This window comes from Uloborus diversus, chromosome 4, assembly GCF_026930045.1.
Source record: "Uloborus diversus isolate 005 chromosome 4, Udiv.v.3.1, whole genome shotgun sequence".
Taxonomy (NCBI): Eukaryota; Metazoa; Arthropoda; class Arachnida; order Araneae; family Uloboridae; genus Uloborus; species Uloborus diversus.
In genome coordinates, this window is record NC_072734.1 from 75,020,694 (window position 1) to 75,092,782 (window position 72,089).

Consider the following 72,089-nt stretch of genomic DNA (forward strand, 5'->3'; position numbering starts at 1 on the left):
TGCGTAATTTCTGAGTAAGTGTTCAACCTCACTTCGAGTCTTACTGTTTCCAGCTCTATTTTCGTTTTAAAGCCCTATTTTCGTAATCTAGCCTCCAGATATTTCTAAATACGTTACAATAAGTTAAATCTGGAGATTGAGGGGGTATTTTTTAAACTTTAGGACAATTTTCGAGGCACTAGACGCAAACTTTGAAAACCCTGTGCTTCTTATCGTTATCTTGATAAAAAACAAAGTTTTTTTCCGATAACCAAATTTTTGGCTAAGAGTTTAAAATTGGTTTTTGAAACATTTAAATTAACAGCATGATTCATTATTTCATCAAAAAATTTCTAACTACCAAGTCCTGATGCTGATATGCACCCTCACACTAGAACACCTCCGCCGTCCTGATTATCTGATCCAAATAAGTTCTTAAGATTGAGTTCCTAATTTTTTCTTCTACTTACAGTTATACAACAATTTAACCAAAAATGTTGAATTAATTTTTATCTGTAAGTAAGACATGATTCTAAAACGTTTTTAGCTTATTTATCATTGATTTTGCGACGAAAAGGGTAAGCTTTCTGTTTTTCGTACGACCGAGAAAATTTCTGCGGAGAGAGGTCCCATTTAATCCAGCTAATCAGAGAACTTGGCGAACAATTTTAGGTGAAAATTAAATGTGAAATGTTTCATTCAACTCTGTAGAAACTTTTACAGCACTCTAATGTGTATTTTTCATAAAAATTTTTAGCTTTAAATCTCCGATCACGTTTTGTCAACTTTGCAGGTTGCCCTTTTTGTACCTTGTTTTCGGTCCGATTCCTTTCTTTAAAGCATTTTATCAAGCAATTTACAATACAAACAAATAAATTAATTTAGAGACATTTCAAACCAATTTACCACTACTGTGGGTAAAAAATTCAAATTTTGAATGGTGTTTGCGATTTTTAACGAATACCAGCCATTTTACAGTAATAAGCACAGTATTAAGGAATAAATAAACAAAAAATTAAAGCCAAATGACTTATAAGGGTCAACACAATGCAAAAATATAAATAAAATGGCATATGATAATTTTAATCATGAATTTATTCGAAAATATTTGAGAGTACGATGACTTTTGTGGAGTGTTATTTCTCTGTCTCTTCGTTTTCTGACCCATTTCAAAAAGAAGATCCGTCAATATTTTGAAAAAACCAATGGGTTGTATTTAGAATGACATAGGAATGATGTGAAAAAATATTGGACTTCATATTCGAATTCAGTTTCGAGTTATTTTGATTTTACTAAAAAATTTCAAAGTGTACGAACACTTTTGGGAGCCACTGTATTTAATTTTTTTTTTTTTTTTTTTTGCACTATTGTTATTTCTGTTTTGAAATTCTTATTTTGAACCCATTGGAACTGAAAATGGTAAGCGTATTCTTTCGATTGCCTCCAGTTTTTCATTTCATTCAGTCTACATCTTGAATGAGCCTTTTATGCATTTATCCGATTGATACATTTTCCATTTTGAAGTTTTTATTAACTATATTTTTGCGTAAAAAAGTTAAGAAGAAATTTTTTACACATAGACAGAGAATACTTACGTTATTATTTTCCAAATTATTCTTCTTTCAAGTTCAAGTGAAACTAAGTGGGGCTGAAAAGCAATAATAGAAGTGGAATATATTTTCGATCTGAAAATCGAAGGCAAAAAACGAACTCGATTTTCTATTATATTGAGGAGTAGAGAAGTAAAATGCATCATGCTATAAAGAAGTACGGACTATGGAGCTCATAGAAGTAGAATCCTGAGCAAATAGCAACATGAGTTTGAAGCGAAAAAGTAATTTATGCAGTTTTAGTATTCAAAAATATTTCTTGACAAGAAAGAGTGTTCTAAGAGGTCGTTCACACAAATGATCAGGAGCGCTCCAAACTTAAATTTTTGGGAGGGGCCAGCCCATAGAGCCAAGTCTTAATTTGCCGAATGGAACTCCAAAACTCGCCAATTGATGATTATTTTGCCGAATCATTAGACAAAAATTGTCGAGTAAGGAAATTTTTCACCTCGCGTGACTTCTCATTGGGCAAAACTTAAGTTGTTCTCTCCTCTGCAAATGTCACGCTTTGAGGGAGGGGGTGAATAAGTGCGGATACAAGGCATGGTCATGGGGGCAGGGCCGACGAGAGGCTATGTTAGCCTAGTCGGAAACTAGGGGCCTGTCCCTGGGGATTGGGCGTCGCTCGGAATCGGAATAGCGTAAATTTGACAAGTTTTAGGGGTAGAGGGGGCCCGGTGACCAAACTGACAAGAGACCCACCGTGGCTCTCGGCGGCCCTGCATGGGGCTCCTAACTTCACCTAAATCGTCGACAATATCATTCATTCACACTGTGTTTAAATACTTTATAAATAAAATGTGAACGATTGCAGGAATATTTTCAATTCTTTAAGTACATTTGAAAGTAAACATTTGAAATACTACTTCCTTTCATTGCTTATGAAATTAATTAATATCGTTTATTTAATACTAGGCGCCTTATTCCAGGCCGAGTTGGAGCTATCTATTGACACTCAAGGCCGCGTTCATAACGCACTTTCCGACCCGGTAAATCCTCGCTCTGGCTCCACAAAAAACCGATTGAAAAATTCCCCGTTTCCATGTAAAAAGAGATTCTCCCATTATACCAGAGAAAGCGGTTTTTACCCAGCATCCTTAGCGGCTAGTAGACGAACTTGTTTCGCGTAATGCATTCCGGGTAAAAACACCGCTTTCACTCCAGAAGCTAGCAGGTGTAGAAAGATTCCACATAAAAACTGTTAATAACCGGAATGCGGTGAAAAGCAGGTTTTTTCCGGGGTGCCAAAGCAGGGTTTTCCATGGACACTTTCGACCCCAGAAAAAACCTGCTTTTCACCGCCTTCCGGTTATTAGGTTATAGGTCACAAATCCTTCAATGTGATTACTTTTTACGTACATATGTTTTATATTAAGGAGTTTTTCATTGAAATATGATGCTTGTCCTGAATTAAAAAAAAAAAAAATTCTTCAATGGGGTGGTTTCCTTCAATCAAAAGTACTACTTTTAGTCATTGAAATGTTGAAATAGATAGAATGAGCAAAAAAAAAAAAAAAAAAAAAAACAAAAATAACATGGACCGAGAAAATACTTTCATTTTCCAAACAGTTATTTCGTAATTAATTTTTTTAAATATCCGAATTTTTAAACAAGGCGTGGTCTTGATGACGTCACAAATGATGCACTTTGCCGCATCTTTCTACTACGTTTCCAAGTTATGATAATCAAGCAGCGAATTAAAATTGCGCTCTACTGTTGCTATCAACCATATTGTTGCCAATACACGTGAGTAAAGATGCGAATTAAATATTTTGCTCTGTGAATGGCAACACAGAACGGCATTTCATCATTTGTGATGTCATCAGCAGAAGCCGTAAACAATGAAAGCACTCCGATTTAAGTAAGTTTTTAAAAATATTAAACGTAAACAAATTTATCAAAAAATGGTCAGAACCTATGTTTAGCATGCTCTTTCAGAAAAAAAGACTCTTAAAATTTCGGAAACGACTCCATTGTAGGGACACTTTTGCTCTGAGAAATTGATAATATTTTTTGAGAAATTAAGAAAGGAAAAAAATTATTCACACGTGCCCCTTTTCACTTGTACATCGTAGGCGTTTAGGTAAAAGTCCAAAATTCCAGTTTTGACACATTGTCAGTTTAAAATTTCAAATCGTCATGAGAAGCACCAAAAATCGTTTCATAAACGTCTAACTCTAACAGCAACGTCTTTCGAAACTGCAACATATCTATACTAATATTATAAAGAGAGAGGGAGGATTTTTGTGCGTTTATACGTTCGAGGTAATCTCCGGAACCACTGCACCTATTTTAAGAATTCCTTCACTGTATGAAAGGTGCTTTCTTACTGAGTGACATAAGCTATAATTCGAAAAAATCCGATAAATACATTGTTCTTTTTTTATTCCAATTAAGGCCCAAATTTCACATAAATTCCCGACTATGGGAGTGAAAAATTACTTGCACATATTAATATTATATATCGTTGAAAAACGGTAGAATTTTCCGCGTTCTAAACAATTTGTTTCAATGCTCTAAATTACGGCGGGAGTAGAGTTGCGGAACTATTTTTACATTTGAAAGATATTATTTGATCTGTTTTTGTTTATTTGGCGAAATATTTTAAATTGCAGTAAAAACAGCTTCATTCGCTAAATAAAGTTTTAAAGCAACCGTAAATATAATTTAATAATTTGACGAAAAGTTTTAAATTCCAAAGAAACTTTAATAGTTTTTTTAAAGGTGTGTACGCATTTTATGCAAAGAAAAATGTTTATTACATATCAGAGGGGGAGGGGGCGTCAATTTTTTTTATTCAACGGACTTCCATTAAATTTTAAGCACGGGCATCGCTGTGCGGGTAATGCTAGTCTAAAATATAGCAAGGTTTTTAATTTAAAGACCAGCAAGGTCTCCGTGAAACGAAATCCTGTTAATAGTTTAAAAGTCAAAGCCTTCGTAAAAATTTCAAAAATTTAAATGTCACCACGCGGTGTTATTTTTCTGTTTCCAACATTCATTGCAGCAGATGCTATTTCGTAAACAAAAGCGTTGGTTTTCCCTACGTTGGGAAAAGAATCTTATCTTCATATAATTGGCAAGCCGTTTTCTTTCGGTACCGATTTCTCCTCTGTTTGTGAACCAATTTCCTTCATTCTTTTTTTGTTGGGTAGCTATTGCCGAGTTTTAGTGTCATCAATTTCATTTTTTGAAATCGAACGGTAATTAACGGAGATATTAATTTAAAACGCATTTTCGTCCTAAATGGCTCTTTCTACGCGAACGGACGGTCCAATTTTTTCGAATTTAATATGGTTAAAAAGATCTTTAAAGATACTCCTAACGAAGAAATTGTCAAAGCGCCCAAAGTCTAATAACCTAAATCCACTAGAAAAAAAAGTTATAAACATTTTTTAGTTAGCGAAACTCAAAAATTTTAATTTTATCTCTTTTTTATTGGTGAAATTCATTGTTGAAACATTAAGTTATAATTCATTTTTTAAACCGCATTTTCTAAACGAAAAATGTATTTTAGTGCTTCACGTTTGGTATGGTTGGAAACATCGTGAAAAATACTTCTAAATTCCCTCCTCCCCGTTTTACAGCTCAAAAACGGAAATTTGCTAAGATGACTAGAAAAGGAGTTAGAAGCAATGGGGTCGTTTCCAAAATTTTAAAAGTATTTTTTTCTGAAAGAGCATGCTTAAAAACATAGGATATGACTATTTTTTAAATAATTTATTTAAGTTGAATAAGTTAAAAAAATTACTGAAATCGGTGCGCTTTTATTGTTTACACTTCTGAGTCATTCCATTTCAAATCAGGCAGGCAGGTATGAAAAGTGTCATATGACCATCACCGATTTTTTTGAAAAAAAATACAGTAGTTACAACTAAGGTACATATGAACTATCTCAAAAGGATTTTGCAAGAAAATTTTTTTTTCTTCAGTTACAGCCTATTAAAATTCTGCACAAAATCCGCCATTTTGGAAAAAACCGGCAAAACACTCCATTTGAAATGGACACTATTTCAAAAGTATTTAACCTATTCGAATAATTCTTTTTTCTAAAAATAAATAAGGACCCATATGTCTTCTAGACATCGTTTTTGAAAGTTTAGTTAGGTTTTTTGATAAAGAAAAAAATTCATTTTTGTCGCCAAAAAACTGCATTTTTACCAATTTTATGATTTTTTTTCTCCATGAAAAAAAAGTTTTTTTACTAAACAGAGAGGGCAGTCTAAAGCCCTTATATGATAGTTTCATAACGTATTTTATTAGAATCCTTGAGTGCATACAGCCTCGTAAATAAAATTTGAAATTTTGAAAATTTTCAAAAATTAGCGATTTTTGAAGTGATTTTACTCAAAAACCCCCTTTTTTTAAAAATCTAAAAATTGGCTCATTTGAACCCCATATAATGCTTAACTAGTGGATAGACACCGCATCCGGTATTTTTTCCCATAAAATGTTTTATGATTTTTTGAAAGTGACCTTATCGCCCATGGCATGCATGTAAAATAAAAATGTCTAATAATTTCAGTCACTGAAAATCTGATTATATTAATGCCTAATAGCTACAAAAACGGTGCACTTTATCAGGAACAACTAAAATCTTACTGACTTTTAATAATATATCAGTAACAAACTGCTTTTGATGATCCAGTCAATTCGTCTTTTTGTAAGACTCTGTGTGTAGTTTATAGATAGAACAGAAGAGCCTTTGGTGATTATATTAATGACTAGCTATGATAATGATGTACTTTATCAGTAACAGTTAAAATCTTTCCTTTTTTTAAATAAATATTAGTTTATTTCGTCTCCAAAGCTATGCATTCACCGTTACTTTCATATGCAGCAACAAATCATATTTTTTAACCGACTTCAAAAAGGAGGCGGTTATCAATTCATACCGTATGTATGTTTTTTTTTTTTTTGTTTGTCCACTCATAGCGTCTCACCTAGTGAACCGATTTTGATGATTCTTTTTTTAATGGATAGGGGATGGCTCAACTTAGGTCCCATTACTTTGTTTGACCATATTTGTTCTTTAGAAAAAAAGTTATGGGCAAAAAACAGTAAATTTTATGCAATTTCCCCATTAAATGATTAAAATGATATTGTAGCGAAGTTCGCACTTTTCATCCGTGGATAACCGTGGCTCAGTGGTAGAATTCTCGCCTCCCGCACGAGCGACCCGGGTTCAAATCCCGACTAGGGCAATGTGAATTTTACTAAAATTTCGTTTCTACTGTTTCCCGTATTTTTAACCGACTTCAAAAAGGAGGCGGTTATCAGTTCATACCGTATGTATGTTTTTTTTTTTTTGTTTGTCCACTCATAGCGTCCCACCTAGTGAACCGATTTTGATGATTCTTTTTTTAATGAATAGAGGATGGCTCAACTTAGGTCCCATTACTTTGTTTGACCATATTTGTTCTTTAGAAAAAAAGTTATGGGCAAAAAACAGTAAATTTCTCTATTAAATGATTAAAATGATATTGTAGCGAATTTCGCACTTTTCATCCGTGGATAACGGTGTCTCCGTGGTAGAATTCTCGTCTCCCACACGAGCGACCCGGGTTCAAATCCTGACTAGGACAAAGTGAATTTTACTAAAATTTCGTTTCTACTGTTTCCCGTATTTTCTCGAATGTTCTATTAATTTCTGTATCTTTTCAGGTCTGGAAAGTTCCAGAACTTTTTCAAGTTGTATATAAGGAGATGTAACGTTCATTCGTGGTTCTGAATAAAGATCTCGAGTTGAGACTAACGAGTATTCGCTTCATTTGGCTTTCACATTGTCTTCGCTATCTTCATCTACGCGACAATATGAAACTCATTGTTATATAAGTTTGGTGCCATATAACTGTAACATTAATAGTAATTGTAATGATAATTTTGAATAAAGGCTTTTCTAAAGCAATACAGTGATATAGAGCCGCACTTCTTACTAGGTAACTTCTTACTTTTACTTAAATATCTACATTTACACTAAAAAGAATGAAATATAAAAAATTTTGAAAAAAAAAAAAATAGAACCGACTTCAAAATTGTTCTAAAAAGTGAAAAATAATTTTATTCTTTAAACACCATCGATAATACTTTTAAACATAATTTTTGAAGTTGGCGCAAAAACAAAAAGTAAAATCCATTGTAACCATGCTTCGTTCATATTTTTATCAAAAAATCATCCAAACTTAGGAACGGAACATTTATATCGTTACTCAAATATGCTGTCATCAATGCGTAATGCATGTGGTAGTGAAGAAACTGGAAGTGGTTAAATTTATACTTGTAGTTGAGTTATGGCTGTGAATGATTTTATCGATCGTTTTTGCGCCAACTTCAAAAATTATGTTTAAAAGTATTATCGATGGTGTTTAAAGAATAAAATTATTTTTCACTTTTTAAAGCAATTTTGAAGTCGGTTCAATTTTTTTTTCAAAATTTTTTTTTATATGTTGAAGCAATAAAATATTTCGATAGTTGCGTTTTCACACAACCATACTAAATTTGGTGGTACCTCATATCACAATGTAATATCTACATTTAAAATGTAGAAGAGATATAATAGTCTTTACTAATAATAAAGCAGAAAGTCTCTCTGTCTGGAGGATGTCTGGATGTCTGTAGGATGTCTGTGACGCGTATAGCGCCTAAACCGTTCGGCCGATTTTCATGAAATTTGGCACAAAGTTAGTATGTAGCATGGGGGTGTGCACCTCGAAGCGATTTTTCGAAAATTCGATGTGGTTCTTTTTTTATTCCAATTTTAAGAAAAAAAACTATCATAAATTACGAAATTATCATAACGTGGAACTGTAACGTCGGTACAAGCCAATTGGCGAGAAAATTCACCATACATAATTTGTAAATATACAAGCGAACCAAAAGACCTTTAATTTTTCTATTACGGGCGAAGCCGTGCGGGTGCCACTAGTATGCAATAAATAAATAAAATGTGGTTAAACTTTTCCCGTGGCAGTAAACCGTAAATACCAAAACTATCAATGATATAACTTTTAATAGTAAATACAGACTAAATTTGGAGTGGTTTTCTGATCTGAAAAGAGATCACATTTTTAAGGGGAATTTTTTCATCAACAAATAGATTTTTTTCCTTGTTTTGGCATTCGCAAAACTATCAATGATATCATTGTACTCTAGATTCTGAGTGAAATCATTATTTTATTTCAATTAGCATGATAAATTAAGGGGATTTTGGGCCCCCCTGAAATCTAAGAGGAGGGGCCTGTGCCCCACATGCCCCTGCGGTAATCAGGCTCTGTTGTTAATTTTCCACTGATGAAACAATCTATTATTTCGGACAAATATTCTCGTCTGTTCACGCTCAGTCTTATAAAAGTAGACAATACTTCAGTTTTCGGATTTATTTTCAAATTAAACTACCCTGTTAGCTATTATTATTATTATTTCTATTATTATTATTTTTAATAGTTCAGTATTCCATGCCAGACTATTAAAATCTAATCTTGGTACACATTTTTTAAAAAACTGTTTAATACAAAAGGTATACCTTTCGAAAAATCGTTAATCGAACAAAATAATCAAACGCTATTTTCCTAAAACGTTATCGCTAAACATTTACTAAGAAGATAAAATTATTTTAAAGTTTGAGAATTGATTAAAATGAAAACAATAAGTTTGTTATCAGGTTCGAAATGGACAATCATGTTGTTAAAGATATGTTATTTACTGCGATAAATACATTCTTTTTTAATCATGCTAAATAACTCTAAATAGTAAACCTTGTTCTAAAAAAACAATAGTTAATTCTGTATGCAAGCTTTATAATTAATGAATTGCATTTATTTTTCTCAATATCTATGGTATTAAAATCTGTGTGCGTCTGTAAGTCCATGCATATCTCCTGAAATGTCTGTCGGTTCGGAAGATCGTGAAAGATAATATCGGATTCGGAATACTTTCACTCGGACTTCTCGAGGACTTCAAATATCGGAGATATTAAATAAATAATATAGAAGACTGTTACAATAAAATCTGCACCAGCCTATGATCCGGGACTTTTAAGAGCTGACATCCGAGTTAGCATCAAATTGTCGCTGTCAAAATTAGTAGTAAAGGTATCAAAGTCTACTGAATGCCAAGCAAACGCCGAAGTTGACTGCCTTTGCGGGAATTTCGTTTGACAAACTCAACTAGCACGGGCAGGAGCATGATTTGTGGGAGGAGTGAAGTATTGTCCGTTTTCCACGAGAAGGCACTTGACTCCGCCTTTGTCACGTGGTATTCGATGATTCTATTTCGCTGTTTTCCGCAGATGGTATATTCAGATCATAGCATTTTGTTGTAAAAGCAGCAGTTTTTTTAAAATGTAAGAATGACGAAAGTAGCAGCTGACAAGTGAAGCAAGTGCACATTTTTTAGAACATTAAAATACACGCAAAAGTTAAGGTTGTCTGATTGTCTCATTTACAATCACGGGGATATGTTTACCGATCACCCCCGCGTAAAATTGAACTCTGCGTTCGAGAAGGCGGGGCGAAGTGCCTTCTCGAGGAAAACGGACAATACCTCTGGATTGAAATTTTACCGAACGTATCAAAGAGTTTTGTAGATACTGTCGACAGAAGTTTTGACAAAACATATTTCTTAGTGGAATTTATTTTTTAAAAGGTTACTTTTAACAAGCAATTCTCAAACAGTTGGTTTTGGCTGCGCTTTTACTCTTGATAAGGATCATCACTTTTTGGGGGCCTCCGTAGCTCTGAAGTAGAAGCTGCGTCTTGTAAGCCGAAGGCAGTGGCATGGGCGGATTTATGGGAAGGGGGGCTAGGGGGGTAAATACCCCCCCCCCGTCTTGGGAGGATTTTATACATAGTAAAAACACACCTTCCAAAATCTCAAAAGAAAAATCATGATTTTTTTTTTTTTGAATAGTTCGGAAGTGAAAATGAAGAGACTAGCGACTGTCCTTTTCTGATTGTAAGGGGGGGGGGAAGAAACACCGTACACCGTATTACAAGTAATCAAGTTGTCACTGGGTTGCTGAAAATGCATTGAAAATTTTGAACTGAAAACTATTAGAGAAAGTATAAGTGAAAATAACGAGCTAATTCAGCTGCAATACTTAAAATTATCAACGACTATTTCAACACATTAGAAACAAAAACAAAAAGTTAAAAAGAAACGGATTTAAATACAAACTAAACAATCTATAGCTTAGGGCTCCCGCTTCGTTATAGGCCCCCAACTCCCGAAAAATTCATGATTTGTTCCTTTAAAAAAAAAAGTATCTGAAAAATAAATTTCATTTTGAAGTGCTTATGAAAACCTTGAAAATTTAGAAAAGTGAGGATACAAACCATAAATTTTTAAATTTATAAAAAATGCGAGGGAGTAGGGGGAGAAATGCCGAAATATGTCAAATTCAGCTCCTTGCCCCATCCTGTATCAAAAATGTAAAAATCATGGTTATCACGTTTTTGCAACAAATTACTTGAGATAACTTTTTGGGACTTATATGCTTCATATCTTGCAGTTTATTTAATTCTGAATGCAGTATTTAAATAAATAAATAAATAAACACTACCATTTGCTTGAAGAAATTCAAAATCGGTTTTTGATTTCCCAACTTAAAATAAAATTCAGAACAACAGCATTTTCTTTGCGTTTTATGTGACATATCACTTTGACGTGATTAAAAATCGAGCTTCTTCCTTACCCATTAAAGTAAAATAGCAATAAGTATAAAGAACGAACGAATATTCATTTAGAAACGAAAGCACGAATTTAAGCATATAAAAATTTGAAGAATTTCCAAAATATGAACTAACAAAAACAAAGATCACTGAAAAAACCGTGCGCTTTATTTAATTAAATAGTACACACTCAAAAGAAAAAAAAAAGCTCTCTACTATGTTTCTATAAGGATGCAAAAAGTAGAGTTTTCAAACGTTTAAACGACTTTAAACTCATGTCTGCTCCGGAGAAGCCTTGATTCAAAAATTTCATTATGATTACTTTTATTATTGCTGTTGTTAGGCAACGAATTTTTCTAACAATGGATTTTATATTCGCAACTTCAAAGCTCGAATACGCCACCTTGCGGTGATTACCAAATACTAAAGAAGAAGGTAAAACATTCCATTCCACGAGTTTTCTTTGATGTAAATTTCCTGCTTCTAGCAGTTTGTGGTGTAATGTAATTTCAGAAGAATAAAACAGAAAGCTTCGCACAAATACGATGAAAAAGTACTGTCATTCACTAAACGTCAAAGCAAGTTATAAGTTATGGCATTTGTTTGTTTCATCTTTTTTCATCCGCCATTAGACAGTGTCTGCTGCGCCCCCTATAATTTATTGGAGTTGCGAATTTAATTATTTAATGGGGAAATAATATGAAATTTATTGTTTTCCAACATAACTTTTTACAACTAAGTTTTAAAGGAATAAATTACAGCCTAAGTTGATCCCTCATAATGTATCTATCTGTGGTGAAAAAAGGGTTAAAATCCGTCCAGTAGTTTTGAAGTTTACCCCGGACATCCGGACAGAGATTAGCTCTTTATGTATAAAGATGAAGATGCAATTCCTAAGAAAGCAATGTCATGCTTGCTCTAGAGAGGCCTTGATTCAAAATTTACATTATGATTACTTTTAATATTGCTGTTGTTAGGCAACGAATTTTCGAAACAATGGGTTTCATCTTTAAACATTTGATGTGGAAATTACATGACATTTACTGTTTTTTTTTTGATCACGACCTTCTTAAATTAAATTTTTTAGTGATAAATTATAGCCTAAGTTGTTCCCCGATTATGTAGCTATCTATGGTGAAAAAATGGTTAAAACCCCTCCAGTAGTTTTGAAGTTTACCCCGGACATCCGGACAGAGATTAGCCCTTTATGTATAAAGATTACAAGAATTCAAAGTGCTGCTAGATAAATGACTAAATCAGGGGCGCCGACTTGGAAAAATTATTGGGGGGGCCGGATGTCACCGAGGTCTAGGGAGTATGTTAAAGCTCGGACCCCCCCCCCTCGAAAAAAAATTCTGATTTTTGTGCTTTGAAAATACCAACTTACATATTTTCTGGTGTGTATAATTTATACAAACAATGTGTGACATGGCGTTTTCAAAGTAAAACAATCTAAAAATTGGTACACAAATCTTCTGCTTCAATTAGATCATGTCTCTTGCTTAAGTGAGGGATAATTTTACAGTTCCATTTTGCAGGGAGCCGTGCAGTGCCATAGCTAGGCTACGTCACTATACAATGTAGTGTACTTGAGTTGCATGGAAAGGCACTCCCAGTGACACCGATTTATAACAACTATTGGGGGGGGAGGGTGCCATAAGGGGGGCCTTGCCAGGGGAAATTTTCTAAATTTGAAATAAAAAATAGTGAGTTTTAAAGTTTTTTTAAGCATTTTAGAATCATATGATTAACATTAGAACCCCAAAATCTCGACTCTCAGTAAATCAACACTCTGAGAAACTCGACAAGCTGACACATTTTTTGGCTTTGAAAAAAAAAAAAAAAATCATGCATGGTATTTTCGTAAAGAGCTAATTTAATTTACAGTAATAATTATGCTTTTAGTCTATTACAGAGCAGTGAATATATAGCTCTGAAAAGATTGAAATGATATTTAAATAAATCTAAACTATCATTAAAAGAACAAAGCATAAAAGATAGCTGTCGCACTTTGAGTACTATAAGTGAAATAACTAATTTAAGCTTGCTTTGAATAAGGCTCAGAGTTCATTAAATAAAAATAATGTCTCAAAATTAATGCTTTAATAGAGTTAAAAAGTTAATACAGATTATATTATTAACTCTAATAATTGAAGAAAACTATCACTCCTTCCATTTAACGTACAAATCAAACCCTGATATATTTTTTCCAGATCAGCAACACTTAGATGAGAGCGTCGCCGGCAACAGACTTCACCCGAAGTTTCGCGCACTGGGACAAATTCTATGAGTGCTCTCAGCACCATAACACTATCATTATTCAAACACCACACGTTTTCAATGAACCTGCTTACTACCGCAATAGTTATTTGTTTTAATTCATTACTGAAGGTATTTTACAATGTAACTATCTTCAAACAAGGAAAGTAAAAAATACCAACATAATCTTGTGATTTTAGAAACCATAAAATGACAAATAATGTTCTTAAATTATTGAGGGGGCTCTGCCCCCCAAAACAAACTATTGAGGGGGCTCGGGCCCCCTCAAGCCCTATGGAGTCGGCGCCACTGGACTAAATGATGCAAAAGCAAGTATATCTAACATTCATTTCATTTTCTAAAAAAATGTATTGGCATAATGTGAAATTTATAAAAAAAAATTAGGGAATAAAATTTGGAACTACTTTGATATACCCCCCCAAATCGGAAATTTGGCGACTTTTTTTGTTTTTGTTGACACAAAACTTTGTTGCCACAAAAATTGTTGCCACAAAACTTTAAAAAAAAAAAAACTCAAAAAATGGTACAAAATGCAAGAAAATACTTAATTTGGCAACAGCAAAAACCTAAAAGCTGAAAAAACCTAAATTGGCAACACCAAAATAACAAACAGTAACCTTAAAAAGTCCGTAGGAAATACCAGATTTGGCGCGTAATTTTTGGGGGTGTATATCAAAGTTATACCTAAAATTTATATCTTAAGCAATAATAATAATAATAATAACTTCAAAAAATGCATCAAAAGAATTTTTTTTTTTTTTTTTTTACTCTCTACAAAAGCTTTATCGATCAGCCTAAAAATTTGTGGCTCAATTTTTGTAGGAAAATCCACTTGAAGACATTAATAGTACTTTCATTAATATATTTTTCAAGAACTTCCAGACAAGCATTATCTTTATTAGGTCATGTGTACTACAGTAACGGTCCATGTGGATTCACTAAATAAGAAAATCACTTATCTGAAAAAAATATAGATGCATAAAATTAATGTGTAGAAACCATTGAGAAGGAATAGATGGAGAGAGTGCAACCCTACTATCGCGAAACGGCAACCATACCATGTGACCTGGGGAGCAATTTCGAGTTGACCGTAACCGCTGAAGAAGTTTTCATTAGCTGAAGCCATGATTGATAAAAACATTTAACTGTAGAAAGGAAAAATTAGATTTATAGCAATAGTGCAGTATTGTAGCATTATAAACTGTGAAGAAAAAGCCATACCAGGAAATCCAGTAACTTTTCTTAGGTATGTACAAATGTTTTTTACTTCTAAATAAAGAAAAAATAACATATACAGTGGCTCCCAAAAGTGTTCGTACACCTTGAAATTTTTTAGTAAAACCAGAATAACGCAAAACTGAATTCGAATATGAAGTCCAATATTTTTTCACAGCATTCCTATGTCATGCCAAATAAAACCCTGTAGTTTTTTCAAAATATTGACGGATATTATTTTTGAAATGGGTCAAAAAACAAAGAGACAGAGAAATAATACGCCACAAAAGTCATTGTACACTCAAATATTTTCGAATAAATTCATGATTAAAATTATCATTTGTCGTTTTTTTATTATTTTTACATTGTGTTGACCCATAAAAGTCATTTGACTTTAATTTTTTGTTTATTTATTCCTTAATATTGTGATTATTACTTTAAAATGGCTGGTATTTGTAAAAAACCACAAACATCGTTTGAAATTTGAATTTTTTCCTCACAGTAGCGGTAAATTGGTTTGAAATGTCTCTAAATTAGTTAATTTATTCCATTCTATTGTAAAGTGCTTGATAAAATTCTTTAAAGAAAAGAATCGGACCGTAAACAAGGAAAGAAAAGGTCAACCGGCAAAGTTGACAAAGCGTGATTGGAGATTTACAGTTAAAAAATTTATGAAAAATACACATTTGAGTGCTGTAAAGGTTTCTGCAGAACTGAATGAAACATTTTACGTTTAATTTTTACCTGAAATTGTTCGCCAAGTTCTCTGATTAGCTGGATTAAATGGGACCTCATCCCGCACAAATTTTCTTGATCGTGCGAAAAACAGTAAGCTTACGCTTTCCGTCGTAAAATCAATGATAAATAAGCTCAAAACGTTTTGGAACAACGTCTTACTTATAAATGAAAATAAATTCAACATTTTTGGTCAAATTGTTGTATAACTGTATATGGAAGAAAAGAAAATGAGGAATTTATTCTTAAGAACTTAGTTGGATCAGTTAATCAGGACGGTGAAGGTGTTCTTGTGTGAGGGTGCATCTCAGCATCAGGACTTGGAAATTTGGAATTTTTTGATGAAATAATGAATTATGCTGTTCATTTAAATATTTTAAAAAACAATTTTAAACTATTAGCCCAAAATTTGGTAATTGGAAAAAACTTTGTTTTTTATCAAGATAATGATAATAAGAAGTACACGTTCGCGTTTGGTGCTTCAAAACTTGTCCTTAAGCTTAGAAATATCTCCTCAATCGCCAGATTTCAACTTAATGGAACATATTTAGAGATTTCTGGTGGCTAGATTACGAAAATACACCATTGAAACGAAAAACGAACTAGAAACGGCAAGACTCGTAGTGCGGCTGAACACTTACTCAGAAATTGCACAAAAAAAGAAAGAAAAAACAATGAAATCTATTCCCAAACGTTTAAAAGCTGTTGCTGTTACTGCATGGTATTCTACTAAATAATAACTTAGTAAAAAGTTAGATTATTTACTAATTTTTCGACATTTTTTCAACGTGTACGAAGACTTTTGTGAGATAAAATTTCCGGTCCTTTTTGGTTTTTGATTTTTAAAAAATTAAGTTTTAATGTTTTATTAAAAATGTTCATGTAGTTTTGTTAAAAATAGATCCTAGATCTTATAATAAAATACCTATTCCGAAATATTAATTCTAACTAATGGATAAGAGCTTATTTCATTGAAAGTCGTAGGTGTACGAACACTTTTGGGAGCCACTGTATGTGCATTCAACGAGTACATTTCCCACAGTTGCCTATAATTTTTAAATTTTTGTACTGACTTTACCTATAAATGTAATAAAACATTGTATATCATGAGTGCAAATAACATTTTAGTTCCATAAAAACACTTTTTACTTAACTAGTAATTATTTTAACGGCTCTCGAGTAATTTGTGTACGTTTGCTTTGTTGGCGAGTAGCTTCTCGCCAAGCTCCTGTGAACAGCAGATGCGTTTAGAACAAGTTTTAGATTTGAAAATAAATATTTGTTACTTTTATGCTTTAATTTAAATACTAGTGTGCCTGCGTATGAAATAGTTTCAAAACATTGATTACAAGACACAAGAATCCATAAATTTTCAGTCAATGAGCGAACTCTTTAAACATATATTTGTACATGACCGTCATTACAAGGAATAAAAATCAAAATACATGAAAAATGCAGTTACATCATATTTTAAAATCCGGGAAGAAGTGGGGAGGGGGAGTTTGAATGACAGGCCTGGTATCCGTTATTTATTTAAAACTGGCAAAAGGTTAGCAGCGTTGCCTTTGCTAGTAACAATAATCAGTAACGATACCTTTTAGAACTGATCTTTCAACATTGCTCAAAACTCAGTTAATCTTCTAATAACAATCATAGAGAAAGTATCAATACTATTTTTCAAAAAGCACACACACACACACGCGCTCAATTTAACTACACCGATGCACAACATAAAAACTTATCACAATAATTCAGGCTGAGAACTTTCGCTTACTCACAACACACTTGGTCGATCTAATATTCTCAGAAAAAAAAACAACTCTTAATTGTTTCCAAAATATCATAAAAATAAATTTACGCAGACGATAAATTAAAAAATAGGGCGGTTGAATTCATAGACTAATAATAAGAGTAGACCGAGCTATGGCAACCCTTTTGCTGCTCATAAACCAAACCATGTGACTGGTGGATATCCTAGCAACAGCGGGCGTTAATCGTAGCAGACGATCAACGCCAGCGCGAAATAAAATAAATAGAATTTATGGAACACGGAAGAATGATCTTTTATGGAGTCCGATTTGTAAATTTGTTATTCTAAGTTGTAAATATTTTGTTAATATAGTGAGTTTTTCGTTTAGATAGTATTGTGAATTTTCTTTAGTCAATTTCAATAATTGTCTAAGCAATAAAAGATGCAAGCGACCAAGAAGAATCAGCAAACGGTAAGATTTTTACCTACAGTTTCAATTTAAGATACCGATTAGTACATTTTTGCGTTAACGCAAAACGTTTACGCCATTTCGTTCACGCCAACGCTGACAGCTCCAAAGGAAATAAAAGTTACCAAAAACTGATCAAAAACTATTACTAATGTCAAAATAATGCATAACTAAAAGAAAAACAGTTCAATCTCTGCACCTGGAAGTTTTTTTTAATGAAAACACATTGTCTTAAAATACATGTCGAGTGCCAAACTATAGATAATGCTGCCATCTAACAACCATGCTGCCTAAGTCTTCGCCAAGCCCTTCCACTAGTCACATGATACATGTATGAACCAATTTTCTTCATCAGCAAGAACGAGAAAGCTCGGTCTACTCTTATTATTAGTCTATGGTTGAATTATTCTACTTTGTTTTCTTCTTACTTGGCTTGGCTTTAATCTTCTGTTTTAATAATATTGTTTTCGAAAGCAGACGATATTTTTTCAGAATACATATTCATTTGAATTGAACAGAGATGGGCAAACTTTACCAAAAAAAAGGGGGGGGGGATGCTTTTAATTTTCACGAATTGTCTCGATCTACCAGAAATGTGTGCAAAAATTATACATAAATTAGTAATGTTAATAACTGTCGAATACTTATTTACGTAGATAGTTAAAACAGGAAGAAAGACCTTCATTCTAAAAACCTTCTGGTAAACAATCAATGTTTAAGAGTTGAAATTCGGAATAATAATATCAACAAATCAAATAAATATTTATATTATGTGCTGAAACAATTCAAAATCTAATTCATCCGAAATCAGTCCTTATTAAAAGATTTGCACTATATGTTATCTGCTATTTTTGTAAGCTTGGTGTATAATAACTGATTGCTAGTCTTGCGAGTTCGGAATCAGAGTCTTAGGCTCTAAAATTCCGGGAGTCGGAGTCGGCCTTTTTTCTTCCGACTTTGCAACCCTAAATTGTTTCAAGGTTGCAAAGTCGGAGTTGGAGTAGGACTGATTTTGAAGCAAAATGGTCAGAGTCGGAGTTCGAAGGTTTTGAAACTCCGAGTCAAAATCGGAGTCTGACTGCTTTTGGGGTAAAAAAAAGTCGGAGTAGGAGTCAAAGGCTCTAAAATTCCCTGTGAGTTGGGGTCGGTTCTTTTTCTTCCGACTCCGCAACCCAAATTTGTTGCAGTGCTGGGGAGTCGGAGCCGAACTGATTTTGAAGTTCAAGAGTTTGAGTCAAAGTTCAAAGTTTTTGAAATTCCAAGTCAAAATCTGACTCGGACTGCTTTAGGGATAAAGGAGTCGGAGTCGGAGTCGAAGGCTCTAAAATTCCCTGGGTCGGAGTCGGCCAGTTTCTTCCGACTCCACAACCCTAATTTGTGGCAGGGCTGCAGAGTCGGAGTCGGACTGATTTTTAAGTAAACTAGTCGGAAGTCGTAGGTTTTGAAACTCTGAGACGAAATCGGAGTCCGACTAATTTTGGGGTAAATGAGTCGGAGTCGAAGGCTCTAAAATTCGCCGTTTTAGAGTCGGTCATTTTTCTTCCGACTTCAAAAACCTAGTTTGTTGCAGGCCTGCGGAGTTGAAGTCGGACTGATTTTGGCGTAAAAGAGTCGGCATCAGGAGACTAAGTCCTTATAAACTGCAAGAGTCCCAGTCGGACTGCGTTTCTCGGTAAAGGAGTTGGAGTCAAAGGATCTAAAATTCTCGAAGTTAGAGTCGGTCATTTTTCATCTGACTCTGCGACCCTAATTTGTAGCAGGGCTGCGGAGTCAGAGTCGAACTGATTTTGAAAAAAAAAAGTCGGAGTCGAATGCTCAAAAATTCTCGGAGTCAGTCATTTTACTTCCGACTCCGCAACTCTAATTTGTAGCAGGGCTGCGGAGTCGGACTCGGATCCGGACTGATTTCGATGCTAAGAGTCCGAATCCGACGGTTTTTAAACTCTGAGTTGAAATCGGAGTCGGACTATGTTTTAGATAAAGGAGTTGGAGCCACAGTCTGTCATTTTCACTACAACTCTGCAGCTCTGATTTGTAGCCCCGACTTCGTAATTAGTGCCATCGTCTGAAAAATATTTAGTGCCAAAAGAGCGATTGCGTGCCAAAACGCGACAACTTCCCAGCCAAACTAGTCACCTGACCTGGGAGAAATGTTTTTGAAGCTTATCTGACAGAGACATTTGCTGTCGCTCCCTCCATTAGTATTCCTTCTCAATGGTAGAAACACATTATCTAGCCACAAATTATTGCTATATGTGCAACAATTAAATAAAAATATTGACATTGGATTTAGGCCTGATTTCTAAACTCTTTTTCTTCAAGCATATGCTCCTTTTACCGCTGACTGAGATAAATGTGAGACAAGGAATGTAGTTCAATTGCTAATTGAGATGAAACGATGACAATTTCATATCTCCAAAATAGCTATGGGTACTGCATTAAATTATTATTAAACCTAACTTTCAAGATTGATAATTTTTACTGATGACACAAAAATACCAAATATTTGTGCTTGTAGCACACGGAAGGAGAATATATCTTGCAGTGATAACTGGATTATTGTATGTGGTATGCAAACTTGTTCCGACTGATAATAGTTTGATAGTTTCATCAATGGCATAATATGTACTTTTGCCATTGATAGCAGAAAGAAAAGCCATCTCCTTTCCATTGAAAATTAGATTCATTGTGGCAAATGTTGTTTAACTAGCAATTTTTATTCTGGAAAGAAAAGCAAGCCATTACTAAAATAAACGAGTTTCGCTATCAAAGTTTTAAACCTTTTTTTTTTTTTTTTTTTTGAAAAACTTTGCAGCAGGATGGTTGAAATAAATTATTGTATTTCGTCAAATATACTTATGAATGGATAAAACAAATTTCTTCAAGCTCGTAGCCCAACATCAAATGCTATTGAGAATTAGACGAGATGGTCGTCTTTCTTAAACCCTCTGTATTAAACTCAGTATGTTCTTTTAGTCATGCTGACATGAAAGGTTTTCTAGAAACTTTAAGAGTTATCTTGTCCTATATCACGGGTGGAGAGAAAAATTCAACTTTCAGTGGCACAATTATATTTAATTATGCATACTGGAATACTTCACAGTGGCGCAGCCACGAGAGGGGTTTTGGGGTTAAAACCCCTCCCAGAACACAAGCACATTCATTTCCTCCATTAAGATCAAGGGAAAAAGCAGAGTATTTGAGCTTTTCCAAGCGGAATAGATTTCAACAAAATATTTTACTGTTTTTAATATTCGGGAAGCAGTCAGAAATTACTTTTCAATTCTTAAATATAAAAGTTGTATTTCATGATAAGCACCCCACGTCCCCCCTGGTATAAGATAGCTAAAATGGTGTCAATAAAGCTCTACAGGGTATCATGGTCCCTCAGCACTTCCATCTCTGCACAACTCCTTTTTAGGGACATTTAGTGAGAGGAAGCCTACCGCACCCGATTTTCTGAGGCTCTTAACCAATTCTCATCGAAATATCGAAACCGTTATTAGCTAGCATTTGACATTCAAAAATACATGAATGTATTTTAGGAGGAGCTTTTAATTGATCTCGCGAAAAACACGCAAAAAATGAATATAAGATTGAAGTAAAACTAATAATAAATATTCTGTGCTTTTCCCACTTTCTTCGTTTCATAGTGACATCAATACGGATTATTAATTGTTTTTAAGAAGTTACTTAGAATGAATAACTACTAATCTGTAGAAATTCTTTGATATTGAATAATTACGCACAAGGGCACCCATATGCAAAATTTTAAGGGGGGGGGCTCAAAAATTTTCCTCATGGTTTAGCAGAATATTTTCCCCGTGGAAACCGATTTTAGTACAGATTAAAGATGTTAAAATTTGACATTTTTTTAATAGTTTATTCATTATTGGCTCATATTAGTCATTAATGGCTGGAAAAGAAATTTTTATACATTTTTGCAAAGAAAAAAGCACTAAAAGCAAGGAAGTTCTCATTTCTAAGGGGGGCTTGAGCCCCCCTACCCCCTATATGGGCGCCCTTGATTACGCATTGTAAATGAATGGGAAAGAAAGCAGCAATTTTTGATTTTGAAAATCCCTCCCAGAAAAATTTTCTGGCTGCGCCACTGATACTTCACAATATTTAAGGAAACAATTTGGCACGTATTTCATAAACATACTTTTGAAAAAATGAAACACGAAAGAAATGGTTAAGTCTTGCTAAACTTACAATAAATAGCAGTAACTAATGAAATTTTACCTTAGTTCAAGTAACTCTAGTAACAAAAATACGCTGATAACAATGATTTAAATTTAGTATTATCTAAAAGACACTTCAATATGTTATGCAAAAAAAAAAAAAAAAAAAACAATTGAGCAAATTTAGAGCATTCCCTCATGTTTAAACAAGCATCTAAAATAGAAGAAAAAATTTAAATTTCGGAATTTTTGATTTTTTAAAGGACGATTTCTTTATCAAAGAATTCAAAAACACTTACTAATTTAGAACAGTTAGTTAGTCATAGATATGTTTTCAATGTGAATCATTTTTAATATTATTTTTTCATTAAAAGAGCTTCGAGTGATTTGAAATCTGAAGTAAATCGGCAATTTTTCAATCTTTGTTAATATCTCAGATTCAAAAAAAAAAAAAAAAAAAAAAAAAAAAATCTGAATAAATTTTACTTTGCTCTTTCCTAATAGAGATTTGTTTATAGAATGTGGAAATATTTATTTTTTAATTGTACTTTTATAACTTACGGAGTTATTGAGTCACAAACTGGCTGCCTATGGTTAGTGTAAGCACCTACTTCTAAATTCAATAACAAAGCAACAAACAGTTTTTAAACGTTCATACTTTGCATTCCCTCATAGATATGCATGATTTACTTAAATAAAAATTTTCATTGAAATCTGTGACATGTCAGCCACAGCTGATTTGCTCATTTCGCATGGAATGACCCTACTGCAATACAAGGTGTCCCCACAGTTTCGCCGACACAAATTTCCTTCCCCCTGTTTTTCAGTTTCAATTATACTTTTTGAGGTACTTGTAGGGGGGGAGGGGGGGATTTTAAATGTTGGCGAAACTGGAGTAAACCCAACACGAAGTATAACTTCTAAGTTTCTTTCTTCCTGGTACACACATTATTGGGCTAACAAAATATGAGTAGAACCAAAAATAATGAACATTTATTGAATTAGTGATCAATGTTTTTTATTGAATAATTTACTGAATAAAAGAAACGTCAGCCATAATTCGCTTAAAAATTCGGTTTATCCCCAGTTTCGCCGACATTTAAAACTTCCTCCCCCCTTAAATATGCCAAAAGGTATGATTGAAACTGAAAATCAAGGGGTAAGGAAATTTCGTGTCGGCGATACTGGGGACACACCAAAAATTCAGATATTTATATAATGTTTTATTTTTAAATTGTTGCCTTAGCTATTAGTCTCAACGAATTGTTTAAAATGTAGGTAATCATACTATTATTATCAGGAGACTGGAATTTTAACTATCAGACTCAATCTAAGATTAGCTGAAAATTTCCAAAGATAAATATTACCTTTTGGATTCCTACAGACAACGTGGAAAACAAAATGCATGAAATTTTCCTTTCAAATATGACTTTTAACAGTATGTATTCTTGGATAGGATCAATTATCGTAATTTTTGTTTCTGTGATATTGGTCAAGCACTTTCGAAGGTCAAAGTACAAAAATTTTCCGCCAGGTCCAATTGGTTTGCCAATTTTAGGATATTTGCCGTTTCTAGGATCAGAGCCGTTCAGAACTTTACACGAGCTTCGAAGAAAGAATGGAAATGTGTTTAGGTATGTTTTTTCACTTTTAAAGATATTTTAATATATTATCAAATAGTTATGTAAGAAGTAAAATATTTACCTCTGTGTAACAATTATGAAGAATCGCATAACGAGTAATAAAGTGTTGGACTTTCTGGAGCGGAAGTTCAAAAGAATTTCAAATGAACAAGCTCTTTAAAACCTCACATTTTTGTCTTATTCGCTCTAACAGTGCATATTTCCGCATTGTTTAATATCCTTATTGATAGTAAAGCTAAAACCCATGAATCGATTGTCAGTAAATGTATTCATCTTACTACTATTATATATGCGAAAGTTTGTCTGTATGGATGTATGGATGTTTGGATGTATGGATGTATGGATGTTTGTTACTCTTTCACGCAAAAACTACTGAACGGATTTTGAGGAAACTTTACAATAATATAGCTTATGCATCAGAATAACACATAGCGTAGTTTTCGTCCCGTTATGGGGGGCAAAACCCCCCTTAGGGGAGCAATAAAATACAATTTTCGTATAAATTCTCTAATATAGGGATGAAAAAATACTTGCACATATTTACATTATATGTCCATCGAAAGCTCTGATTTTTCTTCTGAAGATGGCACTTATTCGAAATTTCTAAGTAGAATAAAAAACGAGATATGAGCTTTTTAGTTCCATGTTCGAAGGCTTTCCTAAACTCAATACAGTATTTAGTGTATCATCTCAACTCCCTGTCGATAGCGATTATTGTTGTATTGTTGACTATCTTTGCTTTTCGTGACTGTTCAAGGCTTTTCTCAAGTCAAATCTTGAAGTAAGATTTTTGCACAAGATTGGCAAATAATACATAATTTGGCTGATCATTTTCCATTTAAACGGAACTTTAATGTAATTAATGGTTTTTATTATTATTTATGCTGATTGAACACTTACTCATTATCCAATCAACCAGCAGATCGCCAAAATTTTTGCAGAAATATTTCCGTAGCTGATGCATTTGGCAGTTTTTTTCAATGTCGCCGTTTTTGAAGCCGAAGACTACGTCATAATGTTTCTCAGCTTTCACCATGTAAACAAAATATCGCCAATCAAAGAATCTTTAAAAAACTTTCTTTACTGTGTTAAATAATCCAGCAACTAAATTAGGCAAATCCATAAACAACACAAAAACTTCCATTAATTTTCCTTTTTGCACAATTTCAAACAATCGCCAAATTTTACTACTTATTTTGGAAACATTTCGGATGAAACTCTTTAGCGCCATTTTATGGTAACCAAAAGTATCTCAGCACCTGGCGATAATATCTTTGTAACGAAAATTAATATATCGTTTTACAAAGTAAGGAAAGAAGGAGGGAGCATCGTCGAAGGTATCCCAAAACGATTCCCGCAAATTCGGCAAAATCGCACCAAGAGCCCACAATGATTGAAATTTCCCAAAATAACTAAAGCAAGTATAAGGGGATTACGAGCAACGTCAATAGCAATACAGAGAAGGTTTTAGACTCCGTGTTAAAAAAAAAAAGTATCAACAGATTAATCTTTTTAAACATGAGAAGAATAATTTCATGTTTGGAAATTTGTATATGTTTAAATATAGTGCTTTCGTTTCTAAATCAATACTATTTTGTTCTTTATACTTATTGCTATTTTACTTTTATGGGTGAGGAAGAAACTCTACTTTTTAACCGACTTCAAAAAGGAGGCGGTTATCAATTCATACCGTATGTATGTTTTTTTTTTGTTTGTCCACTCATAGCGTCTCACCTAGTGAACCGATTTTGATGATTCTTTTTTTAATGGATAGGGGATGGCTCAACTTAGGTCCCATTACTTTGTTTGACCATATTTGTTCTTTAGAAAAAAAGTTATGGGCAAAAAACAGTAAATTTCTCTATTAAATGATTAAAATGATATTGTAGCGAATTTCGCACTTTTCATCCGTGGATAACGGTGTCTCCGTGGTAGAATTCTCGTCTCCCACACGAGCGACCCGGGTTCAAATCCTGACTAGGACAAAGTGAATTTTACTAAAATTTCGTTTCTACTGTTTCCCGTATTTTCTCGAATGTTCTATTAATTTCTGTATCTTTTCAGGTCTGGAAAGTTCCAGAACTTTTTCAAGTTGTATATAAGGAGATGTAACGTTCATTCGTGGTTCTGAATAAAGATCTCGAGTTGAGACTAACGAGCATTCGCTTCATTTGGCTTTCACATTGTCTTCACTATCTTCATCTACGCGACAATATGAAACTCATTGTTGCAAAAGTTTGGTGCCATATAACAGTAACATTAATAGTAATTGTAATGATAATTTTGAATGAAGGCTTCTCTGAAGCAAGCATCAAATTTCTTCAGGGGATATTTCGATAATGTGGAATCTGGCGCTGTCGTCTCATTTTTGGCGTAAATAATTTTATTTTAGTAACCCTCTGATTTATAGTAACCCTATGTGAATTATCAAAATATTCCTTTCTTCAGTGCTATTGCTCCATAGTAGGGGTAAACCTAACCTGGAAGCGAGGTGATGCAGTGATTAGGATCTGCTTAGCCTTCACAATGCTACCATTAGGTTTAACTCAACTACTCTGTAGTATTTTTATCGTTATCATCTATGCCGATAACAGATGATCGGGGCTAAGTAAGAAAATACAGGATTGCATCATGAGCAACTTAGATGCTGTGGAATGTAAATTAGTTAGGAAAAACGTAATACTTAAATGGTTATAACTAAATTAACTACGCATGATTTCCTGAGAGGAACAAAGATAAGTTTTTAGTGCCAATCGCTTAAAGTTTAACGCGTGTCAATAGTTTTTTTTTAGTATGGAGCATTTTTCAGAAAAAAATGCGAAGTTTCGTGATGGTAACTTCTTATTATTTCTGAAATACCTACATTTACATTAAAAAGAATGAAATAAAAAAATTTTGAAAAAAAAAAATAGAACCGACTTCAAAATTGCTCTAAAAAGTGAAAAATAATTTTATTATTTAAACACCATCGATAATGCTTTTAAACATAATTTTTGAAGTTGGCGCAAAAACGATAGATCAAATCATTCACAGCCATAACTCAAATACAACTATAAATTTAACCAGGACCAGTTTCTTCACTATCACACACATTATGTATTGATGACAGCATATTTGAATAGCGATATAAATGTTTCGTTCGTAACTTTGGATGCTTTTCTGAAAAAAAAATATGAACGAAGAGTGGTTACACTGGATTTTACGTTTTGTTTTTGCGCCAACTTCAAAAATTATGTTTAAAAGCATTATCGATGGTGTTTAAATAATAAAATTATTTTTCACTTTTTAGAGCAATTTTGAAGTCGGTTCTATTTTTTTTTTCAAAATTTTTTTTAATTATGTCAAAAAGATGTGTTTTAAATTCTTTCACTTAAACCAGAAAAAAAAAGCAAGTAACGATTTTTTCTCATAATTATTACTGACCCAGGCAACGCCGGGTATTTTTGATAGTTACTTATAATGCAAAACTTAATAGTTACGAATCTTTGAGAATCTATTTCTGTTATTTATGTAGATGTAACGAACAGGGGCGGGTACAGACTACCATTTTATGGGGGATCATGCTGAAGTATAAAAGGTTTCGGATGCGAACTATTTTTGAAACTGCTTGGGTGTCAATAAAAAGCACCAAAACGGAACGGAAAAAGGCACCTGATAGAGCATAAATGCTACTAATTTTATACGCAATGAAAGGAAGTAGTATTTCAATTATTTACTTTTAAAAATAGTTAGTGAATTGAAAACATTACTTTAATTGTTTATATTTTATTCACGAACTATTTGAACCCGATGGGATGGCTAAAACAGACGACATTTTTTTTTTGAGGGGGAGGGGTGTTCATGGCCTCCATGACCCACTCCTTGCATCCGCCCCTAATAACGCAAAACAATAGAATACAATGAACGTGTAAAAAGTGATAAAAAATGCATAACTATGTTTCGGGCTTAGCTCGTAAAACTCCATAAATAGTAGAAAGTGAATCTGAAAACAAAGTAACTAGTTTTTAATAAGGGGGTGCACCTGTAGACTAACAAGCCCCCTCCCCCCCCGCCCACCCTCTTTTTTTTCTGTGTTGGGTAGCAAAAATATAGGATAGCTAGATCATGATTTTATCGCCATAAGAAAGCCTAACTGGTGATAAAGCGTTAACACTAAGCAATTTGTTATCAACAGGCAAAACTGTAGCAGCAGCAGTTGTTTCAAAAGAGAATAGTTCTGATCTTATTTTTCAGAAAATGTTACTTTTAACTGTTCTAGAAAGCCTAGTTTATGAAGTTTACGAATTCAAAAAGAAAAATGTCACAGTGTAACCTAATTTTCCCATGGGATTTGATAAACCTAGATAAGTAGACTGCAACATATAAAGGCCATGATTGGTATTATTAGGGCCCGGCGTCTTTATTAAGACACGGAAGGATCGGGTAAAGATGTGCTGCATATACGTATGCTGCACGTATGTGCCTGAACTGTTCGTAGAAATCGTTGAGGGGGGAAACTCCCAGAAATTAACGACTTTTCAGTGCCGCGAATGTTACGATTGAGCTCGCTCCTTTTCATTGGAGTTTTCTATGGCATTGTTGTTAATGTGTTTAAGTTTACTAAATGTGGTTTAGTATAGTTTTATATTGACAATAAAGATTTTTTTTTTTTGTTTAACAGCATTTTATGACGTTTCATCCCCCCCTCCTCCCCCCCCCCCCGGATCTTGCCTTATTAGGGACCAGTGTTTCTGATAAGGCCAGTTCACCAATATCGTAAAACTGCTGTCAAGCATAATTTGAACTTAAGTTTTCACTAGGAATGATTTATCTTTCTTCCTTAATTTTTTTTTCAGTCATTTGCTGAATGTACAATAATTGGAAAAAATTGAATCATAAATGAGCGAGACATTATTCCCTGAATCTTTGGTTGGTCTTATTTGACACACTTATTTTGTAAGTAATGAACAAATTTAGACGTAATATTTTCAAGGATTTTAAATTTTCTATTACAATAAGGATCTCAAACAATACTGCAATATTCAAGGTAAGAGTGTATCACACAAAACTATAAGATTTTAAGATCTTGTTCATTCGAGAAGTGCATGAATTCCCCCCCCCCATACAAGAGATTCCACTACCATATTTGTTCATTGAATGAAAAAATTTTCATGATTTTCTTTTTTTTTTTTTTTTCTTTGCTGCGTTACTGATCCAGTCAGTACTATAATGTAGCTCAATGTCAAGGGCAGATACAAGAAAGGGGAGAACGCCCCTTCCTTGAGGGACCTTGCACCGATTTCGGAATTAAGGTCCCAAAAAGTAAGTGTAGTCCATCTTTGATGACGTTAAGAAAGAGATGTGGGTCAGGGATTCTTTAAAACGTAATTTTTTAAAAACGTAAATTCCTCCGGTCATTTTTTAAAACGTAAATTCCAAAAAAAAAAAAAAAACAGAACAAATTTTTGATGACTCTCGATAATGTCAGGGGACGTTTAAAGCATTCCCCCGGAATTATTACAAAGTTGAAGCTATAAAAACGCAATTTTGGAACATTTTTGATAAAAGATAAGGAAGAGATTACGTCCGAGGACCTCCCGCCTCCCTCTCCTTGACTAAATCTCTATTTTAGCTATTTTAAGTAAAATTAATGTGGTTGCGTTTCCCTTCCCAAGCAAAGTGTCAATCTGATGCATAGTAAGAGGTAAGTAAAAAAATTAATCCGCTCCTCCTTAAAAAAATTCTGGATCTGCCCTTGCTCAATGTCCACGAGCTCTGAAGCACCATATAGGGAAGACTTCATTTGTTTTTGTTAAATGTTTTAAGTATAGGTTAGAGGATCACTTATTTTATTCAGTTACTCTTTTTAGTTTATACCTCGGACAAACTTATGTGGTAGTGCTGGGAGATTACATTGCTGTGAAGGAAGCTTTCAGTCTGTCTTCAACTACTGATCGACCGGAGAAGATTTTCGACTTTTTACCAGATGGAGTAGGTAAGTTAAAAGCTCTTACCATAAAAGTCATAATATACTCGAATTTGGGGCTTCTCACATTTTTCTATATATCAACTGCTTTGAGTTACAAAAATTCGTTTATTGCCTGATCTTAAACGGACTTCATTATGTAGTAGACCTATTTTTAAAGAGCCTCATTAACCTAAAATTCTATGAAGAACCTCTATTCCAATTCGAAGACTGGAACCGAGATGGCAGTGAGCCAGTCTGAACAATCCTTTTGTTTTCTCTTTCAATTACGTAATTCAATAGTTAAGGTAAAAGATTAACTATTAGATCTTTCTAGCACGAGAAGTCTTGCAGTCCAATATAAATATGAAAAAATTCCGGGAGGGATTTCCTTCTTAAGCAGGTCTTAAAGAAGGTAGAACTATGGACATCTCGGAGAGTAGAGAAGTTCCATAGGTGCCCGCCATTCATGTTAGTTCCCTTGCCACAAAAAATGCAGCTAGAAGAGTTTACAAGTTCAAAACGATGAAAATGCACCTACAGAAGGTCATGGGAAAGCAAACGGAACGAAGAGATATCAATAACTCTAGGGAAGTCACTGCGAAGGCAGTATAAAGAAAGGCTAGCCCAAGATTTGCCAATACTTTTTTCCCTGTTGGAAGTTGCACGGTGCACATTAATTTTTTTGCTTGAAAAAAAGTTTAATGTTTCGCAGATTAGCAGGGAACACAAGGCGGGGTCAAGAAAGGAGCATCGTTTGCGAAATTTTCCGCATTTTCATTACCCCACACGCCACAATGACTACGAATCCATCGTTGAACGATCTCCTGACCAGAAGTTAGAAGATTATTGAGGATGTTCTGTTGTTGTTGTTGTTGACTTGTGCCAGCTAGGTTGGCAAGTTTTGGGGTACGCTGCTTTACTTTTCCCATTGTGCCGTAAGTTGGTGTGAAGTCCGACTTCCATAGTACAAACAAGCCATAAGGACCTGAGGATAGGCAACCATTCACAGCATAACAACACATTCACACAAAGGAAGAACAAGGAGAGGAAAGAGAAAATGCATCCATGACCGATACGGGATTCGAATTCGAGACCTCCACATCGCTGTCAGACTTCTCTGACCACTAGACAAAGAAGCCAGTTTAATGATGTTCTTATACTGAAACTCAATGGCTGTTCGGTAAATTGCAGCTTGCCCCAGTCAATGAACGACACAAATTTCTCACCATTTATCTGTATAATCTTTTGAAGAGCTATTTAAATTGAAATTATTTCTCCATCCAAATGTTCAGAGTCCAAAATCGAAGGTTTTTTCCGAGAAAACCTTCATATCAGAGAGCCCGTTCTTCCAGAAGTTCGCTCAGCATAGCCATCGGTGTAAGCACATATCCACTTACAAACCAGGCATATTTCATAAATTAGGGAAAGAGCCTCTATTTTGAGTTCTACTTGACAAAATAGTACCTTCTGAGCAGGGAGAACAAGATCATAAACCATATTTCATCATACCCGCAAATAGTTCTGAAAGAGGCTGGTACTCGGAATGTCTATGAAACCGGTAAATTTCTGATACTCTGGCAAAAAAGTACGTTCTGTTTTAAGTCTTAGAGAATTAGGACGATATTTAGACCAAAAACCTTCTTTACGTAATAATTTTTCTCCAAGAGCCCGATCGTATAGAGTCGTCCGTCGTTTAAGCAATAAGTAATACCGGTCTGTAATTTCATAGCAAAGCTAGGTGTTGAGAACGATCCCTTAATTATGAGTCTGAGGGCATTATTTTGAGCAACATCAAGTTTGGACCAAGTATTATCAGAGGCAGTGATCAAAAACTCAGCACCATAGTCAAATATCGGCTGAGTATATGAGTTAAAAGCGATAAGAGTAAGTTGGGCAATCACGCCGCTTAAACTTATATAATTAAAAAAAAATATATGTTAATGAAAACTAAAAGACAATATCTCCTGTATCTCTTAATAGTCCAGTCATCTGGTAGTTTTACCTGGAAAAATTTCCGGGAGTTTTGAAAATTGGTAATTTTATAGATTTTGATGTGCTCTTTTCGAATTTCCACTTTGCCACCTCGTATCTTTGCCGCTCGCGCCGCCATATTGAAACGAGCTGATGTGTGCATCACATGACTTCCTTTTACACCAATTTAATGCTATTTCCCTATTATTGCAATTTTAATGGGATTCTCTCTCTAACTCTTTAAATATCACTAGCAATGGCCACATTGAAAGCAGATTTAAAAAAAAAAAAAAAAAAAATCGCCAAATTTTTCGCCAAGTTGGCGACAAAACTTGGCAACCAAAAGACTGGCGATATATCGCCAAGTGACCGCCAAATTATAACACCACTTGAGTTTGCATCGAAATTAACAATGATTTCCCCCCAAAAAGGTGCAAAAGACCCCTTTAGAAACACCCGAATGCAACCAAAATAGGAGGTGCACAACTAGACCCCACTACGAGTCTATGTACCAAATTTCAACTTTCTAGGACATACCATTTTTGAGTTATGCGAGATACATACGCACATACGCACATGCGCACATACGCACATACACACATACGCACATACATACAGACGTCACGAGAAAAGTCGTTGTAATTACCTCGGTGATGGTCAAAATGGATATTTCGCGTGTCTATACATTCTTAGGCACTTTTCCGCATGTGGTCGAATCGAAAAAAAAACTCAACATTCATTTGGGGGTGAGCAAAATGGAAATTAAGGGCGATTTTTGAGTGAAAATTTTTTCGCGAATACAATACTTCCTTTTTTGTAAAAGGAAGTAAAAATGGCGTCTAAAAGCGGTATTCGGATGATATCTCCGTTCTGACTTATTTTACGATAAAAACATATGTTACAAAATTTAACTAGAGAAAATTTCCTACAATTTATGTCACAACAATTTTTTCGTAAAATAAATAGCTTCGGCGTACGAGCGCCGCAAAGTATTATTTAACACGCGTTACCGCAGAATAAGTCGTTCCACACTACTTTGAGGTTTAGTTATCATAACGCATCGAGGAAACGCAGAGTTTAATTAATAAGCATATAGTACAAACACAAATTCTATCACTTTACAAGTTAATTTACTAACTACATAAAAACTTACAATCCACAAATTAAAATTCTTTTTGTGGTAGAAATGAGCGAGAGGAAAAAGGCGATAGGGAAACCAAATTCCATTTCAGTTATTTCTTCCTATCTGCACTAAAACACCGAAATAGACTCTTCCAACCACACTGTAAATACGATTTAGAAACGTTCCTGGAAAATAATAGGCAGCTGATGTGCCCAATTTCAGCCAGGAACATATCTTGCAAAAACCAGGAACATTTTCCGATAAAAGTCAGTAACCTTTCTGAAATATTAAGAAATCTCCCCTATTAAAGCCAGTCGTGAACCTTCTAGAAAAACTAAATAGGTTTAATTTATATGATTAGAACATTCCTGATTTACCAAGAAAGCTCCAGAAACACTAGAGCAACTACGGCTAAGCTTACCGTGGCAAAATTGCAAGCAAGAACCAAGCATATTCCTTGCCTGCAATTCCTGTTCGCAAGGCTGTAGCTATCCAGTGACGTATTTGCTCTTATTGGAAGCTTAGTCAATCCGGACGGGCCTTAAACAATCAAAAGCCGATGCACTTAATAAACACGCTCCGTCAATATTTAAACTGGTAGCAAAAAATATTTTTCACTCCAGTGTAAGGTCTGCATTCGTGCATCTTTTAGGAATTCAGGAAACTTTTTTGCGAAGAAACTTGATTTTTTGGGGAAATAGGTGAAAACCTCTGAAATCCCGAAACGTTCCACGGAAATAACCAGTAACGTTTCGGAATTTTTTTACAGTGCAGGCGCCACGTGGATTCCCCCCTCTCTCCCTTTCCGAAATTTCTACCGGTAGAACTCAATAAAATATTTTAGTCTGCGTCATCAGTATACTTGTTACGAAAAAATGGCGTCTAAAAGCGGTATTTTGACGATATCTCCTTTCTGACTTATTTTACGACAAAAAAATCATATACAAAATTAATTTATGCATTATATATATATTAATTTACATGCAAAATTAAACAAGAAAAATTTCCTACAATTTATATCAGAAAGTTTTTTTTAATTAATATTGTGGTCAAACAAGCTACAGAAGATGAAGACACTTTAATAATCAATACTGCGATAAGTGTTTCTTCAGCATTCGATTCCGTAATTGTTGTAGGCGAAGATCTTCTTATTCTCTTGACAGCTCTATCTAAGCGATCAAACATATATATGCTCAAACCAGGAAAAGGAAAAATTTCGCAACAAATATATACAACTGACAGTATCATAGATAAGACAGCCGTAGATCATATTTTATTCTTGCATGCCTTCAGTGGCTGTGAGACAACATGTGCCCTTTTCAATCAAGGAAAAACGAAATTTTTTAATGTACTACGAAAAAATTCAAATTTAAGTGAATCTGTTAAAGCATTTAAAAATCCAAATGCTGATCCAGAGATCATTGCTAAAGCTGGAGAAGACTTCTTTCTTGACTTATACGGTTTCAGTGAAGTGAAAAGTAAAAAAAAGCAAGAAAAACATGATTTTAAACGCCTACAGTTATGAGTGCTTTGTAAAATCCGCATATAAAAGTAAATTTAATATTTCGTCTTTACCTCCAACAGAAGCAGCAGCAAGACAACATTCTTTTCGATCTTATCACCAGATTCAGCAGTGGTGTAGGAATGAAAAAAAACCAGAGCAGTGGGGGTGGAATAGAAATAAGAATGGGTTGATTCCTGTTATACGCTTGACCCTCCAGTTCCGCAAACCTTACTAAGACTTATTTCTTGCAAATGCAAAAAAAGATGTCAAAAAGCCTGTGGATGCAGAAAAGCCGGGTTAAAATGCTTCGTTATGTGTACTAATCGTACAGGTGGTAATTGTGAGAATTCGCAAAGTTTATCACATAATAGCGATGAGGAGAAAGAAACGGAGACGGTTTTCGAGCAAACGAATGATGGAATAGATAACGAAGAAGCTCATGATGAATTTGATGATCCCATCGCAGATGATGTCGAAGAAATTGCATGACGTCTCAATCGATACTGAAGACGGTGAACCAGTAACTCTTGGTCGATCAAAAATACCTACGCGAAAATGCTGTTAAATAACACTTTTCGGCGCTCGTATACGCATAAATTATTTATTTTTCAGAAAAAAAAAAAAACTTTTATGATATAAATTGTAGGAAATTTTTCTTGTTTAATTTTGTATGTAAATTAATATATAAAATGCCTAAATTAATTTTGTATATGATTTTTTTGTCGTAAAATAAGTCAGAAAGGAGATATGGTCAAAATACCGCTTTTAGACGCCATTTTTTCAATAATTTTTTCGTAACAAGTATACTGATGACGCAGACTAAAATATTTTATTGAGTTCTACCGGTAGAAATTTCGGAAAGGGAGAGAGGGGGGAATCATCGTGACGCCTGGTTGGAAGAGTCTATTTCGGTGTTTTAGTGCAGATAGGAAGAAATAATTGAAATGGAATTTGGTTTCCGTATTGCATTTTTCCTCTCGCTCATTTCTACCACAAAAAGAATTTTAATTTGTGGATTGTGAGTTTTCATACAGTTAGTAAATTAACTTGTAAATCGATAGAATTTGTGTTTGTACTATATGCTTATAAATTAAACTCTTCGTTTCCTCGATGTGTTATGATAACTAAACCTCAAAGTAGTAAATAATACTTTGGTGGCACTCGTACGCTGAAGCTATTTATTTTACAAAAAAATTGTTGTGACATAAATTGTAGGAAATTTTCTCTAGCTTAATTTTGTAAAATATGTTTTTATCGAAAAATAAGTCAGAACGGAGATATCATCAAAATACCGCTTTTAGACGCCATTTTTTTAATATGGCGGCGCGAGCGGCAAAGATACGAGGTGGCAAAGTGGAAATTCGAAAAGAGCACATCAAAATCTATAAAATTACCAATTTTCAAAACTCTTGGAAAACTTTCTAGGTAACCCTTTTTTTTTCCGACCAAATGACTGGACTATAATATAGGTCCACATGCTGTGTAAAATCTAAAATGACCAAAAAATATGAACTAAGTTTTTCATAGCAAAGAAGAAAGAACAAAACTGAAGCTTTGCGACACATTACCTTGACAGCGAGACAATGGGGTTGTTTCCATCAGTCAAAAGTACTACTTTTAGTCACTGAAATTGATAGAATGAGTAAATTAAAAAAAAAAAAAAAAAACATGGACCATGAAAATACTTTCATTTTCCCAACAGTTATTTTGTTAATTAATTTTTTAAAATGTCTGATTTTGAAAACAAGGCGTGGTCTTTATGACGACACAAATGATGCAATTTGACGCATCATTCTACCACGTTTCCACGTTATGATAATCAAGAAGCGAATTAAATATTGCGCTCTACACTTGCTATCAACCATATCGTTGCCAATACAAGTGAGTAAAGATGCGAATTAAATATTTTTCTCCGTGAATGGCAACACTGAATAGCATTTCATCATTTGTGATGTCACACGACAGAAACGTAAACAATGAAAGCTTAGTAAAGCAAGTAATTTTTTTAAAATATTAAACTTGAATAAATTATTTAAAAAATGGTCAGGTCATATATTTTTAAGCATGCTCTTTCAGAAAAAAATACTTTTAAAATTTTGGAAACGACCTCATTCGCCCCACTGCATCACGTTAAATGCCCCTCTTGAGGCAACATTACCAAACTTGTTATAATAAGCAAAAAGTATTAACAATATTAACTTAATAAATTTTAAATCAGCAACGCAATAATTAAATTTACACATAAATAAAATGCTTATTGCATTTTATTTATGCGTAATGATGTTAGTAACACGCATCAATTGTAGAAATCAGAAAAAAGATATTTATTGTGATTTTTAGCATATATTTCGACAATTTCAAAATTCTTTTACTCGATTTTTGATTCTTCAATTTGCTATGCATTTGTGGTAAACACGAGTTATACAAAATCAAATTTCATTAAGTTACAAAAAGTAACATAATACGATTAGCTGTTTATAAAATAAAAACTTTATGACATTTTTTAGAAACACATTTAAAATACAGTGCACTCCCTCTATCTGAACACTCTCTAATGTGTGAACAACCCGATTTTCCGAATACATTTTGATGGTCCCAGCGAAACTCCATAGACTTAACATAGGCTGACTTCTGTGTACTCTGAACACCCTATAATATGAACACCTCAGTATTATGAACGCTATTTTTAACCCCCCTCATTTACTATCTTTCTTACTAAACACGTTCGCAATCGGTGCTCGGGAAGTCTTATGAGTCAAATTGAAAAGTTTGAAATACATTCACGATTTTAGCAATGATTGAATGGCATTAAAGAGAAAATGGAGAGAGGATGAAGAAAAATTATTTTCCTGGATATTACTGCATCACATGTAGGGATTGCAATTCCGGACCAAAAATCCAATACCGGTATTCGGTATTTTTAAACGTGATACCAGAATACCGGTATTTGAAATTTTTCAAAAAATGCTAGAAAACATACTCTTTTGTTGCCACATTTCATAATTTTGGACGAAAATTTCATTATTTATGAAAACGTATTGCGAACAAATATAAAATGAAGGAACAAATATCATAATAAAAAATCAATAGTTGTAAAAAACATAATGAATCTATTGAATTGTTTCCAAGTCTGGAATTCATTTTAGAGCTCAACTTTCCTGCAGGTGAAAATACTCTTTCTGAATTCACGCAGGTAGCTGGTACTGTTAATAATGCGCAATACACCTCCTCTAATCCTTTCGAAGTACTTCATCTGCAAATAATTCGGTCTCTTGCGGGCTGGTTTTGGACATTTTTTTTTTCGTATTGTTCTCTTGTATTGTGCGTAGTACTTTTTTTAATTTGTAATTTTTCTTCAAGAGAGAATTTTTTCATTATTTGTTATCGTTTTCTTTCATTATTTGCTATCGTTTTCTCTTCCAAATTCTTAACGATTATGTAAATATCTTTAAATATTCACTAGGTTTGCTTTTCCTTCATGCACATTTTTAAGGCACTGTACAACTGCAACTGTCTAACCACGGATTGTATGGAAAAGCAAACATCCGGTTTACACGCGGAAATGGAAGCATCTATTAGTTTTCAGGGATGTCAGTTAGCCTCTAAATTAAGCAGAGCCTCATTTAAATGAACGGAATACGCGCATAAAATTTTTATTTTTCCCCTCATTCAGATGGAGTCGCCTTAACTGGATGTTTGCCAATTCCATACAATCTGTGGTCAAACAGTAAGTGTTTTCTCGCCAAGCATACAGCTAAATAGCGAGACAATACAGAACATCCATTCCGGTGAAAACAAATTACCAAAAAGACGAGGTTTTTCTCAAAATTCAGTGCAGAAGAGACAATTTTTTTAAATAAATATATCATAAAGCATTGCTGCAATTGATGGTTGGAATACATTACTCATAGCACAACACAAATACATTCGTAATTACACATGAAATTAACTTTAACAAAATAGCAAGTGAGTGAAAGAGATCAATGAAATGGAAAAAATGAAAATATGGTGTACACAAACGCAAGAAAATGTGATTCATCAAACCATTCAGTGATGAAAACACCATTTAGTAATCTTTCCGCTACTTTTATTAATGAATATTCTACAAGTTCCTGCTTTTGAAGCCAAATCTGTTCATCAATGGGTTGATTTTGGTACTGTCTCATCCAAAAAGAAATGCTCGTTAAAAATAACAGCAGATATGTAATAAGTTAAATTGAAAGCTCTTAAACTCTAAAAATATTTTCTCATTTTCAGCTAATACCGAAATACCGGTATTTTACCTCAGCTAATACCGGTATTACGAAATTGAAAAATACCAAGAAATACCGGTATTCGGTATACCGGTATTGCAATCACTAATCACAAGAAATCATTCAGCTTAGCAATATGAGAGCCTGAAGTTTCTGCCAATGAACTATATTTCAAAACTCCAACCATTGTGTCAAATTGTATTCAAGAACTTTACAGTACGATTACCTTCAAGCAAAATGCGGCTGAGAATCACCCCGAAGCATTTTCACTTGGATGATAACACGTAAGTTGCATGAGAAAACACAATGCAAAAACAGATTAAAAATAACTTTTTTTTTTTCAGGTATTGTACCGATAGCTGTTTTTAATACTTTATTGTAGAATGTTACATTAATTTTTTTAAACAAATGCAAGAGCTTAGGTCCTACTGCGTTGAGTAAGACATTGCACTAGCCACCAATCCAAAATTCAGCACCACTATCTCAGTAACTGGTATAGCTCACTAGGCAAGGTACTGAACACGTACACTAACGCAATAGGATACATATACATGCATTTTTTAATCTTCCTCTTTAATGAACACCCCCATAATCTGAACACTTTTGTTCGGTCCTATTAGTGTTCAGATTAGAGAGAGTCCGCTGGATGCATTTTCATGAATAAAATTAACCACTAACAGCATTGCTTTTTTTTCCTTCTATAAAAGTTTCTTAACTGTAATACAGAAATACATCGACGTACGCTACCGCGAATTACACAAACTCGGAGTTACGTGGTTTGCTTTTATCTCATGGCCTAGACAGAATTCATTGCATGAATGTTTTGTTTGCTTTATTTTGCTTTAATAAACAAAAAACATTAATTTAAATTTAATGCGTAATAACGCAAAATATTTGCCTCAATCACATATTCTTTGTCTTATCAATCAATTGATTTTCATTTAATCATTAAAATTAATGATAATTATTTAATGGAAAATAATGTCTCAGACTACGCATATTTGAAAGACGCACTACTTTCTCGGTCCCGCCTATACTGTAACTTTGAGGCAGTATGCATCTGAAAAGTAAGAATAAGTTTGCGACCCCATGGGAAATACTTCGCGACTTCACAAGGGATCGCGAGCAGCAGGTTGGGAAATTACCATAATTTGAAGCAACGTTTCAGCAATTAAACAAGCTGGATGCTGTATTTCACAGGAAAAAAAAAAAGGAAATGTAAACAGTAATGTTATTCATTCATCCTCAGAAAAGCATTCTCTAATCTCATAAAACTTCATCGTATTTTTCAGCTTTTCGAACATTTTGTAAACTTTGTTTTTTGAAAGTTGTAACTAAAAATATACTATAATATTATTTTTACATTTAAAAATAAAAACCTCCTAATGCAGCCACGTACTTGAATAATACATCGCTATCTTACAGTTTTCTGGCAAAGGAAAGTAAACAAAGGTAATTCTCGGGTTTATTTCAACACAAGTAAGATTAAATGTGCGGCATTTCCCTGCCAAGTCATCAACGAGGCAAATAGCCTGTAATCAGGTAAGTCATATAACCGTTTCGGCAAGAATACTCGCCCCAGCCATCTTTATGATGTTTTTTTTGCTGTATAAACAGATAATTTCACATAATTTTTGAACACTAGTAACTTAAACAAAAGTTCTAAAAGGTACTAACTTAGATCCAAGTTGTAAAAAGTGTCATTCTTATCAAGGCTGTAGCCAGAGGAGGGGGGGGGGGGTCAGTCCCCCCTTCCGAAATTTTCAAAGTCTTGCATGCAATGCAAAAGCTGTGAAAATTTTCGTTTTTCGCACTTTATCTCGGAAAAATTCAAGATGTCCCCCCCCCCCCCTCCATATCACCAAAGATCGTCTAAACTATCGTTTTTAGGGTTTCAATTTCGAAAAAATTTCCGCTGGAGCTCTCCGAAAATTACCGAAGGATGGCCCTCAAACCTCTCTTCCTACTAATATTACCGAAGATCTTCTAAAACCCGCGTTTTAAAAGCTCTCTTCCAAATTTTTTACGGCTTAAAATTCGAAAATTTTCCGGAGGAGGAGCTTCCGAAACCTCTTCCCCCAAACATCATTGAAAGTCAGCCAAAATTAAGTTTTTGGAGCTTCAATTGGAAAAGATTGCCGGTCCCTTTAACGTTACTAAAGATGGTCTTGCAATCATATTCTGAAGATTTCAGTTTCGAAAAAATTCCCGGGGAAAAATGACACCGAATCTCTCTTCCTCCTAACATTACCAAAGATCATTTAAAACTGCTTTTTTGCAACTATCATTTTGAAAAATTTCGGGGGAGAGCCTCCGAACCCCCCTTTCCGTACCACAATAGGTGATAATCAACAATTGAGGCAGTGTAACCAATTGAGGCAATCCAGTTGCAAAGGGATGCAAGTGGAAAAATTAAAAATTTGGAGATTACCAGTACAAATGGTAGGTGAACTCCTCCTATATCTTGGGGCAAGATATCGTACTAGTAGCCCTGGTAGGTTCCCCTATACAGCTTGATTTAGAAAAAAAATTTCAATGAAAGCCTACCTAGGATCTGATCTTTAAACGCGTTTTACTCAAAACTTCAAATTGTCTACTTGCATTCCTTTGCTTCTCACTGCCTCAATTGTATTTTAAAAGATACAATTTCAAAAAAGGACCAGGGGAGCGCCCCTGAACCTCTCTTTATATTACCAAAAGTTGTCTAAAAATGCATTTTTAAAACTACGAATTAAGAAAATTTGCGGGGTTGGGCCTTAGAATCTCTCCTTCCTTTAACATTCCCAAAAAGCTTCTAAAACAATTTAAAAAAATTCCGTTGGTGAGCTCCCGAACCGCCCTTTTATTTAGAGATATAACAATTGCGGTTTTACAATTGAAGAGCTCAGTGGATAAAGGTGTTAACTGACAAATCATTTGTTTTGAGAAAAACGCAGTCAAAGTTCAAAGGCTAGTATTTTTTATACAATGGATAAAATATTTCTCTTTTTGGTAGCAAATGTTAGGTTTTTGTTTGAAATATCCATTATAAAATGATCAGCTGTGAAAACCATCAATTAATGAGTTTTTTTTTTATCACTTTTATGTAGTTAACACCTTCATCCACTAAATTTCGGATCAAACTTTTCATACCATGTCAATGGATGATGGTAATAAAATACACTAACATCTATCTGAATCACATTTTTTGAATTATGAATTTAACAAAACATCGCAATATTCTGGCTTTAATAACCAAATAAAGTAAACAAACTTTTTTATAAGCTTTAGTGTCATTTACATATCATTTCCATTTATAATAGTGCTGTAAAACCATTGATGTTCCTCTGGAACAAACTTTTGTTGCTCTTTAAGATTTTAAGCTTTTTCCTTTGTCATAGTTCCTGTTTTACCCATTTTTCTAGGAAGACGAATACCAGTATTTAGTGGACATGCTATTTTCTTGTTTCATAGTAAATCTACTCTTTTAAATGGCAAAGATTGATCATAACTTTCCTTATATAGATAAGATTCATATTCTTCAACCCGAATCCATCTGATCCCATCCCTAAACCTTTCTCTTGTAGACAATTTTTCTTCTTGTTTGTTAAATTTAAAATTGTTGCAAGCATTTCAGTATGGCGGAAATGGTTTGTCATATCAATCACTTTGTTTTTTCGAGATACACTCTGGATGATATCCTGATACTGGTCTGGTACATATATCGTTTCGTGTTTTCTAAGAACCTTCTCAATTCTTCCAAAATCCTGATCTGAATCTAGATATGTATGTCCCACTTCTGGAAATTTGTGGTCAATTGATTTGAAATAACCTTTCAATATAAGGAATTGATAGAGGCAGATCATTGCAAAGTTTTTGTTCTGACCAGCACAAGAGTCACTCCGTACTATTAAACCGTCTTTTGTTTTCAGCTCATCATCTGTTTCTATTGCCGTTAAAATTGAACTACAGACTTCTGAGCTTCTTCGATGGGCAACATCTTCAGTCCATGTACAAAATGTGGCTTTGGCTACATTTTTATAAATTATATGTATTCCTAGATTGTAGAACCACATCTGACGCAAGTAAAAGGCTTTTGATGTAGTTAATTTTGGCAACGGCATAGTCTGTTGTAAGTCAACGGTATTGACCACAACATTATTACTTTTTGCATATTTCCTATCAAATTTGATTGACTCGAAAGCAGCTTTGAAATTCTCTTCATATTCTTCATCATTATTCCCGGAACCACATGTGCTACATGTATCGCTTCTTGGTTGTGAAAAGGACAAGTTAAATTCGCTATTAAAAATACCTCTTTATGTCCACTCTTTGACAAAAAAGGTTTCTCGTTGGTGAGTTTCGTTACATCGTTCAATATACAGTGGCTCCCAAAAGTGTTCGTACACTTTGAAATTCTTTAGTAAAACCAAAATAACTCGAAACTGAATTCGAATATGAAGTCCAATATTTTTTCACATCATTCCTATGTCATTCTAAATACAACTCATTGGTTTTTTTCAAAATATTGACGAAACTTCTTTTTGAAATGGGTTAGAAAAAGAAGAGACAGAGAAGTAACACGCCACAAAAGTCATCGTACACTCAAATATTTTCGAATAAATTCCTGATTAAAATTATCATATGCCGTTTTATTAATATTTTTGCATTGTGTTAACCCTTATAAGTCATTTGGCTTTATTTTTTTGTTTATTTATTCCTTAATATTGTGCTTATTATTGTAAAATGGCTGGTATTCGTAAAAAACCGCAAACACCATTCAAAATTTGATTTTTTTCCCCCCACAGTAGTGGTAAATTGGTTTGAAATGTCTCTAAATTAGTTAATTTATTTGTTTGTATAGTAAAGGGCTTGATAAAATGCTTTAAAGAAAGGAATTGGACCGAAAACAAGGTAAGAAAAGGTCAACCGGCAAAGTTGACAAAACGTGATCGGAGATTTAAAGTTAAAAAAATTATGAAAAATACACATTTGAGTGCTGTAAAAGTTTATGCAGAGTTAAATGAAACATTTTACATTTAATTTTAGCCTAAAATAGTTCGCCAAGTTCTCTGATTAGCTGGATTAAATGGGACCTCTTCCCGCAGAAATTTTCTTGGTCATGCGAAAAACAGAAAGCTTACGATTTTCGTCGCAAATCAATGCTAAATAAGCTAAAAACGTTTTAGAATCACGTTTACTTACAGATAAAAATGAATTCAACATTTTTGGTTATTTTTTTGTGTAATTGTAAGTAGAAGAAAAAATTAGGGACTTAATCTTAAGAACTTATTTGGATCAGTTAATCAGGACGGTGGAGGTGTTCTAGTGTAAGGGAGCATATTAGCATCAGGACTTGGTAGTTTGTAATTTTTTGATGAAATAATGAATCATGCTGTTCCTTTAAATATTTTAAAAACCAATTTTGAACTCTGAGTCAAAAATTTGGTTGTAGGAAACAACTTTGTTTTTTATCAAGATAACGATAAGAAGCACATGTTTTTCAACGTTTGTGTCTAGTGCCTCGAAAATTGTCCTAAAATTTAGAAAATACCCCCTCAATCTCCAAATTTTAACTTAATGTAACGTATTTAGTGATATATGGAGGCTAGATTACGAAAATAGGGCTTTAAAACGAAAATAGAGTTAGAAGCAGTAAGACTCGAAGTGTGGTTGAACGCTTACTCAGAAATTACGCGAAAAAAAAAAGAAAGAAAAAGAATGAAATTTATTCCCAGACGTTTAAAAGGTGTTATGAATACTGTATGATATTCTACTAATTAATAACTTAATCAAAAGTTAGATTATTCAATAATATTTAGACATTTTATAAAGTGTACGAAGACTTTTGTGAGATAAAATTTCCGGCACTTTTTGGTTTTTGATTTTTAAAAAATTAAGTTTTAATATTTTTTAAAAACTTTTCATGTAGTTTTGTTAAAAATGGATCATAGATCTTATAATTAAATACCTATTCCGAAATATTAATTCTAACCAATGAAATGGGGCCTATTTCGTTGAAAGTCGTAGGTGTACGAAGACTTTTGGGAGCCACTGTATAAAGCATACATTTTTGAGATACTAAGAAGATGGGAAAGTTATTTTCTGTGAGGATTGCCGCCCCTGGAATAATGTGAACTTTCTGCTGGGAAACTGTTTATATGCTCCATTACATATGCTTTCACATCATTTTCCACTTTGTGTAGTCTTGAACTGTGATGGCCACTTTTATCTGGTAGTGGTGTTGACAATCCATTTGAAATACTGTTTTTTATGATATCAAGCTTTTTTTTCCCAATACCATACTAAGAGCACATAGCTGTCTTGCAAATATTTATAGTTTGACAGTCGAAAGTGACATAATATTTGTATGACGCTGCCCTACTTTTCCTAGCACTTGTGCTCTGTCTTTTAATGCTATTCTTTTCAGTACTATTAAAGAGTGTACAATTTTTAGCATTCACATACAGTTTATTGAATTCAGTTAGTATGGAAGTCCTGTCATCAATACTGAATTTAGACGAACACTGTAAACGACACTTAACATGGCAAAGAGTACCAGTACTCACGTTCAGAAAGTACTGTAAACATACATATCAGTCAAGAGGAATCAACTCAACAGCTGTTTGCTGCCAACGTTCGAATCAAAAACGGCGCTAACTCTATGAAAAACGGTGCCCTCTAGTGGATGAAGGTGCTAAAATACGTAAACAGTTTTAACCACTAGAAAATTTACGGTTTTATGACAGATAACACCTTTATCATCTAGAATCTCTGGAAATACACAGAATAGGACTTTCAATGTTAGCTTATATGAAATATAATCATTTAAAACTTTCATCCATCAACAAAACTCATTTTTTTTTTAAATGTCAGTTAACACCTTTATCTACTGATCCCTTCAATCACCCTCGTACCTCTTCTCCCTCAAACATTACCAAAGATCGCCAGAAATGTATTTTCAAGACTACAAATCCTTAAACTTTCTGGGGCAACAGCCCCTATATTTAAGACACATTTGGTATAAAAAAGTGGCCTTCAATTTCATACATCTCCTATTTATTTTTTGATTTCGGAATGGCCCCGAGAGTCGGATCATGCCGCGGCAGCAACTTCTGACACTTACTACTGATCCAAAAGAGGGTTTTAACCCTTTTGACAAGGCCAGAGACTGTCCAAAATTAGGTTTTTAGGCTCTTAATTTTGGAAAATTTTCGTGATTTTGAAAATTTACGGGAGGACAGCAACCGCTTGCCCGCCCCATATGCCGTCGTACCAAGCATAATCAAAAATCATATTTCTTGGACTTCGATTGCAAACAATTTGTCCTGGAGAATGTCTTCTTGTCTAACGTTACCCAAGAAAACTTTGGAACGTTTTTTACGAAGGAAAAGCTCCTAAATTTCTATCTCCTTCCCGTACGCTCACACAAAGAAAATTTTAATGGCGTTTTTAAAGTCTCATTGTTAAAAATTTGAGAGCTTCCTGAACCTCTTCTCTTCTCCCGCAGCGTCCTCATTTGCAGACCTTATAACTTCAAAAAATTTCCGAGTTGGAGCAACCACCTCCTCCTCAAGGGCGTCCATATAAGGGGGGCAAGTGGAGGTTCGAACAATTCTTCTCCAGCCATTAATGAATAAGTTATTAAAAATGTCAAATTTTAATGACTCTAATCCGTCCTGAAATCGGTTTTCATGTGAAAAATATCCTGCTAAACCATGGTTAAAATATCTGAGCCCCCCCCCCCCTTTACAAATTTGCATATGGGCGCCCATGTCCTCCATTAATATATCAATAAGTTCCTAAAATTGCGTTTTTAAAACTTCAATAACAAAATTTTCCGATCCAGCCCCAAATGCGTTTTTAAAGCTTCAAACTTTACAGGGGAGTGACCACAAACCAAACCCCTTTTCCTTGTGTTACCAACAAATATAGCCTGAAATTGCGTTTAAAAAAAAATGTCTTTTGAAATTGCGTTTAAAATGAGATACCGAACCCAGTATCAGTTTGGCATGTATTTGAAAATATTAAAAATACTCCTAGGTCTGCTCCCCCCATACAAACAATAATTTCGGTACTCCTGACCTTCAAAGCTCATGAAAAGTGATAGGTGATATATTACTATTTCATACTCCAACTTGAGGGCCAATTAAAGGTCCTCATGGCATTGGTATCTTTCTCAATTGCAAAATTTACGACATCACACATCATTTTCTGTACTTACAAAATTTGTACATTATTGAATTTTGATTAAATGATATTATAATAATAAACTTAAATCTTAATTTCCGAGGGAACATTTGCTCACATTTGAACATTTTTGATGAAGTAGGTAACTTTAACTCTTGGTAATTCAGTAAAATTACTCTTCAAAAGATAAAATTAAACGAACCAAATATTCCACCTGCCCCCCCCCCCCCCTCCCCGTCTTCCGATTTTTTTTCATTTTTCTGTTTCTCCCTCCCCTTACCATATGTCTACGATTGAGCAATAATGCTTCAAAAATCATAGCAGCACTCGACTTTTTCGTCTTTTTGGCGAAAATTTAAGACACCCCCCCCCCTCGAAACAAAATCCTGGCTACGGCTTTGACTCTTATCTTTCTTTGCTATAAGGATTCTACTTCTAAAAAATCGCTGAAAATGGCTCTAGTTTTGCGTAAAACTTATTTACACACAACTACTCTTGGAAAAAGTAAACACAGGCGCACTCTGTTGCTGAAATCGTGAAATAGTTACTGAGAGTTTTACCTGACGAGGTATAGGATTTCCAGACTTACTCTCTACCAAGACACGTTGTGAAGCAACTCATTTTGGTCACCAGCAAGTTTAGGTTAGTAAAGAAAATCATCTAGTAGCGCTTTTAATGATGTTTGAGACCCACTGATTAAATTTTGCGTCCAGGGCAATGCCAAAGTAATTAGCCCAGTTAGTTCATTAAAGACACTTGTCTGTATATCCTAACTTAATTTGGTGCTGTCTGGTACTCACAGTAAAAAACTCAAAATTAGTCTTGTCTATGTTCACAGAAAATTCATTAGCTTAAGCCCAGTCTGACAAAATGTCCAGGGCAGCGTTTAAGGTGTTTTTAATAGTCTGAAAGTCAGAGCCAGTATTTCAAATAATTAAATTGTCAGCATACAGCCTCCGTGTTTATCTTGCAGTCCTTTTTAGGAAAGCTTTTAGTCCGTACGTGGCGCACCTCTAAAAGTAAATCAAACAGCAAGTGAGCAATAAAAGTCCGACCGTCAACTTTGGTAATAGTTTTTGTAAAACAAATAGCAATCCTCACCGGTCTGGGAAATTCGTTAACTTACTTTTGCTGGTCCTCAGATGGAAACGGGTTGAGAAACGCTGTTCCAAAAGACAAGTAGATGCATCTGACAAAGGAAAGGTTGCAAAAGTTGAAGACACAACAGACATCAGTTTGTGCAGTTGATCAAATGTGCGGAATTACTGGATGTCTAGTAATTTTCAACACTATTTCAAACTGTTATTAAATGCTTCCTTGTAGAAAAAAAAGACCTTCGTCTCATTAAACTATGTAAACGTTTCTAAAACTATAAATTTGATTCTTTAAAGTGAAATAAACAGCATACACTAGTTAACTATTAAGCACTATATTACCTGCCGTTAGTTTTATTTATTTATTTTCTGGATTGGCAGAGGAAATTGTAGTAGGTATTCTCACACATTCATTTACTTCCATCGCTTAGCGCTTCATATTAACTCAATGGATGCATTTTCTGATTTTAGGGTTCTCCAGCGTAAACGGCGAAGAGTGGGTTGAGCAGCGACGTTATTGTGTGCGTGCCATGAGAGACCTGGGATTGGGGCGAAGTAATTGGGAACGATCTGTCCAGGTACATGTTTCATTTCTAAGTAGGTCTTAATTTAGAACAAAAGATGTGTAGGAGAAAGGTAGTCTTCAGAACTTATTTTCATAAGTGTTGTTGTTGTGTAGTTGGTAATCTTTACTGGTTAGCTATCGGGCTGGACCAGATTATTTATCTTTACTAATAATAAAGCTGAAAGTCTCTCTGTCTGGATATCTGTAGGATGTCTGGATCTCTGTGACGCGCATAGCGCCTATACCGTTCGCCCGATTTTCATGAAATTTGGCACAAAGTTAGTTTGCAGCATGGGGGTGTGCACCTCGAAGCGATTTTTCGAAAATTCGATGTGGTTCTTTTTTTATCCCAATTTTAAGAACAAAATTATCATAAGATGGACGGGTAAATTAGGAATTTATAATAACATGGAACCGTAACATGGGCACAAGCCAATTGGCGAGATATGAAATTATCATAACGTGGAACTGTAACATGGGTACAAGCCAATTGGCGAGAAAATTCACCATACATTATTTACGAAATTATCATAACGTGGAACCGTAACATCGGCACAAGCCAATTGGCGAGATACGAAATTATTACAATGTGGAACCGTAACATGGGTACAAGCCAACTGGCGAGAAAATTCACCATACATTATTTGTAAATATACAAGCGAACTAAAAGAGCTTTTAATTTTTCTATTACGGGCAAAGCCGTGCGGGTACCACTAGTGAGACTATAAACTGACAATAAGTTCAAAATGCGAAAAGGACGCGGAAAAGTATCGTGTTTTAAAAGCCCCAACCAGGATAGAAGATATCGATCATCTCTATTTTAAGATCTATGATGTCGAAGGGCGAATGGAATGATATTACATTTCCCATACCTATTTCCCGCCTGTCAAATTTAAGACACTTTAAATGTCCACTTGAATCTGCTGGCTCTATTGCAATTTGCTGGACATGATAATTTTCTTCAAAATCACAAACACCTCCGGGTCGTTTGCAATCCTACTAACCATGAGGTAGACAATGTAATGCTCATCGATCTTTTCCCTATTTGTGAAGCTTGAAACCCGATGCAATAAAGAATATGGCCAATATTTCTTAGTTGTTAGATTTAAAACTTTGCATATCGTTATTCGATACGTCCGCATCTCTACATAGTATAAAATGAAGTACCCAAAAAGCGTCTGTGTGTTTGAACTCGCAAAACTCGAGAACTACCCTGGCCGATTTCGATGAAATTTTCAGTTTGTTCTTTTAAGTCCTGAAAAGGTTTGCAGACCAGTTCGAAAAAAATTCGATGAATAGTTCTTTTTTTATTCCAATTTAGGCCCAATTTTCTCTTAAATTCCCGATTATGGGGGTAAAAATTTACTTGCATATATTAATATTATATATCGTTGGAAAGAGTGGAATTTCTCGCGTTCTACGCAATTGATTTCAATGCTCTAACCTCATTACGGCGGGAGTTATTTGCTTTTTTAGCTCGAATTTGTTTAGGCTTAGCTGAAATTTAGGCACTACTTTCTTCATTGAATCTATCAATAAAAAGTGAAGGGATTGTTCCACAGTTTTCTTTTTCACAAAACTGAAAAGAGCGGCTTTTTTTACTCCAGATCTAACTCGACCTATGGTCGAAAGTTTAATCCTCTATCTCCATTAGAAAAAAAGTTACAAGCGAATTAAATGAAGTTCTCTATACAAGTTTTTAACCATTTTAATTACCATTTCCATGATAACGCTTTTTGAATCCATTGTTTATTCTCCATCTTTCTCATTTTCAATTCTTAAACTTATTTTACTTTGTGTTCCCATGGTTACGCTTTCTAAATAAATCTTTCTCATTTAAATTTCTTAAAAGTATTTTAATATCTGTGATCATTGATTGGATGAGAAATTTTTGCATGATGGTTTTTTTTATTTATTTATTTAAGTCTGATTGCTGAATATACGTCACTTGACAAAATTTTTATTTTCAAAGTAGACCAGGCAAAGCCGGGGAAACGCAGCTAGTTTTTTGATAAAACGAAAACAATGAGGCGAATATGAACTAAAGATACTTGAAAAAAGAATCAAGAATAACTTTTGGGTTAATCAAAACGGTCATTTCTTAAGAAATAAGACATATCTTTAGTATTAGGCTCAGAAAACCATACGATGTGTCAAAAAGCAACAGAATAAATCGCAATGAAATATAGCTATTCGTATTTTAAGTAACACGAAACTTTTTTTACAGACAGCAATATTGTACTAATTGCGCTGGCTTTGCTATTGCTCCAATCGATACAATTGTAATGACTTTCAAATGAGCATATACTCTAATGTAGTTACAACTGCTCATTTTATTGCATTAGCTGTATTTTTAAACATGAATGAAACTGGATACTCTAACAAAACATAAAAGTATAACATACGGCCTTCTAACAAAAGTATAACATTTACGAAATTATCAAAACGTGGAACCGTAACATGGGCACAATCTTCTAGGGCTCTAGAAGGGGCTCTTCATGAGCACAATCTCTATTTCTTCTAGCTCTTCATATAGATGCCGGCATGAAAGGGCTAAATCTTTACTAATAATAAAGCTCAAAGTTTCTCTGTATGGATGTCTGTGACGCGTATAGCGCCTAGGACCGTTCGGCCGATTTTCATGAAATTTGGCACAAAGTTAGTTTGTAGCATGGGGGTGTGCACCTCGAAGCGATTTTTCGAAAATTCGACTTTGTTCTTTTCCTATTTCAAGTTTAAGAACGCTTTATTGAGCAAAAATAATCATAAGATGGACAAGTAAATTACGAAATTATCATCACGTGGAATGTTAGAGCGAATGAACATAGCCAATTGGCGAGAAATTCGTCACCCATTATTTTGTAAATATACAGGCGAACCGAATGACCTATAATTTTCAACTGCGGGCAAAGCCGTGCGGGTACCACTAGTAATTAATAACTGCTAGAGTGGTGACATCTCTGACATTACTAACTAGAGTAGTAGAGTAACTGTGCATTGATACCATTCGCACTGAAGTTATAATATTCAAATAATAAATTTCTTTCACGGCAGAAGTAGAAGACTTTGTAAGCCTGATTGAAAAACAAAAATGGTCCTTCCGATCGATGTCTGCAAACTGTTAAGTTCCAGCGTTTCCAACAACATTTCTTCTCTTCTCTTTGTAGCGCCTGCCTGTTGGTGATCCGACCAGAGATCGTATGGACCAAGGCATCAACGTAGTGTCACGGTTCTTCAGTCAATCCGGGCTTCGGCTCTACTTCCCTTTTCTCGTTGATGTTTTGGTGAAGCTTGGAATCACCGAATATGCAAGGATTCACCAAAAACTCGTGGATTTCAATCGTTTCATTAGGTATTCCAGTGCGTTTCGTATGTTGTGAGCAATACTCGTGTGAAATTTAAATTCAGTTTCTATTCGTTAGAAGTAATTATGCGGATATCAGGTGCTACATACAGTTTCCCAAGCAGCTGACTAGAGGACAATCGTGTTACCATTTTTTCAAATAAGGCATTTATAATTGAGGAGTTAATTGAGCATTGACTTTGTTTGAGAATGTTTAGTGAGGGGCTCCCAACCATTTGATAAAAGTCCATTTTCTTCCTTGGTTTTTTTTTTTTTTTTTTCAATCAGAAGGTGAACCATGGGCAACAAAGACAGGCAACACCCATGAAAGGCAACGAAGGATAGTTGATTGCCTGAGCCAAGCAGTCGGTAGTTTATATATCGGGTGATCAGAAAATGAGTATATATTTGGAAAATTTATAATACACGGACTAATGTGTGTAGAAAGGTAAAAACTGACTCACATGCTTGAAATGACATAGAGTTTTACTGTAACTACAAGGAAAATATGTTGAAACATTGGCGTTAGATGGTATCTTCTAGCATCCATTGATCTCGGTTGACTGCGGTAGACTGTTGACTTCAAGTATACCCAGAGCCAATATTCACACGGAGAGAGGTCTGGGGACCTGGGAGATCAAGTATGATAAAAGTGGCGACTCAACACGCTATCATCACCAAATGACGCGCGCAAGAGATCTTTCTCACGTCTACCAGTATTGTGTGGAGCGCCATCCTACATAAAAAATGCTGCACATATTTTTTTTCCAAAGTTACAATAAAATCTCATGTCATTTCAAGCATGTGTGTCAATATTTTATCAATCTACGTACATTATTTTGTGTACTATTAATTTTTCAAATGTATACTCATTTTTCTGATCACCCGGTACTCAGAATACATAAGCTGAGGATTTGTTTTCACTGCGATTACGAAGGAAAGATTTGACTAAAGGTTACTACAGTTGAATCCAGTATTTAAGAAGTCCAAGGGAGTAGAGAAATCATTTAGCGGAAACGAAATTTTTGCTGAAAAGGCATTAGACTGTATTACAACTTATGATTGTGCTGCAGCTAGGACAGAATTGTATTACAGCCTAGGCAACCTTCTTTTATTGCATTCCTTTTTTCCCAAAGATTTTACCAAAATAACGGTCATATAGTTGAATATTGTAACAGGGTTGAAGGCAACAATCCTAGCTCGTAGAACTGGGTTTCCACTCATGCGCTGATCCAGCGGGAAGTCGCGCTCCTCTTCAAGTGGCTAAACATTGCCTAAATCTGTATATTGGGAACATACTTTGAAAAATTCACCCCAGACCCCCCCCCCCCCCCTACGTATACAGTACTATGGAAATGCTCTCCACAAAAACCAGAAGCTGGATTCGCCCTTGTTTTTACCGTGCTAAAGTTTTCGATTGATAATTTTATTTGTTTTCCCCCCATATACATTTTGTTAACACTTTTGCTGTGATTCAAACCTTTGAATCCTCCAAATAGATTTTTTTTAATGGTCACTTCATCACTTCCGTTATTCTCAACGGTTCCATACTTGATCATTTAGCGATTTGACCATGGGCGCCCATATGCAAAATTTTAAGGGGGGGGGGGGGGCTCAGATATTTTCCCTATGTTTAGCAAGATATTTTCCCCATAGAAACCGATTTCAGTGCAGATTAGAGTTATTAAAGTTTGACATTATTAATAAATTATTCATTAATGGCTGGAGAAGAAATGTTTTTACATTTTTGCAAAGAAAAAGTACTAAAAGCCAGGAAGTTCCAAATTTTTAAGGGGAGCTTGAGCCCCCACTTGCCCCCTATATGGGCACCCCTTGCTGTAATATTAACGTTTGTGGTTGTGGAAACTGTTTACTTTTTTAGTGCTCCATGAAATAGTAAAAGTTTTTCTCTTGTTATGCTAAGATGTGATAAACACATGAATTTCAATGCCCCCCATCGAATTGGACACTGTATTCTTTCTTAATTGCTGTAAATTAGGCTAAGCTCTTTAAAATCCTCGTTCTTTCAGGGAAGAAGTACAACAACGTAAAACTGTTACTAAGAATGAGGATCTTGACATTTTTATCGATGGTTATATACAGGAGATGGAAAAATGCAAAAGCATTCCAGGAAGCACTTTTAACGGTAACGTTATCTTTATTGATTTTGAATTTCTTTAATCGGCTATTCCACGGAATACGGTCATTTTGTCCCGCACGATGATGCCTGACATATTTCATTAAAAATAATACTTTAAAATATTAATGAACTGTTTTTTTCTGCCTAACAAATTTACAAACTTATGTGTGACTTTTTAAGCAAAAAATTTCGTCATTACCCTTTAAAAGTTTTAACTTTTCAATGAAATGTATGAGCCGTCACGTGCAGGACAAATGGCTGACTTTTTATTGTGGAATGGCCTTAATTACTAATTTTAAGTTCCAAATATTAATCCTAATATTGACAGTGAATTCTGACGGCCTTTTTAAGAAGTATTGTATTCGAGAAAAAATTTTCACTCAAAAATCGACCTTAATTTCCATTTTACACTCACCCCCGAAAGAGTATTGAGTTTTTTTTTCGACTCGACCACACGTGGATAAGTGCCTAAGAACGTGACACGCGAAATATCCATTATAATGATTCCGGAGTTAATTACAACGAATTTTTCTCGTGACGTCTGTATGTGCGTATGTATGTCGCATAACTCAAGAACGGCAAGTCTAGAAAGTTGAAATTTGGTATAGACTCTAGACTCTAGTGGGGTCTACACGTATTTTCTCACGAAATAAGGACGTTGACTGCCTACAAAAAACACCATCAAAGATATAGTTGCTTTTGATCGATCAATTTAAAACGAGTACGATTGGAAATTGAGAATTTACGGAAGATATGAAACGCTGTCTGATGATATTACACGTATTGCATATAGAAGCTGTTTCGGGTGATCTGTTTCCTTTCTACGTTACAAGTAAACTTTTAACTGTCTTTTTTAGATAAAAACTTATGTGGAAATGTTCAAGCTTTGCTCGTTGGCGGTAGCGACACTACGAGGACCTCCATCAATTGGCTTCTTTTAGCAATGGTCAGTTTCCAACACATTCAGATGCAAGTCCACGCAGAGCTAGACACCGTTCTGGGAAAGGAAGGCAAAATCACGTGGTCGGAGCGAGCAAGAGTGCCCTACACGTTCGCCGCCATCATGGAAGGACAAAGATGGAAGACAGTGGCTCCAATTAACACGTCAAGAATGTGAGTGGAAATGTCGACCAAGCATTGGTAACTTTCAGCCTTCTTCATTTTTCCTTTTGTTGCATTATAATGTTACTTTGGTCCAGGGGTGCCAAATGAATATTGTTCACACAAATCAAAGAAATGAATGCATGTAAGAGATTAATAAAAACATGAGTTTTTCCCTCAGTGCAATGGATGACATAAGGATATGCGGGTACGACATCCCAAAAGGCACGACGATAATTGCAAACAACTGGGGACTGCACAACGATACAAAATATTGGAAAGATCCAGAAGTGTTTGATCCAAAACGCTTTCTGACTGAAGATGGTAAAACAATTAAAATTAAGGCCAGAGAGTTATGTTCCATTTTCCTTCGGTAAGTCAATGATCTATTTGACTGTCAGTATGAAATCTTGAGTTCAATAATAGATTGCAAACCGGTTTGCGGCTTAAGAGCAACGCTAACCCTGTATTTTTTAAGCTAATTTGATACTGATTTAAGAAGGGAATGCTTGATAAGGAAATTTTATTCATTGATAGCGAGCCCCAAAAAACCGATTAAATTTCGTATAGTGGTGGGTGCCTTGAGCTCAAAATTTTTCAGGGGGCAAGTTCTCAATCGGCTGAATGAAATTACAAACTTTCCAAAGGATAATAGATAAATACGAAAAGACAAAGATACACGCACACTCAAAGGCGGGTCTAGCTTCTGGATTTGGATAAGTTCATTTTCACAAAGAAGGGTCGAAAAGAAATTTTCATGCGAAAACATTTGGCGATTCTTTTTCGAAATACATAGTTCCAAAAAAAAATTCTGACTATATTTCGTCGTTTTAGGGGAAGGATTATGACGACATCAATAACCCTCCTCTGGATCCGCTCTTGTAAACACTAATATCTAAAGAGAAGAGACATAAGGCATCATTAAAAAAAATTACAACAATGCAATATTCTCTAAATTTTCTGAACTGTTAGACAATAATTTTGCTGAAAAAGGAAAATTTTGGAAGATCGCAGTGACCTCCCATCTGTTGGCTCCTGGGTAGATATGGGAAACCTTGGAGTGTATTGTAGAGTAGTGTTGATTGATAGCATATAGCACCCTATAAAATCTCTACAAAAAATGTTCAAACAAATGCATAAAACCTTCAGTATCAATAATCAGTACAAAAGTATTGATATGTAGCCACTAACTTGAGACGAAAGTCGTACGTTTTTAAAACGGGATTCTTCACATTTTTTTTTTTTCTTTTTTTCCTTTTTTTTTTTTTTTTTTTTGATTCTCTAACGCAGGGATTGCATATTATCCTTTTTTTACAGGTAAACGGAACTGCCCCGGAGAGACAGTAGCCTTGATGGAAATACTCCTCTATTTTGCAACCCTAATGCAAAAGTTTGAGGTGTTACCTCCACATGGATCAAGACCAAAGATGGATGCTATTCTCGGACTGACTTATCAAGCAGTCGAACAAAAACTGCGCTTTATTCCCAGACAATAAGTAGCAGAAAATAGTTGACAGTAATGATGTACAGCAGATGAGCCTCGTTTATCCGGACTAACTGGGACCCAAGGCAATCCGAGTAATATGTGAAATAAGCAAAAGAAATCTTAAACAAGCAGACGTACCTTTTATTACAGCAAAAAACAATGCTTTGTAACAAAATTACATAGGAATGTTTCGCGCACAAACTTATTTGTTCAGCTGGAGTTGTGCCGAACTGATGCTCCAGGTCTTGGTGCCTGTTCGATAACTATAACTTATTGCACAAACTGTGAGGAAGTCACACATTTAATCAAAATAAAAAGCGAAACAAAATTTTTAAACTCATTTTGGTGGTGTTCATTTTTCTTAAATGTGAAATTTTGTATTCTTTTTTTTTTTTTTTTTGCGTGTCCAAGTTTAACCTGCAAGACCTCTATTTTCCCAAGTTTTAATTAGTCCTCGATGCATACTTATGATGGATGCAGAGTTAAGAAAGGAAAACTTTAAAGGGGGGAAAAATAGTGAGACGACCTAGATGACGATCGCTACTGTTATTTTGTATTGCACAACCCACTAAAACTGGAACGCGGTGCATTACTCTAAAAAGTACGAAAAAAAAAAAAATGACGGCTACAAAGCTGTGTTGCTTTTATCGTGTTAGCTCCGACCGCTGGTTATAAAACAATATAGCTAGATAACCAAAAGTAGTCTTTAGGTATAACTTTCCTCTTGTGCTGTTTGATTTCTCATGAATTCGTAAGATGGCAGCAACAGTAATCGCTATATTCTTCTGCCCATGTTTAGAACACATCTAAACTTAGGGAATCCCGGGATCATTTGATATTTTAAAAACATTTTGAAAAGAAAAATTTCCACAAAAAACAATGAAAAAAATTCTCGTCGCGCCGAAGCTTATTTCTCGGTTTTTGACTATCTGTTCGACATGGTCAAATAATAAAATACTGAATTGCAGTTGAAAACCAGCACGAAATTTTGCTTAAGCTGCCTGCGTTTACAAGATAAAATTCAATTTTTCCCTTAAAAGAAAACTCAATGTTTCGTTCAAGTTTCAAGGCTCGTCACTCTTATATTTAAATCGCTGGATCTTGTAATGGTTAGTTTCAGATTGATATATTCTCAACACCATTACGGAACGAGCGTAGATTCAAAAGTTTTAACTAACTGCGAAAGGGGGGAAACAATAATCAAATTGATTGTACTAAAAAGCTTATATTAATTTTTAGTTTACTATTAACTGTCAATGGCCATACCATGTTGAAACGATCACCGAAGTCAAGCAACATCGGGCGTGGTCAGTACTTGAAAGGGTGACCACTTGGGAACACCACGTGCCGTTGGCCTTTTTTAAATTTTTAATACTTGAATCAATTTTTATACTTTAAGCCCCCTGACGTCTATGCTTTTGGAACTGCCTGAATTTCTTTTCTCCCCCAAAATGCATTTTTTTACATAATTTTACGCAGAAAATAGAGCGACTCTTCAGACTACATACATACTTCTACAGAAAAATAATAGAAAGCAGTACTCAATATTACTCTCTTACCCTAGGGGAAAGCTTCAAACTTACTTGACATTAGGCCACTCTGCATACTTTAAAACCCTTCAAAACGTTATATAGGAATGTTCTTCACAAGAGACCAGATTATTTAATTTTTTTTTTAAATTTTCGAATGAAAACAACTTTTAATTCTTCACTTTACAAAATAAATAAATACCTTTGTGCTGAGAAATATCAGGAGCTATTCACCTTTTATAGCACAAATAAACAGGTTACTGGATACACGTGTTTCGGGGTTTTCACGAACCGCCTTTTCGTTTCAAAGTTACGACCTTTTTCCGGATTGAGTTGAAAAAGTGGCTCCTGGAAACCCCGAAACAAGTGTATTCAGTAATCAGCTCATTTGTGATGAAAAAAACTTTGGATATTTCCTATTATCTTCCCTTTACGTTTTCGTTTTTTTTTTTTTTTTCGCTTCCAAAATGTATATTGAAAGGACTTCTCTTCACTCTAACACCAAAACTCACTACAAACACATCATAATTCATCTACGCCATTATTAGGTAAAATATTCAAGCAATAAAAGTTTTTCAAAAAGAAATCTGATCTGGGGGGGAAATAATTTCGAAAAATTGTTTTCTAAAAGAAGTGCCTGCGATTACTGTTCTCAAAGACGACTAATCGTTGTATGTGGGAGAGGAGGATATAACTCAGAGCAAGTCTAAAAATTGCGCTTTTCCGTTTATAAGTGCATTGTATAAAGAATCCTTTTCCGCATTGAGTCATGTGAAAGTAATTCTTAAAAATAAATAAATAAATAAATCCTTTTCAATTTGTTATCAGGGTTAAAAGAGAGCGGGTGCCATTCTTTGCATGCGCCAGAAATACGATTTTCCTTTCTCCTGGTAAAATTATCATCATGTGATTTACTTCCTTCTGACTCTGAGGTATATATATTACTTTAAGTTATTTTTGCGAAGTTTTGATCAGTTTATTTAGTCTTAGGGGGGTCATGGCACACTAACGAGGTACGGGGAGATATACCGTATCTCACGGTGAGCAAGACCCACACATTAAGGGGTAAACTCCCAGCTGGGCTGACGCCCAGCACGGGGACCTTCCCCGGCGCAATAAGCACCAAGCGCATCCGTAGCATGATACGACTATCGACCGCCGCACCCAGCCGTGCGGGGGGGCCCGCTACGCGGACCCCCCGGGCGGTGGAACCTAAGGCCTACGGCTAAGAGGTGGGGTGCGTGCGGAGAAAAGTTTATTTAGTCTTAGTTACTATTTCAATTAGTTTAAATTGCCAAAAGCAGTTTTTGTTAGCACGTACCGCCAAAGATCGCCTAAATTACCTTATGACTTACATAACGCAGAGATTAAATGAGGGCCTTTAGAAAATCAGCAGTAATTACGCAAATTTGAATATGAATATAGAAACAAGCTGCTCTTGATTAACAGAAATATTCACTTACAGAAATAATTAAAAAATAAGAAAGGGCATCCGTTTGTCCCTGAGAGACACAATCGTTAAATAACAAACAAACCTTTTGTACAGGCCTTAATACCAAACCTTTTAGTTCGATTTTTTTGTATACATGCTTTATATGGAAAGATAAAATTGTTAAAAAAATAGGGCGAAGTGTCAAGTAAAAAAAAATGAGAGAAATCGCTCTCGTTAGACAAAGATTAAGGGACTTCAATTGATCTATGACTTTGCGTGAAGAAATTTCAGCGCTATGGAAATAAATTTTTTTTTTTTTTTTTTGAATTCCTTTTAATGGTCTCTTAACTTTTTTTCGCATCAATGTCTTGTTTAATTAATTCGTAATTAAACTTTAGGCTGGCCCACGAAAAATTGGTTCTACGAAAAAGAAAATATGTTTTTCGTAAAAACTTTTTTTTTTTTTTAATAAAAATCCTTTTGCGTGCCCAGTTGACCCAATATCAGTGATTTCACAGGTCAGTTTTAGATGAATAAGAATGCAGAGTGAGTTACCTCGTCAAGCATCGTTTTCCCTGAATGGGGCCGTTCTTTTCGAATTTCTGGCTGCTCCTATTTTAAAGGAAAAATAGTGATATTCGCTTGCAAATAGGAAGGGGTAATTTTAAGCACACCGTTAAATGTTTGAGGAATGAAACTCTAGTACGTTGTCCGAATTACGTATCCTGGCAGCATATAAGCTACCTTTACTCCTGTTCGGTCATAGGAAAATTTCAGGCCCTCTCATTGGCTTATTCGAGTGTCAATCAAAGCTTCAAAGCTGTGACGTACTGCAATGTTGCTAGTCCTCTCTCGCAGTGTTTCATGTTTGTAATCTGCTAAATACGAATAAGCATTTGCAAATGAGATCTTTAATTGAATGTTGCTGACAAAAGCAGCATTATTATTTCCAATCAATTTCATCCTTTGCAAAACAAATGAAAGCTCTTATCAGTGTTGCCAACTCTTCGAAAGGACTGGGGCTAAGTCAAGCTAAAAAAAGGGCTAGATCAAGCCAACGCATGGACGAATGGGGCTAGATTCAGTAGCGCCATCTGTAGTATACTGCCGTAAGCACAAATATGGTATCCGCACATTTTATCAAAATTTAATTACTGTCGCTGGCTGGTCATTAGTAGTTTAGTTTACCTAAACCTCAAGTTTTTATTGGTTCATTTGCGAACGCAAAATATTAAAAAAAGCTTTAGGGTATAATTGGTGCATATTTGTAAGGCAAAGTGACAAATACTAAGCCTTTAATGTGTATCTGCTCAGTTACCCGTTTTTTCCTTAGTTATTATGTAGATACAACTTTTATACCTTAGTAAAGTAGCATATTAAATAATGTAGCAGTTTTTGTAGCAGAGTACTTAAGTTTAGTTTAGCTATTAACTGAATAGTTGATAAAGGTCAATAATAAAAACTAATAAAAATTTTTCTAAATGTTTAAATAGATATGTGTTTTCTAGTCGAACTCAGTCAGTTGATCGCTGACAGTTAATGACGTCAATGGTGCACCAACCGATGCTCCATGGAACTAGAGCCGCACAGGCCGACGCATCAGCTTTAGTTTAGCCATTTTGGATCGGATTTTTCATTGCTGCGCTGCTAGGGTTATCACAGCAAAGTTTCGGGTTTCGCCAAATTTGCCAAAAATAATACTTCATTTAATAAACAATTCACGTGCCGCTAAGAATCGCTTGCAGTGAACAATCACCAAACTCGATTACTCGCCAGAAAAGACAACCACTCTAACACGCGCTCCGATCCAAAAAGGCTGATCTTAAGCTGATGCACCGGCTCGTATATATTATTTTCGGCAAATTTGGCGAAATCCAAAACTTGGCTGTGATAACCCTAGCAGCGCAACAATGAAAAATCTGATCCAAAATGGCTAAACTTAAGCTGATGCGTCGGCCTATCTAGATAGCGGAAAGATTTTGTTTGATAACGTAGTTACTTGCACAGATGATTAATACTTATTATTGCTCAAAAATGTCAATCAACCAGTTAAATCGACTGGTAGCGCTATGCCAACGCGTCTGCGACCTTTTGTCTCATCTAGGAAAACTGTAACCGATGCTGGCACGTCGGTTACAGGTTTACGTATGAAGTTCAAATAGAAATTCTGATGTTGCAAAAATGGGAGATGTATTTTTAAAGGTTAATAAACTAACTCAGCCAAAAACATTATTGAAAAAATAAAAAAGCGTTAGGGGCTAGATTCGGGGCTAGGTGCTAGATTTTCTTCTTCGGGGCTCAACGAGCCGAAAAAGGGCTAGATCTAGCCCCAAAAGGGCTAAATTGGCAACACTGGCTCTTATTGAGAAGCTATACTTCGAAATAAAAATAGGTGGCGCCATCTTTAAGCAAAAAATGTATGTTTTACGACATCGTTTTAATTTAAATTGAAATTCTTTTTAAAATAATTCTCACGGTAAATTATTTTGTTGATGGAAAAGCGAATTCCGCAATTTTTCATATTCTTAATGATATTTAATACAATTTAAACAGCTCTTCTTAAAGAAATGATTACCAATTAAGTTAATAATAAATACTTCTAGGGAATAATTTAATACATAATAATTTTCTCTTGTGCCAGTTTATTTCTAGCTAATTTCTATTGAATATGAGTTAGCATCCGAGAATAAGACTTCCAATTGAATATTGAGCGAGTCTGGCGGATATATCCTTCTTTTCTCATATTAATTTCATAATTCATAAAATAAAATAATGCTCTGCTTAAAAAAAAAAAAAAAAAAACATGTAAAATGCATAATTAAACGAATAAATAGCATTATCTTTAAGCAAAAAATGACGCTTTTGAAGAAGATACTATTGGAGTTTAATTAAACTCATTTGTCAACTAATTCTCAATGTAAGTTTTTTAAATTAAGCAGCGAATTCTTTATCTTTTAATATTCTTCATAATATTTAAAGTTATATAAAAAGGAATAGGTAATTTAAACCCTTGAATGAAATAATTGAAAATAAAATTAAAAAGCAATGTTTCTTAATGTAAAATTATATATAGGTTATTTCAAGTCAAATCACTTTCAAGTCAAACTTTCAGAAATCGCAACCTTTGACACCTAAATTCATTTATTATTTTGAAAAAAATTTATCACGCACAGTTGATAAGGCAATTTAAGAGAATTTCATGCAGTTTCATTTACTATTTAACTTAAAAACATTTGGGGAAAAAAAGTTTCACAAAATTCTAAAACTTGAAAACTTAACCATTTTTGAAACAATTTGTAAAATTTTGAAATCAATATATGATTTCTTTTGTATTGTAATAAATACAACTAAATATTTTAGACTGTACCCATGAAGTTTGGTAAGACCCCATTTGGAGTATGCTGTTAAGTTTTGGTCTCCTTATCTTAAGAAAGATATTAATGTATTGGAAAGGGTTCAAAGGCGGGCTACAAGTCTAATAAATGGACTTTCCCACTTAGATTATGATTTCAGGCTTAGAAGGCTAAAAATGTACAGTCTTGAGCAAAGAAGAGATCGAGGTTACATGATTCAGTTGTTTAAATTTATTAAACTGAAAGATGTTACGGGGCTGAAGTTTAGCACTGAAAACAGGACAAGGGGTCATTGTTTTAAGCTATTTAAATCTCAAGCTAACATGGATATTAGGAAAAATCATTATTTTAGCAGGGTAGTGGAACCTTGGAACAGCTTACCGGAAGAGGTGGTAATGAGCAAGGGAGTAGATAGTTTTAAGAGGGCCATTGATCTTCACTGGGGATTGTATATTGACTAGGACCAGTCTAGCTGGGCCCAGAGCCTGTTGCTGGTCGTCACTTTTGTATTTGTATTTGTATTTGTATAAGAGATCAGCAGCTGCTAAATATTTTCCGCAAAACTAGCAAAAAAGTTTTCCTTTTTTTTTTGCTGTACTGCTGAGACGACGTTCGTGGTTTCATGAATAGTTCTAAAACCATTTGAATGTAATCATTCAAATACATTAAATATAATACATTGATTGAAAATTTTTTAAAGTATTTAAAAAAATTGAATTTAAATCTTGTAAAAATATTTCTCTTTTTGAAAAGTGTCGAAACTTAAGTTGTCTTTGAAACAAGCTGCTTTACAACTCTGTGTTTCTCGTAGAGCTTGAGAAGTTGAAAATTAGGGTGAGCACACTTTCATATTTTGCATTATTTTCCTTGATGTACATATTTTATCAATAAAAGTGTTTGTGTGTGTGTGTGTGTGTGTGTGTGTGTGTTACAAAACTTCTTTGGTTCTGAATCGTTTTGCAACTGTTTTATGAAAATGTAATTTCTCTTCATATGATGTGGAAGAATTATTACTTTAATAATACTATGGCTTTCTAGTCCAGTCACATGTACTTGGAAACCAACAGGGGGAACTAATCATAATTTATTCATATTGAACTCACATAAAAATAAAGTAAATATTGTAAAACAGATCTACATAATATATCAGCCAGATACAATGTGAAACAATAGATATAGCAACAAGAAAGAAAAGTTATGCGATAAACAATTTATTTACTGGTACAAGAGCAAGTTATATTAGAAATTAGCATGTTTAAAATTATTCAAAAGAAGTATTTGTTATTAACTTAAATGGTAATCATTTCTTTAAGAAGAGTTGTTTAAATTGCATTAAATATCATTAAGAATATGAAAAATTGCGGAATTCGCATTTCCATCAACCAGGGTCGAAGTAGTCCTATATATCCTATATTTCCTATATTTTCAAAAAAAGCATCAAAACCGTCCTATATTTCCTATATTTTTTGAAAATGTCCTATATTTCCTATATTCCTGTTTTTCACCCTATCTATCTTTTAAAAAGAACAGTAAATCAACTTTGTGACATCGGATTTTTCGCTGAAATATAGCTGAAAGTACGTCCCCAAACGAATTTCAAATTAAAAAACAAAACTGATTAAATCCTGCAACAGGCATCTTCGCTCATTGGCTACAGCAATGTGACGTCATTATAGTGGGGTGGAGTTTCGAGAACTAAATCTGAAGTTGGTTTTAAAATTTTGCGTTTGGGCAACAGCCATTTGTTTTGTTTTCCATCATGGTTTCCGTTCGTATATTTTTGTGTTCAGTGCATTTTGGGATCGTAGAATGTTAGTTCTTTATGATGTTAAAACATAGTTTGTTGTAATATGTGGAATTATAATGGCGAAATCGCATCGCTTAACAAAATTTGGTATGGAGTGGTTGGACCAGGAGGACATTAATAGTACAAATTTTGGTGCATGGTGCACTAAAGGAAAAGATTATTTTTTCTGCATTTTGCCATTTTTGCAACTGTTCAGTGCTCATAAGCAATAGTGGATTTTCGCAATTGAGGCAGCATGCTGAAACATTCAAGCATAAAGAAAACTCTGAAAAACGTCATAAGGATCCTTCTTAAGCTCTGTTTGTTCTTAATACAAGTGGTAAAGGGTTCAGTTTAGATATAAAATCAAAGAACAGTGGAATTAGTTCTTGGGTCATGAGTGAGGAAAAAATAATAAAATTATCTTTGTTCAAATTTTGTTTAGTTATTTAGTCTATAAAGTACACTGTTTTTTCAAAAAATATTCTTTCAACTACAGGAAAGTCATTTCAGATGTAAGTTGTAATTTTGTTTGAAGCAAAATTATTCGTATAATGTGTCCTATATTTGTCCTATATTTTTTGTGGAAAATGTCCTATATGTGACAAGTCGATCACTTCTACCCCTGCATCAACAAAATAATTTACCGTGAGAATTATTTTAAAAATAACCTCAATTTAAATTAAAACGATGTCGTAAAGCAGACATTTTTTTCATAAAGATGGCGCCACCTATTTTATTTCGAAGCATAGCTTCTCAATAAAAGCTTTCATTTGTTTTGCAAAGGATGAAATTGATTGGAAATAATAATGCAGCCCTTTTCAGCAACATTCAATTAAAGATCTCATTTACAAATGCTTATTCGTATTTAGCAGATTACAAACATGAAACACTGGGAGAGAGGACTAGCACACATTGCAGTACGTCACAGCTTTGAAGCTTTGATTGACACTCGAATAAGCCAATGAGAGGGCCTGAAATTTTCCTATGACCGAACAGGAGTAAAGGTAGCTTATATGCTGCCCGATATACATTTTATTTCTCTCTTTACGCACTAGATGGCAGCACCAGTCCATTTTAAATGTAATTGCAGAGATGAAGAAAGGAAATTTGGTACTAACTTACCAGATTGTGACGTTGGCCTCTATCTCAAGCTTTGAAATTTACCACAAGAAAAATATACTTATCTTTACTTATATTACAAAAAAGATTAATAAAATTCTTTTTTAATGTTTAAAAGACGTATTTCTTAAATTTTCGCTGCTTGCTAGTTGACTTTTCATAAGATATTTATTTTCTTTTTAAATTTTAATCTAAAAAATATTGAAAATGAAAAATTGAGTGCACATATTGTTCATACACTTATTTTTATATCATTTTCTAAAATAAAAAAAAAATAGACACTTTTATGACCGTTTTATTGAAAATTATCCGATCGTTAAGGGGTTAAACTGTCCTAAAGTATGCTAAAGCTACTGAAATATTCGTAATGCACAAATATAAATATTAATGAGGTTTAAATAATGAGCATTTGATATTTTTCTCCAAAATGTTCATATAAAAAACATTTTTCTTAAAAAAATGGCCAGTAACTCTATCACATAAAAACTTTCTTATGTAACAGTTAGTAGAGTTATGAAAGAAAATTCCCAACACAACCAGGACAACTAATTTCAGTTTCATTTATTGCTCAAAGGAATGTTATTAAATGTGCAATATTTAGGTGCAAAAAAAAAAGTAAAATTTATTTCATGGTTTTTGCAAATAAGTTTGGTAACATGATGTTTAAATGAAAATTATTTTTTAAATCATAGATTAAAGAACAATAAATTGATGATTAACTTATGCTCTTTCTTTTTTAAACCTTCTGCTATTTCTTTCCTTAGTTCATATCTATACGTATAATAAAATAAGATGTTTGTGTGTGTGTGTGTGTGGCTCGCATCCCGGGAAAACGGTAAGGCCTAGAAAGATGAAATTTGGTATACAGGTGCAGTTTTTGCTGAAGATGTGCACCTCGGGCTTCGATTTTTGATATTTTAATTAGAAAAAAGTTATTTAATGTTTTATGTGATTTTTAGCACTTTTAACCTCACAGACCCCGAACCAACCACGCCATACGAATATTTTTTGTACTATAGTGTAGGAAATTTAATTTTAAATATGATAAATGAAAAAAATTTGAAGGTAGAGCAATTTTTGTACTTTTTATAGATTTTTGAAAAAACCTTTTATTTGCTTTTTTTTCTGGGATTAGATTTTTTTCGAAACACATCCTGCGAAAAGTATTGAACCCTCAATTCTAAAATTTAGTTGGTAAAAATAAAAACATTCTGCCCCCTTCAGAAGGAAAAAGTTTTTAAAAATACGCAATAGTTTTTTTTTTACAATTTTTTTAATGCAGAACGCAACGCGAGCTGTTCGCTTGCCGGCTGAGTTCCAAACTTACCTCATCACGTGATCCAACTGAAATCGTTTGCGTTCTCTTCACCTTTTTTTTTTTTATTATTTTGCAAGCGTTACTTTTTGCCGCACTACGGGGAACATAGAGCTTTTTTTTTTTGCAGGCTATTTTGATTAAATAAATAAAGCCCGCGATTTTTTGCATGATCTGTGTTTTTGTTACGGATTGGCGGTTAGGTTAGGTAGATACAGAGATAGAGATTGAGTGGACAAAAAAAGTTTTTTTTTTTTTTCGAATTAATACTTATATAAATAAAAAAAGATTGTTAATTACTGTCAGAGGTAGATACGCATAAATCGTATAGATACATAGATAGACAAATATAGAGGTTGATATAGTAGATCGACAGTAAGAAAGAGACATGCCCGTCATTTGAAAAACTTCGACGGGATGTCAAAGCCCCCCCCCCCGCACACCATGACTTTGAAAAAACAATGCTTTCACATAAAAGTGAGTGTGCTTTTTGTTATTTTTCGACAAAATTTGCATAAAGAGTACGCCGTTTGTGTCTCCCCTCCCCTCCTTTAAAAGTATTCCAAACGACGGAACTGGAGATAGGTCTAGAAAATATTTTATTCAAACTACTAATGATATAGATAGATATAGATTGATTGATAGCGCCACGGAATTTATTTAAGCAGCCGCCGAAGGCGGCAACATTGGCGTAAAAAGGCGAATGATAATATTCATATATAAAGAAAAACATTGATTAATACCGTCGCTAAATTGTCTAAGCAGCCGCCGAAGGCGGCAACCCTGGCGCAAAAAGGCGAATGGTGTAAAAAGGTGGACCAGCTGGTCGCCGAAGGCGGCTAGTTTTAATATAATTCATTCTGTAACTATAAAAAATAGTAATTTATTTCATTTAAGCCAATTATTGCACTATACTTTGAACACTTCCTTTTGCATGCATGCATAAATATCGAAAAGTTCGGTTACTATTAGGGGGAAAAAACAAAAATTTATGAGTACAGGTACAAATTGAAACTGTTAATGAAGAATTCAACTTCTACCCAACTGGATTAAAATCATTTGTATAAATAAGCTACATATGTGTTTATACTTGAATGTTCACATTGAATAAATATTTTAAAAAATATATAACTTTGACATATTTTGTTCTGTTTTTGACATTTCCTCACAAAATATAATTTCTCAAAAAATAATTTTGGATGCTCTCAGACAGTTTTGGACACAAGGGTTTTGAACAGAATGGTAAAAACCTGGCTAACCCTGCTATCATTTGCACACATGCATAAATGCAGGGAAATTTAGTTACAATTATCAAGAAAAAAAATCAAACTAACAAAAAAAAAAAAAAAAAAGAAGAAGAAAATTAAACTCATGCATACAAATTGAAAATTTTTGTTAAGAATTCAACTTCTATGTAATTAGATTAAAATCAGCTGCATAAATAAGTTGAATGTTCACATTGAATAAATGTTCAATATAAAACATTACTTTGATACATTTTATTCTGTTTTTGATGTTTTCTCACAAAATACAATTTCTCTAAAAATATAGCTTTGGACACTTTCAGACAGTTTTGGACACAAGGGTTTCGGACAGGACGGTAAAAACCAGGGTCACAAAAAAGGGGGGGGGGGTATGCATTGCTTGAAATTTACTGTGCTGTAGTGTAGAATAACATTTTCATCCCCAGTTGTTTTTCAAGAAAGTTACCCCAAACACCTCATTTGCACCCAAAAATCACATATTGTCATGTATAGAATATACGACATAAACATTTGATATATTATCAGTCACTACACAATATTGTTCTGAAGATACAAGAAAAACCTCAGAATACTTACGCAAAAGATCAAAGGTTGTAGTGAAGCTGGTAAAAGACACGATAATAGGTGAAACCTGCACAATATTTTGAAAATGCGCGCTCTCAAGCAAAACTAAAAACGTTCAATTCCGGGTGAAATAGTGCAATATCTTCGCATTTCTGCTTGATTTTCCTATCGTTCATGCTGCCATCTAGTGGATAGATGTATGAGTATCAATCAATAATTAATTATAAAAATAAAGTTGCATATAACGAAGGTTCGCTTTTTTTTTTTTTTTCGTATTCGTTTATTCTTTGTAACTAGCAAAAATACATGTATAAATATTTGAAAAGTTACGTAAGTTAAATTTGTTGTTTACGGTGGAAAAAAAAATGAAAAATAGACTTTTTCATTTACATACATGATTATTTATATTAGATAGCGCAATCTTATAAAGGAAAGAGAATAAGAGTGTATTATAGTTGGTTTCACTTGGTATAAATGGATGAATAAATAAATTTTCAATTTCAGTAATATATAAATGTGATAAAATTCAAATTGCCTATAGTTGTTAGAAAAATAAAATTATTCAAAGAGACAAGAGCAATATTGAACGTTTTTTTTTCACTTGTGTTGTTCTGAATAAATACATGGCGCGTTCACATGAAATAGACTTAGGATATGTAAGATCTACGATTCATGTAAGGAGTAATTAAAAATTGGACGAAATAAATAACAAACATTGAACTTTCTTAGGCATTAAGAAAATTATTTTCTTCTTTATTCATTTACTTTTTACATTTAGCATTCATATGGCTTAATGCCAGGTGAAAAACAGTACAATACAATACAATACAATATAAGTTATTAACGTAGTTTGATGATAATCTTTCTTAAGCATTAAGAGAATTATTTTCTTCTTATTCATTTACTTTTTACATTTAGCATTCATGACTTAATGCCAGGTGAAAAACAATTAAATACAATACAATACAATATAAGTTATTAAACTAGTTTGCTGATAATCATATCTTTAAAAAATAAAAAGGATGCTGAAAAATGTCAGTTAATTAACAGTAATCAACAAAAATTTTGAAAACATTTTTATTTTCAAGTTCGTTTGCAACGAATTAATTGATGAACACAATAGTTAAAAATGGGGAAAAATGGGGAAAATCTGTATGAAAACAGTTTAATTGTAATTTTTTAAATAAAAAAATTCGGATGTTTTTAATTCATATTTCTTTTTTTTTAAATCTTCAAACATTTGTGGTTGTTAATTACTTTACATTTATAAACATAATATATTTCCCATAATAGAGGAAAAAGCAACTTTTTAGCTGTTTTCATTCAATGACACTAACTATGTTTTAAAAATAGATATAAGTAGATCAGTTTTGCTACAAATAACGCATGATCCAAATTCAATTCTTCTTTTAAAATTAAAAAAAAAAGGTTCATAGAATTTTTATTTTGATCTTTTACTGAAAGTCCAGAGGGATACGGATAGTCCAAAGTTTGTTTCTATCATAAAATGTACGTAATTGCGCATAGTAATTGATTTATTTATCTACAATTTTTTCCCTATCCCCTTCTCCCCTTTTTTCTGAGTTTTTAAGCAAAATGTTCTCTTTTTATAAAAAGAAAATTATCACGCATGATGATAGAAGTTTTACAATGAATATTGGAAGTGGTAGTACAAATTTTGATTACCAAACACTAGGTTTAAACACTGTAGCTGCTCTGCCCTCCCCCCTTCCCGACAGCTAATCCTTCAACCATACTTCTAGGAAACAGCGTTACCACTATTTCCTAAAATTATATTTTTCATGCTTTTTAGAAGAAAAAATTCTTAAAATTTGGCAGTTTTCTATGTTTATCAGCTTAGAGTCGAAAAAAAGTTCTGAAATAGATTCAATTGGGATGAATAAGGCAACTGTTAAAACTTGATAGTAAAGCAATCTGAACTAATGTACCATGCAGCTTACTCTTAAAACTAGGATAAGTTCTCTTAAATACTCGAGAAATTATTAATATTTATAAATATGTCCTAATATTTAGATAAGATGTGATTTTGTTTTATGCTTTGTTTAATGATTAAGTTTCCTTAGTCATGTACATTTTTAGTGAAAAATAATATGTTGAACAATTAGTTTTCTTAAATATATTAGTCATGGTGTATAAGAAAAAATGCAAATTATTTTTATTATTATTATTTTCTGGACTGTAATTTTGGAACAAAAGCAATATTGCAGAAGCCTGAACATCTGTTACACACAAAGATAGATAGATCTATATAGTTTAGCCAGTTGAAGTTAAGATTGTATGATGCAATGTAGTTAAATTTACAGCAACACATTCTAAAAATTCAAATTCAATTTATAAAAAATAAAATCAACTTATTATCATCAATGATTTTGTTAAACAAATCACATGATTCAAATCGATGACTTTTTTTTTTTAATCACTTAACTTAAATCATGCATTTAATCATATGTCGCGAGGTCGATTGGCCGCGAACATATGAAAAATACTTGAGCATAAAATAAAACTCTTTTATTTACAATTTAAAAACATAGACGTCGTACATCCTGCAACCAGCAGGAATGCAAGTAGGAGACAGAATCTAGCAAATAAGCGACTCGCTTATAAATAAATGTTTTTGCTGTTGCCACTCACTCGGTGGCTAAACTTTTCAGGATAAAGTAAAATTACATGCAAATTCGACTGAATATGCAAAAATAATAAGTCCTCTACAATACTCCCCTCTGAGTCTCGAACAGTTAGAGAGAGACGAATCTATCCGGAAAGCGAACTTGTCGTCCAGAACGCGTCGTCACTGGAACAGGATTCTGAGTTGAAATATCCGGGCACAAATCCTGGTTAAGTAAATATGCCGGCTTTAACCTGTCGATAGAAACAGTCTTATCCAAACCTTTCATGGATATTACAAAGTCCTTGACCATCCGTTTCACCACTGGGAAAGGTCCGTCATACTGCGGTTGTAGAGGTCGTCGCACCGCGTCATGTCGCAAAAAGACGTGGGTACACGAGTCCAAATCCTTGGGGATGAAAACGCTAGGAATACCATGTCGTGACGCTGGGGTCGGACGAAGTGATCCAATTATCCCTTGCAGATTCTGCAGAAAAGTCGGACTCAGAATCGGCAGCTTCGATTCCATGACGAAATCTCCAGGCAAACGAAGTGTCTCACCGTAGACGAGCTCGGCGACTGAAGACGCTAAATCTTCCCTGTAGACTGTTCTCAATCCGAGAAGCACTGAGGGTAGGGCATCTACCCATGCCGTACTTGAAACACAACTGATGGCTTGTTTTAAAGGACGGTGCAGCCTTTCAACCATGCCATTGCATTTCGGATTGTAAGCTGACGTTCTACTTAGTTTAATTCCGAACAAATTTGCAAACGATTTAAATAGTGAGGATTCAAATTGTCTGCCCTGGTCACTAGAAATGACTGAAGGAACACCGAAACGAGCAATCCAAGAAAAATATATAGCTTT

The 72,089-nt window shown here is 34.1% G+C and overlaps 1 protein-coding gene across 1 annotated transcript; it reads left to right on the top strand.

Annotated features, from left to right (window-relative positions):
- Positions 1 to 23,330: 23,330 nt before the first annotated feature.
- Positions 23,331 to 56,239, top strand: LOC129220639 (vitamin D 25-hydroxylase-like). Its single transcript, XM_054855067.1, is given in 10 exon segments — positions 23,331 to 23,524; positions 29,383 to 29,507; positions 48,066 to 48,172; positions 51,272 to 51,324; positions 51,326 to 51,511; positions 53,533 to 53,648; positions 54,500 to 54,755; positions 54,925 to 55,087; positions 55,089 to 55,116; positions 56,061 to 56,239. Coding segments are annotated over 10 exon segments (1,407 nt in total).
- Positions 56,240 to 72,089: the final 15,850 nt, after the last annotated feature.